The 64,805-nt window shown below is 42.8% G+C and overlaps 2 protein-coding genes and 1 pseudogene across 2 annotated transcripts in view; 1 reads left to right on the forward strand and 2 right to left on the reverse strand.

Annotated features, from left to right (window-relative positions):
- The window catches only part of LOC135512802 (sphingosine 1-phosphate receptor 3-like), a 6,430-nt gene extending 907 nt beyond the window's left edge, over window positions 1-5,523 (reverse strand). Inside the window, 3 exon segments of the mRNA XM_064935197.1 lie at window positions 1-3,464; window positions 3,467-4,669; window positions 5,213-5,523. The exon segment at window positions 1-3,464 is cut by the window's left edge and continues 907 nt beyond it. Coding sequence (XP_064791269.1) covers window positions 3,394-3,464; window positions 3,467-4,553 — 1,158 coding nt within the window. The 5' untranslated portion in view covers window positions 4,554-4,669; window positions 5,213-5,523 and the 3' untranslated portion in view covers window positions 1-3,393.
- Window positions 5,524-31,783: 26,260 nt separating this feature from the next.
- On the reverse strand, window positions 31,784-33,960 carry LOC135511461 (insulin gene enhancer protein ISL-2-like). The gene is made up of 6 exons (XM_064932962.1): window positions 33,831-33,960; window positions 33,238-33,457; window positions 32,786-33,018; window positions 32,350-32,633; window positions 32,107-32,268; window positions 31,784-31,894 (listed from the first exon to the last, which is right to left on the reverse strand). Exons 1-6 carry the CDS (start codon window positions 33,958-33,960, stop codon window positions 31,784-31,786), a joined length of 1,140 nt encoding a protein of 379 aa, XP_064789034.1.
- A 6,128-nt stretch (window positions 33,961-40,088) lies between these two features.
- Window positions 40,089-60,585, forward strand: LOC135512803 (mesoderm induction early response protein 2-like; annotated as a pseudogene).
- Window positions 60,586-64,805: the final 4,220 nt, after the last annotated feature.

Raw genomic sequence — 64,805 nt, forward strand, 5'->3', positions numbered from 1 at the left:
ATGAATTCTCAAGTTGAAACGTTTGTGGTTTGTGAATTTTGACTGAACAGAAATGGATGAACTAAATGTATCTGGACCTTCTCTGCCACATTGAAAACGTACTTGTTTATTTATATCAAACAACAAGCATTGGTTGGAAATTGTGATTTTGATTAACCAAAATGATCTGGCTATTTTTGAGTTTTTCTGCATCACTGGCTGAGCTAAATACAGTATTTCATGAGATCCTAACTGCCAGCTGTTTGCCAACTGTGCTAGAAAATTGCAAACCCTGCTGAAAAAGAACATTACTCCAATTGTAATAATTATAATGTCTCCAGTGTCTTATATGCAATGGGTGCATGGCCCACAAACACTATGCACATATTTATATAGATTGGTGTGTATTAATCTAGAAGCATTTAGATAACTGGTCAGTAGTTCAATCAGATATCAACTAAAAACCAGATATCCACCAAAATAAGCCATTTTTCATGATGTCAAAAAGACGTCTGGTTGTGATCTGGTTATATTTAAACCAATAAACGATGTCTAACAGTAAAAGTCTAACCTACAAAATCACGACAAGCTACCAAAGCTTATAGTTTTTATTCAATTGGTATTTAGACATCACACAAGATGTAAAGGTAATTGTAATACAACTCTCTAGTGGTTAGTGGAAGCGTAAGTGACTTGTATCTATGTTGCTGAGAGGAACCAGAACCAACATTGACACGTGTTCTTTACTCTGACAGCAAACTTCAAATCATTACAAAATCAATATTTGACTCACTGTACCATTTAAAGCGTAAACACAATGGATTAGTACACAGTTCATCATACCGGGAAGGCCTAGTCTTCATTGAAAATAAATATACTCAACTGTCCTAGAAAGAGAAAGGCAGGTGAATTGGAAAATATATATATATACACTGTATGTGCAATACACAGTGATCCTACTTTCATTTGCAAACCACCCATCCTCTATTGCACACATACGAACAGTTTATTACAATGAATCCACTTTTCCCACACTATAGATAGTTGATAAAGCTATATTATGCTCTATTACATTTCTTGTGGGAACATTTTTCATTGCGTTCCGTAGTTACGAAGTATTAAGTAAATGAATATACAAGGTATGCCCAAAGGTTCAATGTGAGTCATTTGAATGTCTTTGCAAAATAGTGGCTTTAGATAAGCTATGGTAAGAGGAGATCCTTAGCATCCCTTTGCTTTGCTGGCTTATTATGCAGCATTCGCGCTTGGTTCATAGAACCGGGATTATATCAGTAACCTCCAGTAGCCGCTAGATACGGTTGTAATAAACAGAGCGGTTTCTGTTTTCTTCCTACAAAATCTGAAAGATAAGACTCACAGGAATACAAATGACTGTACTGTACTGTTTCACTGTACTATACCCATAAGCAGTTAGAACCGAGTGGACAAGGCCAGGCACTAAATTAGATTGGGGGAGAAAAGAACATCCTCAACAATGATGTTATTTTCTACACAGATCATACATCATCAACATTATTGCCTGATGATCTTCTGAACTTTCCAATACCTTTCTGATGCATTTCAGTCACTTCAAACCACGGGTTAGGAACCAAAATTATTTTCCAATTATTTAGTTCTGAACCAAAGCTTAATTTTTTTCCGTTCTGTTCCAATGTTTTGGCCAGAAAAATAAAGTTCTGAACAGTTTCAAACCCCCAAAAAGTACCAGTTTATATGGTTCCTTTCGGTTATTTTTTAAACCTCTGAAATATACACTACACGGCCAAAAGTATGTGAACACCTGCTCGCCAAACATCTCATTCCAAAATCATTTGCATTAATATGGAGTTGCTCCCACCTTTGCTACTATAACAGCCTCCACTCTTTTGGGAAGGCTTTCCACTAGATGTTGGAACATTGTTACGGGACTTGCTTCCATTCAGCCACAAGGGCATTGTCATACTGAAACATGAAAGGGCCTTCCCCAAACTGTCCATAAAGTTAGAAGCACAGAATCATCTAGAATGTCATTGTATGGTGTAGCGTTAAGATTTCCCTTCACTAGATCCAAGGAGCCAAGCCAAAACCATGAAAAACAGCCCCAGACCATTATTCCTCCACCAATCTTTACAGTTGGCACTAGCGTTATCCTTGCATCTGCCAAACCCAGATTTGACAAACTGACTTGTTGGAAAGATGGAATCTTATGACATTGCCATATTGAAAGTCACTTAGCTCTTCAGTATGGGCCATTCTACTGAAAATGTTTGTCTACAGAGATTTTTTAGCTGTGTGCTCGATTTTCTACACTGGTCAGCAAGGGTGTAGCTGAAATAGCCAAATCCACCAATTTGAAGGGATGTCCACATATTTTGTAGTGTATATATTTTTTACATTTAGCTCGACATTAAATTACTTCAACAATCAGTGAGGATAAAGCAGCTTGCTGTGGAACGCGTAAGCAATTTTAGCTGTATAGGAAAGTTGTTAAGAGCACATTTTAACAACATGTTTTAATCTCAATGAAAGACAAACACACACAGTGTAGGACACAAGATGCAACATCAATTTTAAGGGTGAGAGAGAATGGAGGAAGCTTCCTTTGAAGCACTGGGCATCTTGTTATGACATGCATTATCTGAATTAGGCCCACAGAATTATACCTATACGGAGGATCGGGTTCTATGGAGGAACTTTAAACGTCTTTCAACTTCTGAGTTGGTTTATTAACGTTGGAGGATTGCAAGCGTTAGCTCGCTAGCTTGTGTGTGCAGAGCAGCACTAGAATTAAAAACACGTCTTACCTTTTTGTAGTTAATAAATGTCCATTGTGAAATGTGATAACTATAGTATCCTTAACTAACATTTTAATAAGTCAATCCATTCTTCTCCAATAAACATATCTCTCTAATATCTGAATTACTCTTGTAACATCATCAGTGGGCTACAGTAACCTATGCTTCAAAGGGGAGGGGCAGATAGCCTACACAAAGTGTTACAGCTGGCAGGCAGAAGCTGGAATACATTTCTGAGTGACAGAGCCACTTCAGGCACTTCAGATTGAAATACTGTCAGACTGATTTGTAATAGACTGTCATAGGCCCAATAAAAAAGTATAAAAAAGGGGTCAGGGGCCAAAAAAACGTGGGAACCCCTGCTTTACCTCAAGTTCATCAGCACAAACCTCATCTGAGTGTCTAACCAAGGTCAGTCAATACTTTCACCAATGCATACTGAAATAGCCCCAGTGTCCATGCCTGTACCATGCCCACTCACAGCATTGCCAATTACCCATGCAGTGTGAATCTAGCCTGGTCCAAGATCTGCATGTGCTTTAGCCAACTATGAGGAGTTGGCTAGACTACTAGAGCACATACAGATCTAGGACCAGTCTACAGTGAATTAGCTGTCAAGTCAGAACTTGCTGAGGGACGGCAGTGCACCAGCCTTGACCAGCACCGCTGACACCAGGTCGGCCGGCCCTGGTTATTAGAGTTCAGGGGCGTGGTCACCTTCCCCCGGGTCAGAGACTTGGCAGCCCCCGTTATCCTACTCCCTCCTCCACCCACACTGGACCTGCTGTTCTCGGCCGTGGGGATGACTGTCCCCAGGTGGGGGTTGCCTGCCATGGAGGCTGGGGCCTCCAGGTGAGGCTGACAGCAGCACAGCAGCCTGAAGAAGGCTGCTCTCATCTCCATGCTGGACAATGTGTAGATGAGGGGGTTGACGGCTGAATTGAGCACGGCCAAGGCGATGAACCAGTCTACATGGTAGAGCACTGGGCAGCGCTCAGGGCTGCAGCCCACATCCAGCAGCAGCAGCAGGAACAGTGGGGCCCAGCACATCACAAACACCCCCAGAACTATTACCACCGTCCTCAGCAGGGCCAGTGAGTGCTCCGAGGGCCTGCTGCTCACCCTCCGCCCGCTGGACGTCACCAGGCGGTAGATGCGGATATAGAGGATGATGATGGCCACCAGCAGGGCGCTGAAGACGCTGATGCAGAAGGCCACGTAGCTCTTGTCATAGAGGGGCAGCACGGTAGAGCAGGAGGCCAGGTGTTCCAGGCAGTTCCAGCCAAGGGAGGGCAGGGCGCTGAGCAGCACCGACACGGCCCAGCATGCCCCCAGCAGGCCCAGTAACCTCCCCCGTCCCGCTGCCTCGCACGGACGCAGCCGGACCATGGTCATGTGTCTCTCGATGCCAATGGCCAGCAGGCTGAAGGTGGAGGCGCTGAGGGCCACGAACATACTGCCCTCTCTTGCCAGCCACTGGGCCGGTGTCAGAAAAAAGGTCTTGCCGCCAGAGGTGAAAATGTTGACCACATAGGCCACCCCGGCTAGCATGTCAGATAGGGCCAGGTTACCGATGAGGAAGTACATGCGGCTGTGGAAGCGTTTGTTCCTCCATAATGCCAGCAGCACTGTAACGTTCTCCAGCACGATTAGGATACAGATGAGAAGGAGGACAGCAGTCTTACAGACCCCACTGCTTCTCGGCCGACCCCACTTCCCAGAGTGGTTGTAGTGGGCCACGATCACAGGGTTCATCCCCTCCTCAAACACATTCTCCATCCTGCCTGGCCCTGGCCTTCCCCCTTCACCCGGCAGAGGGCGCCACAACACAGCTTACTGCAGACAGAGGATCTACTGACATCTGGCACTGTTGTTATCACACTCTTTATTGGGAGCTGTTGGATAAAATGTGTTAAAATGAGTATTGCTAATTAAGTAAGAACTTTATTCTGATTGAAATATTAAATATGTTGATTAAACCCATGGGAAGATAGTCAAATAATTATAATAATACACGGATACAATAATTTTATGTCACACCTCAGTTAGTTTGAAAACTTTTAGGAGCCTAAAATGTATATTCTATGGTAATGTTTAAATTAATAATGATAAAATCATAAATTCCATTTAAGATTAGTTTTTTTATGTAATAGTATTTATATTTGTATTCAAATAAATTATTTAAGAACATGTGGATACATACTATTCTCGATATTTGATAGAATGTGTTTCTCCCAGTCTTCCCATTGTAATAGACGATGTCATGGATGGTAATTTACATGTTCCATAATTATATCGAGGCACTTTGAAATCCTTATTGTCACGTTTGAAACATTTAAATTCACTGTGCCACACATATCACTAGAATGAAACAGCATTTTCACCATTGTTATGAAAAGGTGAATTTAGTTCAAATTATAAAGATCAATCAATCTTACCTGACAGACAGTTTACAACTCCATCGCAGATCATTTGTCGCATATGGATATTTTCTATAGCTTTTTGACTGATATGGTCATTAAAAAAGTGGTGCTTCAATAACCAAATATTCATTGCGTCGTGGCATCGATTCCATATTTTACTCCGGACAATCTAAATAAAGCTTATTGTAGACTAATTCCCGCTAGAGTTTCATTCCGATAAACTCCATACTAAACTCACAACTCCATACGTCAATCTTTTTAGTGGTCCTTCTGTGACTTCTCTGAAACGTTCAACTAATTTCTCCCCAACCTGGAATAGGGCGGGTTCATCCCGTATTCCCAAACCCATTCTCAAACAATTAGTAAGAGAGTCATGAGCGGCCAAATGTCGAAATGGATGCTGAAGTTTGACTAGCTAAATAGAGCTAGGTATCACTTACTGTAGCTGGGGTGGAGGGATTTGATTATTAATTACTTTTAGACTCCAGTAGTCTCTGTGTGTAGTTTTCTATGTCAGACGTCATTTCAACGTCTAGTTTTAATTTACATTTGTTTGAGTTGTAAACGAACGTGAATTCAAAGTGAATTTCACCATGTAATTGGATTGGGTGAAAAAAAAGATTAAATTACCTTATGTTGATGACTTTTTGCAAATCCAATTCGTTTTCCATGTTGATTCAACATCATCACAGATTTTTTTGGGTTGAAATTAAGTCGTTTGTTTTTGCACTTTTTTTGGTTCCCGAAAACATTGATGAAATGAAAAATGTTACTCATCAATCTACACACAATACCCTAGAATGACAAACTGACAACAGGTTTTTTAGGAATAGCTTATTTACATAAGTATTCAGACCCTTTGCTATAAGACTCGAAATTGAGCTCAGGTGCATCCTGTTTCCATTGATCATCCTTGAGATGTTTCTACAACTTGATTGGATTCCACCTGTGGTAAATTCAATTGTATGGTATGATTTGGAAAGGAAAACAACTGTCTATATAAGGCCCCACAGTTGACAGTGCATGTCAGAGCAAAAACCAAGTCATGAGGTTGAAGGAATTGTCCGTGGACCTCCAAGACAGGATTGTGTCGAGGCACAGATCTGGGGAAGGGTACCAAAAAATGCCTGTAGCATTGAAGGTCCACAAGAACACAGTGGACTACATCATTCTTAAATGGAAGAAGTTTGGAACCCCCAAGACTCTTCCTAGAGCTGGCCTCCTGGCCAAACCGAGCAACCTGGGGAGAAGGGCCTTGGTCAGGGAGGTGACCAAGATGCCGATGGTCACTCTAACAGAGCTCCAGAGTTCCTCTGTGGAGAGGGGAGAACCTTCCAGAAGGACAATCATCTCTGCAGCACTCCACCAATCAGGCCTTTATGGTAGAGTGGCCAGACAGAAGCCACATGACAACCAGCTTGGAGATTGCCAAAAGGCACCCGAAGACTCTCAGACCATGAGACGCAAGATTCTCTATTCAGATTAAACTAAGATTGAGCTCATTGGCCTGAATGCCAAGTGTCATGTCTGGAGGAAACATGGCACTATCCCTACGGTGAGCATGGTGGTGGCAGCATCATGCTGTGGGGATGTTTTTCAGAGGCAGGGAATGGAAGACTAGTCAGGTTCAAGGGAAAGATGAACGGAGCGGTACAGAGCGGTCAGGACTTCAGACTAGGTTGAAGGTTCACCTTCCAACAGGACAATGAGCACACAGGAAAGACAATGCAGTGGCTTAGGGACAAGTCTCTGAATGTCCTTGAGTGGCACAGCCAGAGCCTGGACTTGAACTCAATCAAACATCTCTGGAGAGACCTGAAGATAGCTGTACAGCGACACTCCCCATCCAACCTGAAAGAGCTTGAGAAGATCTGCAGAGAAGAATGCAGAGAAGAATAGGAGAAGCTCCCAAATACAGGTGTGCTAAGCTTGTAGTGTCATACCCAAGAAGACTTGAGGCTGTAATCGCTGCCAAAGGTGTTTCAACAAAGAACTGAGTAAAGGGTCTGAATACTTATGTAAATGTGGTATTTCCTTGTATGTATTTATTTATCCAGTTTTTGCTTTGTCATCATGGGGTATTGTGTGTAGAATGATGAGGGAAAAAACTATTTTAGCCATTTTAGAATAAGGCTGTAACTTTACAAAATGTGGAAAAAGTCAGTGTCTGAATAATTTCCGAATGCACTGTATTTGTTTCTATTCAAATGATTTCCTCTCTCTGTCTCTACTTTTTGCAACAGGTATTTGCACCTTGTGAGTCATTCCTCAAATCAAATGTACGCCCATACCACAACCATCGAATCCACTTTGAAATGGATCACATACACACATTGCCAAACAAAGAGAGAAAAAAGATTAGCTCAGATGAAACTAACGCAAGGCGATATAAAACCAACAAAATAATGTTCATGCTCGGATGGTTTGTTTATTTGCCCTCTGAGATATTCTCCCAGCTGACAGGTCAAGAAACCACAGTTTATAAACCTTCATATCCATGCTTTGATCAGACATCATTTTTCATGTTCAGAATGAAGAATTCCTTTTTCTCTTGGCCCTTTCTGTGTGTGGGATAGATTACCCCTCTCCCACTGCCCTGCCTGTCCACAGCAGATGAGGTGACACGGTCACACACATTCTCTCACACAGGATCATATGGTCACTCACACTCTCTAAATTACAGGATGTGAAGTTTCTCCCTGGCCTAACACATTGTGACATGAACTGGCTGGCTTGAACAGAATGACCAAAACAGGAGGGACAGGGGACACAGAAAAACTACAGCTGAACATTTTGGAACTTGAGGCAGACATTCTGAGTGCTGTGTCTGACCCTGTCACCTCAGCCCCACCCCCGTCCCCCTCGTCCCCATCCCCCTCTCCACTTCGCAGTGGGCTCTCTCCCATATTGTGTTGATAGTCCAGGCAGCACATTCCTAGTATAGTATTCCCCAGGGAAAAGTGGCCCAATCTATTATTACGACCGTTAGATGGTACACTGGCAGGAAAATGCTAAGTGGAGAATTAGGTTGCCATTGCATGCCATTTTCTCGGCTGCTTGCTACATTTCTCAAAATACAATTTTATTGTCACATGCTTCGTAAACAACAGGTGTAGACTAACAGTGAAATGCTTACTTACAGGCTCTTCCAAACAATGCAGAGAGAAAAAAAATAGAAATAATAGAAAAATAATAACAAGGAATATAATGAGTAATGATAACGTGGCTATATCCACAGAGTACCAGTACCTAGTCGAGGTAATCCGAGGGATAAAGTGACTAGGCGACAGGATAGATAAAACAGTAGCAGAAGTGTATGTGATGAGTCAAAACAGTTCAAAAAGGATCCATGCAAATAGTTAATCAATAGCTACCAGGACTAACTATTTAGCAGTCTTATGGCTTGGGGGTAGAAGCTGTTCAGGATCCTGTTGGTTCCAGACTAGCTGCATCGTTACCGCATGCCATGCGGTCTATGACTTGGGTGTCTGGAGTCTTTGACAACTTGTAGGGCCTTCCTCTGACACTGCCTGTTATAGATGTCCTGGATGGCAGTGAGCTCGGCCCCAGTGATGTACTGTGCCCTACACACTAACATCTGTAGCGCCTTGCAGTCGGATGCCAAGCAATGGTGCACCTGTCGATGGTGCAGCTGTACAGTATTCACCTTTGGAAAACAACACTGCCTCCCAAAAACAAATCCAAGACTCTCGATAGAAAGACTCTCTCAGTAAAGACTCTCTAAATGATCAAAACGGTATCATTTGTCATCTAGTCATCTCATCATTCATTACACACAGCAATGGCACAACAGATATGTATTGTAACCATCCATATACATGATGCATTATCTGTTTGTCAAAGAGGAATTGGTTCGAAATGGCAATGAAACATTTTTATAGAAGTGAGTTGTATTCTTGTTCTCCGAATTACAGAAATTTCTCAAAAGCAGTAATCATTTTCTACTATTTATCATTGCAAAAGTGTTCCTGATTGATAGAAGGATGCATAATTAATGTTATAAACATTTACTATAGGCCTAGGGTAAACATTAATCAAATGAAGTCCATCAAAAGTACTCAGGTCCAAGAAGGTAGTTATTACAACACAAACTGTGACATACGCACAGTAGTTAGACCTACAATACGTTGTGAGGCTGTACTTGGCTAACAAACCACTCCAAAAAATGATCGGGTCTCTGCAACAGGTCGAGAGCGGTTTGAACAGAGAGGCTGAGAATGGAGGTAGAGATAGAGACTGAGCAAGGGGTATTGAGGAGGAGAGGACGGATGGGACTGAGCGCAGACAACTGAATAGGAGAAGAGGGGATAGAGACTGAGCAAGGGGTATTGAGGAGGAGAGGACGGATGGGACTGAGCGCAGACAACTGAATAGGAGAAGAGGGGATAGAGACTGAGCAAGGGGTATTGAGGAGGAGAGGACGGATGGGACTGAGCGCAGACAACTGAATAGGAGAAGAGGGGATAGAGACTGAGCAAGGGGTATTGAGGAGGAGAGGACGGATGGGACTGAGCGCAGACAACTGATTAGGAGAAGAGGGGATAGAGACTGAGCAAGGGGAATTGAGGAGGAGAGGACGGATGGGACTGAGCGCAGACAACTGATTAGGAGAAGAGGGGATAGAGACTGAGCAAGGGGTATTGAGGAGGAGAGGACGGATGGGACTGAGCGCAGACAACTGATTAGGGGAAGAGGGGATAGAGACTGAGCAAGGGGTATTGAGGAGGAGAGGACGGATGGGACTGAGCACAGACAACTGAATAGGAGAAGAGGGGATAGAGACTGAGCAAGGGGTATTGAGGAGGAGAGGACGGATGGGACTGAGCGCAGACAACTGAATAGGAGAAGAGGGGATAGAGACTGAGCAAGGGGTATTGAGGAGGAGAGGACGGATGGGACTGAGCGCAGACAACTGAATAGGAGAAGAGGGGATAGAGACTGAGACAATGTGTTTGAGGCTGTGAGAGAAAATGATTGGGTAAGAGAGGGTAGAGGGGTGGAGTGGACTGTGAGATTTGGCTGTGTCAGTGAGTGTGAAGTGTTACAGGCAGTCTGGCCCTCTCACATGTCAGCCCCAGGCCCTGCAGATTAATGAATAACACCCAGCACTGTTGACTTTACCCTGACCGACGAGATGTGCAGACACTCTGACAACTAATTTATAACCATATTAAAACACACCAGAGCTCTTGTTGTTGCAAGCATAGTGATTTCCTGGATATACAGTATGGCGCCGTGGGGAGAGGAAATACAGCTATGGGTCAAGAGAGAACATCTAGAGTTTTCAAGAGTCTAGGATTACAATCGTGTGCTTGTGTGTGTGTGTGTGTGTGTGTGTGTGTGTGTGTGTGTGTGTGTGTGTGTGTGTGTGTGTGTGTGTGTGTGTGTGTGTGTGTGTGTGTGTGTGTACGCTTAGGCTTTTGTTGTGTACGTGTGTGGCACTGTGAGTTAAGGCTGTCTGACGCACAGTTTGGTAGTGAGTTAGCTCGTTTGGAATTTAAAGTTTAGTGGGAACTGGGGGGGTGGTTCTATGGTGGAAAGGAAGGCCCTCTTGTGCCTTCACCTTTCTGCCCCAGACCCCCCCCCCCCAAAACTACCCTCTCTCCTTTCCTCCTCCGCTCCTCACTGAAACAGTTACACAAGAATTAAACATGCTTCTCAACCAACCCTCACGTTCTCAATGTTTACCCTTTGAGTTTGGATTTCATCAGACTTGTACAGGATATCCTGGAACTCTGACAAACACAACATTAGCACAACAGATAGGATTTTATCAGATAAGTATTAATTTAGATCACTGTGAGGCCATCACATTTCAGTCAGTCTGATATCCCTCTATAGGTGGTCTTGATTAGAGCTCTGAGAGCTGATAGTCTATCTGGACCTGTATACCTAACTGTTATCTGGACAGTATGTGGCCCCTACAGGGTCCAGATGGCAGACAGTCTGAGGAGCAGCCCTGCTTCACTCCTGAGATAGCTATTTATATTGGTTGGTTGAAAATAGTGACATCAAAGTTACATAATGGAGAGGTATGTGTACGTGACTGCAGGTTGAAGTGTCCTGTAGGCACTTAGCAGTAGGTAGTGGCACAGATCTAGGATCAGCTTTCCCTCCCTAGATTCTAACTGTAAGCCCGTACATGCTTTTTTTTGTATGGGTACAGAATGTCACTGAGATTTTCTTCGAAAAATAACATTTTCTTAGAGAAAGTGGGTTGTCGAGGTCACTTCCTGTTCCTGAAAAGAAGTAGTCAGTTAACAGGAAATCTGATGAGAGAAACAGATGACAAGATGGATGAAAGTTTACTCAACTGAGCTGTGTAGTTTTCCATACCGAGCAAAACAATCAGACAGCAGATAAAAAGCACAATCAAGGTGAGCAAAGACATTGATTGGTTGATGATCTTACGGTGACAATGCCTTGTTCATGTGCGAGTCAGAACTAGGAAACTCTGACTTTTCCGACTGTCTAACTGGTTGTAGTTCTACACGTGCTGCGTTCAACCAGTTGGCAAGTCGAAAATCCCAGAGTTTCCTAGTTCCAACTAGCTCATAAACATTGCACAATAGACGGAGGAATGAAGGAAAATATATATTTTTAAAAGCAGAAGATAATGTACTGATGAGAGTTTACTATGTTGAGTTTAATGTGGTAAGAAACCAGTGGAAACTGAGCTTTAACTTTAATGACCCAGCAGGGAGGTTTTAATAGCAAACCAAACATAATAATAAAATGTCCTATTACTCAAAAATTGACATTAAAGTGCTTGTGAACATGGTTCCACAATACATCAAAATACGTTTTTTATTATCTCTGTCCCGTCTTTCACCCATCTTTATCTTCTTTCACATGTCATCTGTTGTTGGTTAGAACATACATTTTTTGTGGCCTTCATTTCTTTTCCTTGTGATCATGGCCTTAAACACTAAATAAAGTTCTGGCCTTTGCCTTACCAAATAACTTAAAAATAACTTGGACCTCAGTCATGTAAACAAGTCTGCCCTTTGATTCTGCCCGATTCTCTCAGCACTGCTACGCTGATGCCTGGGAATGCTTGTATATCAAATCAAATCTTTATTTGTCACATGCGCCGAATACAACAAGTGTAGACCTTACCGTGAATTGCTTACTTACAAGCCCATAATCAACAGTGCATTTCAAGAAAGAGTTAAGAAAATATTTACCAAAAGTGACACAATAAAGTAACAATAACGAGGCTATATACAGTGGGTACCGGTATGGATTCAGTGTGCGGGGGTACAGGTTAGTTGAAGTAATTTGTACATGTAGGCAGGGGGGATGTTCCTATGCATAGATAAGCAGTTCAGCAGTCTTATGGCTTGGGGGTAGAAGCTGTTTAGGAGCATTTTGGTCCTAGACTTGGTGCTCCGGGACCACTTGCCGTGCGGTAGCAGAGAAAACAGTCTATGACTTGGGTGACTGGAGTCTGACAATTTTTTGTTCTTTTCTCTGATCCTGCCTAGTATATAGGTCCTAGGTGGCAGAAAGCTTGGCCCCAGTGATGTATGCCGAGCAGTTGCCATACCAGGCGGTGATGCAACCGGTCAGGATGCTCTTGATGGTGCAGCTGTAGAACCTTTTGAGGATCTGGGGACCCATGCCAAATATTTTCAGTCTCCTGAGGGGGAAAGGTGTTGTCATGCCCTCTTCGCGATTGTCTTGTTGAGTTTGGACCATGATAGTTTGTTAGTGATGTGGACACCAAGGAACTTGAAACTCTTGACCCGTTCCACTAAAGCCCCGTCGATGTTAATGGAGCAAGGTCTTGTGCGTTATCACACAGTCACCCAGAACAGCTGGTGCTCTCGTGCATGCTTCAGTTGCTTGCCTCAAAGTGAGCATAAAAGGCATTTTGCTGGTCTGGTAGGCTCACGTTACTGGGCAGCTTGGGTCTGGGTTTCCATTTGTATAAGCCAGACTCCTGCGTGTGTATGGTGTATGGTGTGCAGTATGTCTGAGGGTACTGTAACTCGGTTGACTCCAGTCTGTGCACAGAACTATAACCTAAATGGGACTTCAATGAGTCAATTATGGACAGAAAAGTAGTTCAACTGCGTCTCTTGGGGGGGGGGGGGGGGATATTTTGGCTGTCTGTACAATATCTAGTCTGCTGCCGCATAGGCTGAGGTCAGAGCATGATAGTCCCAGGAGGCTATGGAATGCTCAAATGTTCCAGTGTGTGTCTCTCCAGACTCCTCTTTTCCATAAGGAGGAGAGCGGGACCAGAGGGCCCCCTCACCCTGGGCCTGACCAGCTGGGCCTCCTAGGGATTGCAGCTGGAGCCTGAGAAAGGGCTTGCCCACCAACTAGACCCAGGCCAAGCCCAATTGTACTCCTTACTTATTACTGTGCAGTGGTTGGTTTCAGGGAATGCGTCGCAAACTCGTACAACTTCCTCACTGCACATCAATGCAGCTGCTTTGTTTGTTTGGTTTGGTAAAGCAATGCTGGTTGGGTTGGACAAGCAAGCAATGCTTTTGGGGGAGTTGTTTGCTGAATGAGCCTTTGATTTGGTTTGAGTCTGTATTTAAAGAGGGAGTTGTGAGGGAGAGAGAGGTCAGGTGGTGTGGAGGGTGTCTATGCTTGGCTGTGTATATTTGTACATAGAGTGTGTGTGTTTGTGATTGCGGCAGGGGTCTCCCAGAACGTGACCCTGCTGTGTGTGACTGTGTGAATAGAGCGGACCCCTGGCCTCTGGCTGCTGACGTTAGCTTCTCTGACTGGGAGTCACAGTGAGTGATTCACCAAACAAAGAGCTCTGGAGATCTGCAGAGGTAGCAGGCAGTGGCTCTGCTGATCCAGCAACAAGAATAAGACAGACTGGTTATGGAGCAAGGTTGCCTAAACAGACTCCACGGATTTTCAGTCTTTACAAGCCAGAATGTTGAATAAAATGTTTACAATTCATTTACTGGTTGTCCGTGCTGTTGGTACTCTTGGAGTTAGGAGGTGGAGATCCACAGGAAAGTGTTGTTACCCGACATTCTTGCCGCGCCGGTAGGTGTTGCCACTTGTATTTTCAATCTCCACACATTGCACATAATGCACAATATGTAAACAATAGCCGAGTGTAACCGAACATAGTTGACCGAAGCACACGTTTCCTCGCAATCAGCTGTAAGTGTTTGCCAATCGGTCTGGGGTTCGGTTAGGCTCAGCCATATTGTGCAAGTGTTTATCACCTGCAAATTGCATCAGCATTGAACATTTAAAAAAAGGAAATACAAACCGATTGTCACGTGTGCTCCCTCTCCGGTCTCTAGGTCACCAGGCTGCTCGTTATGGAGCACACCTGTCACCATCGTTATGCGCATCAGCGCATTATGACACTCACCTGGACTCTATCACTTGCCTATATATGTCACTCCCTTTGGTTCCTTCCCCAGGTGTTATTATGTCTGTTCCCATGTCATGTCTGTGCGTTGTTCGTGTTTCTTATTTTGTATCATGTTGTGTTTATTTATTAAAACACTTGCTTCCCGACTCTCAGCGCACATCGCTAAACCGATATATAGACCAGTGTCCTGAAGGTCAGGTTGATAACACTTCCTTGTAGATATTTTGGATTAGATGACCTTTGACATGGGGACAAAACAGACGGACAACAGGTAAAGTAAGTTGAAATGTTTGTTCAACATTTTGACTTGTAATAGGACTGTTCAGGAATGCTGAGCCTACATGTTAGAGACAAGTGTGTAAGTATTTCACTCTTGGATTCTAAAAGAGGCTAGGAGCAGGGCTCCCCAAAGCTCTCTGGCACCAGAGACAAGCCTCCAGAACACTAGGCTAAAAACACACTTCACATCTAATTACCCTGCACTACTCTGACATCTGATAGCCCCAAACTAAACCACACCACTTACAGCAATGTGACCCAATTTAGGAAGGTGAGCGTAAGACTCATTTTCCTACTTCACAGGAGAGACGTTTGATAGGGGGGGGGAATGGTTTCACGTCTTCCCTCTGCGGTTCCCATCAGATAAGAAATGTACACTTTTTCCCAGCAAGATATGTTGTTGTGAATTTTATTGGCTTGGGAATTCCAGAGATTTGTGAGAAAGGAACTGGCTGTGAGAAAAAAAATCAGCTTTAATGATCCATGTCGTAACCTATCAGTTTGGTTATCAATAAACAGATTTATGGTGATTGACACATTATTTAATTTTCATTAGAGAGAATGTTTTAAGTGTTGTATTGAAAACTTAACATATCCCAGACAGCAGTCTAATGATGTTAGCTACTGACTCAGCTGCCATTCTTCCAGACCCTAGCTGTCCTTTTGATGACAATCACAACATTGCCATCCTTTGTAACATATTAGATTTGATCAGGCAGTGTTGCTTGTGTTAAGAAACCAATAACTAGCCTGCTAATATTGTTGCACTCGCTAAGTCCTAGTTAACTGTTCGCTAACCTGATTTGATGTGTGCAAAAATGTGAGAAGTAAGCGTCTCAACCAGGTGTTGAGACAGCCAGGGTCAGATGTTCAACATATGAGGCTGTATATGGAGCCAATTTCCTAAATGGTTTGAAAATACAATAACAGCCATTCTACAGTAGCCTACAGCGATTCATAAAACCTTATTGTAAATGTCAAGGCTTGTAACTATACTGTGTAACCAGGCTGTGGTTTATATGACCCATTTCACTGGTTCCTTGCCTTCCTGTGGGCCCATGTAGGAGTTGATGGCATGGATAAAGGCCCCAGGGCATCTTGGTGGCACATGTACCTCCAGGTGTGCCTGTCTGCGGCCCGGTGTTGGCCCGGTGTTGGCCCGGTGTGGCCCATCTGTGTTTATGAGAGTAGGACAGCATGACAGGCAATGGTTATTGTTGAAATTACAGTGCCCAGCAAGCACCCTGCAGCCAAGCATCTGTTGGTGTCTATAAATGTGGCCTGTGCACATGTGTCAGTACTCTGGGGGTACAGAGGGCATCATGCCACAGTGCTTGATGTTAAAGAGCTGCAGTGAGCACGGCGCTGCTCTGTTTATTCATGGAGGTGGACGGGGACAGGAGAGAGGAGGACTGCAGGCGGAATTTGGTGTGAAAATAAATGAGTCTGGCCGCAGACAGTGGAGGGAACAATGATGTTTCAGAGCCGGACCGGCCTGCTGGATGCCCTCTGTGTAAACACAGGCATTATCTTCATGAGCTCATCCTTTCCTATTAGACTGGACTAGAGCAGCTTCCACTGTTCCCTACATAACATTTCAGACCTAGCACCATACACAGCCACACCCGTGCTGTTGAGGAGAGCTAAGTGAACTGTTCCCACTGCCCTTCTCACAGTTAGAATAATACTTACAGTACATCATACTTGCACTATGCACAGCGGATGTGCTCATTCTAACACAACACAAAATGATGAATAACTAAGTAATAATCTTTTGATGGTGTTGATATGGATTGTGAGTACTGGCATGGGAGATATGCATCATAAATCACTTTGAGGAATGGTCATACAGTATTTCTGAAATCTCTACTTGTCACACTAGAACACTCTCCAGTAGTATTTGCCTACACACATCATAACTTGGGCATTTTCTCATCAACCACACGGGTGATGAGGCCATCAGGAAAGACTTCATCATCACTGAATAGCCTCACATTAAATCAAATTTGTGTTTCTAAATGGGTCATTGAACCTAATAGTTTCCATATTGCATCAGGCCTAAAGAATTGTTTTCCATGGATGAGATCCAAAAGATTAAGAAGTGATGTGAGTGAGCTGCTCTCAGTGGACTGTGTCTTACAAGACGGCCACCATAGTACTTACTTTGCATTGTTTTTGCCTTTGAATGTTTCACTTAAAAAATAGTCACAGATGCTTAAAGGAAAGGGTGCACTTGAAGAGTGACGACTACCAAAAATAATAAAGGTCTTATAACATCTCTACCTACCGTATAGAATACTTTATTTTGGATTCTAAAATCAATCAATGGCTTATATCACAAACATCATTTCACATAACAGTACATTATTTGATACCAGCATCTGACAAAGTATGATTGGTTCAATGAGTTAGTTTGTTTCACGTCTTGGTCATTGTATTTTGTGTTTTCGTTATATATTTGGTTAGGCCAGGGTGTGACATGGGTTTATGTATTGTATTTTCGTATTGGGGTTTGTAGTATTTGGGATTGCGGCTGAGTAGGGGTGTTGTATAGGCTTGGCTGCCTGAGGCGGTTCTCAATCAGAGTCAGGTGATTCTCGTTGTCTCTGATTGGGAACCGTATTTAGGTAGCCTGGTTTTCACTTTGTATTTCGTGGGTAATTGTTCCTGTCTCTGTGTAGTGTTCACCAGATAGGCTGTAATAGGTTTCATGTTCCGTTCTGTTGTTTTTTGTATTTATAAGTTATTTTGTGTATCGTCATTTGTTCCATTAAAGAACATGAGTAACCAACACGCTGCATTTCGGTCCGACTTTCTTTCGACAAACGAAGAACGCCGTTACAGAATCACCCACCACACACGGACCGAGCAGCGTGTTAACAGGCAGCTGGAGCAGCGAAGGGAGGACGTTATGGACAGCAGAGGATTGGAGTATACGACGTGGGAAGAAATAGACAGGTGGCCGGCCGACCCAGAGAGAGTGCCGGAGCCCGCCTGGGATTCGCTGGAGCAGTGCGAAGAGGGCTATAGGATAATGGAGTCGAAAAGAGTGACACGGCGGCGCAGAGCGAAACCAGAAAATCAGCCCCAAAAATTTCTTGGGGGGGCTCAGAGGGAGAGTGGCTGAGTCAGGAGACAGACCTGAGCCAACTCTCCCTGTTTATCGTGAGGAGCCAAGGAGGAGACCAGAACTGGTGTTGGAGGTGAGCGAAGCAGAGACTGCGAAGGAGTTAATGGGGAAATTGGAGGAGAGAGTAATGAGTGAGTTGCTAGTTTGGTGCTTTAGGTATAAGATTCGTCCGACGGAGCGTGTCAGGGATTTAATGGCACCTGGGTCAGCGCTCCATACTAGTCCTGAGGTGCGTGTTAGTCGGCTGGTGAAAAATGTGCCAGCCTCACGCACTAGGCCTCCTGTGTACCTACCTAGCCTTGCACGTCCTGTGCCAGTCCTGCTCTCAGGCTCTCCAGTACACCTTCACGGTCCAGTCCATCCTGTGCCACCTTCACACACCAGTCCTCCGATGGTAGCTCCCCGCACCAGGCTTCCTGTGCGTGTCCTCGATCCAGTACCACCAGTTCCAGTACCACGCACCAGGCCTTCAGTGCGCCTCGCCTGTTCAGCGCAGCCAGCGCTTTCTCCCTCTCCTGCGCTGTCGGAGTCTCCCGCCTGTTCAGCGTTTCTAGAGCCTTCCTCCTCTACAGCGCTGCCGGAGCCTCCTGCCTGTTCGGAGCAGCTAGAGCTGCCAGTCTGCATGGAGCAGCCAGAGCTGCCAGTCTGCATGGAGCAGCTAGAGCTGCCAGTCTGCATGGGGAAGCCAGAGCTGTCAGTCTGCTTGGAGCAGCCAGAGATGCCAGTCTGCATGGAGCAGCTAGAGCTGCCAGTCTGCATGGAGCCGCCAGAGCCGCCAGTCAGCATGGAGCAGCCAGAGCCGTCAGTCAGCATGAAGCAGCCAGAGCCGTCAGTCAGCATGAAGCAGCCAGAGCCGCCAGTCAGCCAGACTCTTCCAGATCTGCCAGTCAGCCAGACTCTTCCATATCTGCCAGTCAGCCAGACTCTTCCATATCTGCAAGTCAGCCAGACTCTTCCAGATCTGCCAGTCAGCCAGACTCTTCCAGATCTGCCAGTCAGCCAGACTCTTCCAGATCTGCCAGTCAGCCAGACTCTTCCAGATCTGCCAGACAGCCAGACTCTTCCAGATCTGCCAGTCAGCCAGACTCTTCCAGATCTGCCAGACAGCCAGACTCTTCCAGATCTGCCAGTCAGCCAGACACTTCCAGATCTGCCAGTCAGCCAGACTCTTCCACATCTGCCAGTCAGCCAGACTCTTCCAGATCTGCCAGTCAGCCAGACTCTTCCAGATCTGCCAGACAGCCAGACGCTTCCAGATCTGCCAGTCAGCCAGACTCTTCCAGATCTGCTATTCAGCCAGACTCTTCCAGATCTGCCAGTCAGCCAGACTCTTCCAGATCTGCCAGTCAGCCAGACTCTTCCAGATCTGCCAGTCAACCAGACTCTTCCAGATCTGCTAGTCAACCAGACTCTTCCAGATCCGCCAGTCAGCCAGGATCTGCCGGATTCAACTGCCTGGCTGGGCTTCATCTCAGTACTGGGCTTCCTCTCAGTACTGGGCTTCCTCTCAGTACTGGGCTTCTTCTCAGTACTGGGCTGCCCCTCAGTCCCGAGCTGCCCCTCAGTCCCGAGCTGCCCCTCAATCCCGAGCTGCCTCAGTCCCGAGCTGCTCCTCAGTTCAGTGGGGTTCTGGGTGAGGACTATTCGGCCATGGTCGGCGGCGAGGGTGGATCATCCCAGGACGCGAAGGGGAGGAACTATGACATTTATGGAGTGGGGTCCACGTCCCGAGCCGGAACCGCCACCATGGACAGACGCCCACCCGGACCCTCCCTATGGTTTTGAGGTGCGTCCGGGGAGTCCGCACCTTAGGGATGGGGGTTCTGTCACGCCTTGGTCATTGTATTTTGTGTTTTCGTTATATATTTGGTTAGGCCAGGGTGTGACATGGGTTTATGTATTGTATTTTCGTATTGGGGTTTGTAGTATTTGGGATTGCGGCTGAGTAGGGGTGTTGTATAGGCTTGGCTGCCTGAGGCGGTTCTCAATCAGAGTCAGGTGATTCTCGTTGTCTCTGATTGGGAACCGTATTTAGGTAGCCTGGTTTTCACTTTGTATTTCGTGGGTGATTGTTCCTGTCTCTGTGTAGTGTTCACCAGATCGGCTGTAATAGGTTTCACGTTCCGTTTTGTTGTTTTTTGTATTTATAAGTTATTTTGTGTATTGTCATTTGTTCCATTAAAGAACATGAGTAACCAACACGCTGCATTTCGGTCCGACTTTCTTTCGACAAACGAAGAACGCCGTTACAGTTTGCTTGGATTTTGTGTCTGTTCTTGACCATGTCTGTTCTTGAACTGAGGTATCAACAGTGATTTGAAAAGGATAAGGTGATTAACCTTGCTTTAACAGAAAGAAAAAAACATTGTTGTGGTTGATTAGTTTACAGCTTACAAGATCTGACAATCATGTAATGATGCCATGACCTGACTTGACTTACTTGACAAGCAAACCCAGTTCGAGAACATTTACACCTATATGTCTTAACCAGTTTGATTATGTTGTCAAGATATCATGTAGTTAATAATGGGAAACATGTTTAAGAGCCGCTAGAAGAAGCTGCTGAGTAGTGAGAACTCTTCAAGAGAAAACCGTTGAGAAGTGACATTTCTAACTGCTCATACCAACCTGGACAGACAGCAGGTCATGTTCGATTAGGCTGATCCGAACAGGGGTGTGATTGTGTGCAGTATCTATGCCACATGTGTATACACAAGTCCTCGAAAAGTTTCTGAAAGCCCTGTGTGTGTCTGTGCGTCACTGACTTAATGACACTACTTACTCTCTAATTCACACTCGGGTCGGTGTGCTTGCTTGAAAAAACAACATAGACATTGAGCCAACACAGAATCCGTTGTGTCACTCAGAGTGGAAGTGGATACATTCACTGGCGTGTTTGAGCTTTTTTGATATGATAAAAATTGAATTCAGGTGATCCTTTTATTGCATCAAACTCATTTAGCCTGTTTTCATAGCAGGAATGTGAAAAGTGTTACACATTTCAATTGATTACTTTCAATCCAATTCAACCCACGGCGTGTGGAGGGTTTTGGGGTAGAAAAAAACAGAGTGGATGTAAAATAAATATTGAAGAGGGAGGAGTGGACCTCCCTCACAGAAAGGACAGGGAAGGAGAGAGGGAACGGCCAAAACAGGGCAGAGCCGTACACGTCTTTCCCCCCCAGTGGTTTTATTTGAGCCGATTGCGTCTCACAGGAAATGCCCTCCAATGTTTCCGCAAGTGGTCCTTCTAATAGCAGCAGCTTATTAATACGACACTGATACACTAAGTACTGCCAAGTAGCACCACCCTAATATCATCATTGGTCCTCATCATTGGTCCTCAATGATCCCATAACCACTTAATTTTATCTCAACCATGAATCATTAATGATGCCTCCTCAGGTTGTTGACTATTTGAGTCTACTGCATTTCATGGTGACATTGCTGTGGCACAGTGACTCAAAATCTACAAGCAGCTGATCTGCCGTATGACAAAGAATGGGCATGACTGAGTTTTTAGATGTCTAAAGGTTTAACCCCTTTGTCTCCTCGTCAACAGAATGATGGTGATCTGTCAAATCTCTTTCCCAGTTACCCAAAGGATGTCTCAGTCTTAGAAGTGATTGTTACTGGTGATAGCCCTGATATTGGTGCGAGTGTTTCTACATAGGCTATGTGTATCTTAGAGTCCCTGACCTGCTGTGACGCTGTTTGTAATAAACATGGGCTGAGCAATAATGATTGGGAGAGGGGGGGTGGGGGGGGGGCAGCGGAATGAAACCTTTAAATCCCAGTTAATCTGCACTGGGAATGGGAGAGGAAGGGAACAGCAGGAGCTGAGCTCTCTACTCTTCTATGCTACTATCAGATCATCAGTGTTGTGCTCTTCTGACTGCGGCCCACAGAGGCATTAACATCCTGTTTATACTAACACAGTTAGAGCGAGGGAGGCTTGATGTGGGGAGAACAAGGGATGGGGGGACCTAAGAGGGGGGAGAGGGAATGGGGTAGAGGAGGAGAAAAATAGGAAGATGGGGGGACCTAAGAGGGGGGAGAGAGAATGGGGTAGAGGAGGAGAACAGTAGGAAGATGGGGACCTAAGACGGGGAGAGAGAATGGGGTAGAGGAGGAGAACAGTAGGAAGATGGGGACCTAAGAGGGGGAGAGGGAATGGGGTAGAGGAGGAGAACAATAGGAAGATGGGGGGACGTGTGATGAGAAATCTCATTACATTTTATTTGTCACGTTTCGTAAACAACAGGTGTAGACTAACAATGAAATGCTTACTTACGGTTAGAGATACAACAAATAGTGACATAAGGAATAAATACATAGTAAGTAACGAATAACAATAATGAGTCAAAATAACATGTCTATATACAGGGAGTACCAGTACCAAGTCGATGTGCAGGGGTATGAGGTAATAACATGGCTATATACAGGGAGTACCAGTACCGAGTCGGTGTGCAGGGGTACGAGGTAATAACATGGCTATATACAGGGAGTACCAGTACTGAGTCGATGTGCTAATAACATGGCTATATACAGGAGTACCAGTACTGAGTCGTGTGCAGGGGTACGAGGTAATAACATGGCTATATACAGGCCAGTACTAGTCGATGTGCAGGGGTACAGGGAGGGAGTACCAGTACTGAGTCGATGTGCAGGGTACGAGGTAATAACATGGCTATATACAGGGAGTACCAGTACAGTACTGAGTCATGATATACAGGGAGTACCAGTACTGCGATGTGCAGGGGTACGAGGTAATAACATGGCTATATACAGGGAGTACCAGTACTGAGTCGATGTGCAGGGGTTAATAACATGGCTATATACAGGGAGTACCAGTACTGAGTCATGGCTAATAACATGGCTATATACAGGGAGTACCAGTACCGTGCAGGGGTCGATGTATATACAGGGAGTACCAGTACTGAGTCGATGTGCAGGGGTAAGGTAATAACATGGCTATATACAGGGAGTACCAGTATCGAGTCGATGTGCAGGGGTACGAGGTAATAACATGGCTATATACAGGGAGTACCAGTACTGAGTCGATGTGCAGGGGTACGAGGTAATAACATGGCTATATACAGGGACCAGTACCAGTACTGAGTCCAGTATGTGCAGGGGTACGAGGTAATAACATGGCTATATACAGGAGTACTGAGTCGATGTGCCAGTACTGAGTCGATGTGCAGGGGTACGAGGTAATAACATGGCTATATACAGGGAGTACCAGTACCGAGTCGATGTGCAGAGGTATGAGGTAATAACATAGCTATATACAGGGAGTACCAGTACTGAGTCGATGTGCAGGGGTACGAGGTAATAACATGGCTATATACAGGGAGTACCAGTACCGAGTCGATGTGCAGGGGTACGAGGTAATTGTGGTAGCTATATACATATAGCTAGGGGTAAAGTGACTAGGCAACAGGATAGATAATAGACAGTAGCAGCAACGTATGTGGTGAGTGTGAAAATCTGTGTCTGGTGTCAGAATGCATGTGTGTGAGTGTTATGTGTGTGTGGGCATACAGTGCCTTCAGAAAGTATTTAGACCCCTTTACCTTTTCCACATTTTGTTAGGTTATGGAGCCAGGTTTCCTCCAGAAGTGACGCTTGGCATTCAGGCCAAAGAGTTCAATCTTGGTTTCATCAGACCAGAGAATCTTTTTCCTCATGATCTGAGAGTCTTTAGGTGCCTTTTGGCAAACTCCAAGCGGGCTGTCATTTGCCTTTTACTGAGGAGTGGCTTCCGTCTGGCCACTCTACCATAAAGGCTCTTATCTTACCCTTATCTCAGCTCACTGGTCACCATAGCAACACCCACCCGTAGCACGCACTCCAGCAGGTATATCTCACTGGTCATCCCCAAAGCCAACACCTCCTTTGGCTGCCTTTCCTTTCAGTTCTCTGCTGCCAATGACTGGAACGAATTGCAAAAATCACTGAAGTTGGAGACTTATATCTCCCTTACTAACTTTAAGCATTAGCTGTCAGAGCAGCTTACCAATCGCTGCAGCTCTACACAGCCCATCTGTAAATAGCCCATCCAACCAACTACCTACCTCATCCCCATATTTGTTTTTTTTCCTGCTCTTTTGCACACCAGTATTTCTACTTGCACATCCTCATCTGCACATCTATCACTCCAGTGTTAATTGATCAATTGTAATTACCTCGCCACTATGGCCTATTCATTGCCGTACCTCCTGACTTCATTTGCACACACTGTTTACATTTTTTTCTATTGTGTTATTGACTGTATGTTCTTTATCCCATGTGTAACTTGGTGTTGTTTTTGTCGCACTGCTTTGCTTTATCTTGGCCAGGTCACAGTTGTAATTGAGAACTTGTTCTCAACTGGCCAACCTATTTTTTTTAAAGTACTGATTGGTGGAGTGCTGCAGAGATGTTTGTCCTTCTGGAAGGTTTTCCCATCTCCACAGAAGAACTCTAGAGCTCTGTCATAGTGACCATCGGCTTCTTGATCACCTCCCTGACCAAAGGCCTTCTCCCCAGGTTGCTCAGTTTGGCCAGGAGGCCATCTCAAGGAAGAGTCTTGGGAGTTCCAAACTTCTTCCATTTAAGAATGATGGAGACCTTCAATGCTGCAGAATGTTTTGGTACCCTTCCCCAGATCTGTGCCTCGACACAATCCTGTCTCTGATCTCTACGGACAATTCCTTCGATCTCATGGCTTTGTTTTTGCTCTGACATACACTCCCAACTGTGGGGCCTTATATAGACAGGTGTGTGCCTCATCAAACCATGTCCAATCAATTGCATTTACCACAGGTGGACTCCAATCAAATTGTAGAAACATCTCAAGGATGATCATTGGAGACAGGATGCACCTGAGCTCAACTTCGAGTCTCGTAGCAAAGGGTCTGAATACTTAGGTATTTGGGTGATTCTGCAACTTTGGGCACTTTGGCCCTGCAATAGTTAAGATTTTTTTTTTATTGAAACACCATTTTACCAGTATTATAATTGTCTTTGATTTGTCTAGAAATAATATCTGATCATGCGATCGTACTATTCAGGAATTTATATTTTTTTGTTATTTTTCTCAGACAGATGTCATTTACATCACATCATTAAACATCCATTTTTGTTGAAAATTAAATATCATACAGTTAATTTCTAACACATTTCTTATACATTTGTACATTAACTTGCATTGAATATTATTTTAATGATTTTTAAGGTTTTCCTAATATGAATAATTTAACACAACGCCCGTTTATATAAACTTGCCTTTGTGACACCTGAAAACATTTATTTATCATAAGAAAAAAAGATATTTCCACCCAATCATTCGTGAGATTATGATAAAACCACAGGGAAATCATATCTAAAACAAATCAATCAATGTAAATTATACATAATATACTAATTTACCAAAAACAACTTATGAAAACTATATTTTATTGCAAACATATGGAACAACAACCCCTGTTAAACATTTAATTAATTTAAGACAAAGTAAGATTCCAAAAGTAGCTGATGGGCAGAGCTCAAGAAAGTAGGCCAGTGTTTTTGAGAGATGAGCCCAGATGGGGGTAATCTACATAGAAGCTAAGTTTAACTGTACTGTTTGTGGTATGTCCAACACAGGTGTGGAGGGTCACCTGCTTATGAGAATCACCAAAGTGAACTGCCTGGATTTCACTGGTGTATTTACACAGGTAGGTCTCTCAGGGGCACAACTTTGGTTTTAGAAGTGGTGATCTCCTCTTTCAGCAGATTCTCTTTTAATTCTCTGTTTGGAGTATTGGTGTTGAATGTTGTATACGTTTTTGCCCAACTTATCTTTCAATCCTTTGGAGAAGTACTCCAGTAGAATATGCAGTTTTACTGTGAAATGTACAGTGAACTTTTCCATGTTTCCCTCTTTGTTTTTCTTCTCTCTCTCTTCAGCTTTGTTTTACCACTCAAACCACCATGTCTGCACACCAGCATCAAAGGTAGATGTTTTAATAAGCTCTTTGGCTTGGCAAAGGGAGAACTCTGTCTACATGCACTCTTTCTTCAGGTTCTCACAGCACAAAGACTCAATAAGGTTGTCATTGTTGCTGCAGCTGATCACTTTGTGATGCTGTAGTTTGTCCTCCATGAACTGGAGGTTGGCGTGGGTTTTGCAGAGCCATGTGTCCCTATCCTGAACTGTTGGCTTGACAACCCAAAAGGACGTCTTTTGCAGAATTCACAGTAGGACATTTTAATCCCTGAATATTCCCTTTTAAACTTCTGATAAAGGTTCTGAATTGTGCCATTCGAGAAGAGCTTCTGCTTTTCTTTCTTGTTCCTCGTTAGTGTCCTTTTTCCCTGTTTGCTCTACTGTTGACATCCCATTCATAGAATCTAGTGATTTTCTCTTCTGTGGCAGTAGTTCTGTTCTGTAGTTCTGTAATTATGTTACACTGATTTTTCCTGGAGTATTGAAGACTTGATGGCCTGTTTTTATTTGCCCTCATTTCTTTTGCTGAAAATCCAAATTCTCTGTTTGCGGCTTTGACCAGGCCATACTTTCTCCGGATGTTGCATCTGAGCATTTTTGAAGCCACTTGTTTGTCTTTTGCACTGCGCATTTTTTAAAATACTTTTGCTTTAACTCTGCAATGATGGCATTTTGAAACAATAAAATCCTTCTCAGGTTTTTCGGAGTTCCTTTCATTTGGTGTTTTGTCTTTGTCTTTGGGGAATCTTTTCCCTCCATTTTCTACGTCAGTTAATCATACCTTTTTTTTGTATTTCTCAGCTTTCCGTAAAGCATTATCAAGTTTGACATTTGTCATACTAAGATCTCTGTATGCTTTTGAGCGACCTCTTCCAACCTTTTTCCTTCCAGCAAGTATTCGACTTCTCCTTCATGTTGCAGACGATGAGGAAGGAGTATCAGGGTCTGCATCAGGGGCAGGTAAGTTAGGGGCAGGTATGTTGGCCTAATGTTCTGGCTGCAGGTCATCTGGTGACTGAGGTGATGTGTTGCCTGATAGGTAGGTCTCCATTGCAACTGTTCTCTTTAAAGTCTCTCTTCTATTCCGTTAGTTGCATTTCCATTGCCATCTCTTGTTTCTTTGTTCTCGCTTTGTAAGCTCAGAGATAGATTTTACTTCTCCCTTCTCTTTTTTCTTCCAGTATCTCTCCCTGTTTATCAAAAAGAAAGGAGGACCAAGGCACTCTTCATATAATTAATTAAAATGTCTTTGTTTGTATAGCATGTTCAATGGAAACAAAGTTTTAAAAATCCGACCTGTTTCGGCTGCATGGCCTTTGTCAGGGAGTACAAAGAAATTATAATACAATGTCCTTTTTTGAACATTTTTTTCCAATCAGCTCTAATTTGAAGAAGGAGAGGTTACAAAGTTGACTGGACAACACCTAGTAAGCAATACTATACACATTAAAATGTGAAATACTGTAGATATGTTATCAAAAAAGTCAACTCGAAGCTAGAAGCATCAGAACGCCTAGAAAGGTAGTTCTATTCTTGGCTAAGTGCCAAGAATAGGAAAGCACTCTATTCCACAGTACACTAGAACATAGCAAACATGGACAACAGCAGTCTTAACATAGCTGAGGGCAGCAATAGAGCAAAATGTCCACTAGATGACAGCAAATGGGCCTATCACGACCCTACAGGAAAGGTGAGAAATCCATATTTTAATTTAAATCAGGGTACTTAGTGGCCTGTAGTTTGTAAATCCAAATCTTCATTTAAACCAGGGTACTTAGTGGCCTGTAGTTTGTAAATCCAAATCTTCATTTAAACCAGGGTACTTAGTGGCCTGTAGTTTGTAAATCCAAGAACTTTCCCTTTGGTTTAGCTGTCCCCTTTTCTAATTGAGGCCGGAACATGATCAATACCCATAGCTTGTAGGGAGGCAGGGTTGCCATGGTGTAAGAACTTGTTGTGCTTCATTGTTCTTCATTGCCTACCCGTATGGCGTACTTGTGTTCTGCTAAGCGGTCTTGAGGCATCTCTTTGTCCGTCCAATGTAGAACACCTTGCACTGTGGACATTCCAATCTGTAGATGACATTGGTTTTGCAGTTAATGAAATGCTTGATGTAATACTCCATTTTAGAACCTTTGTCAACTATTTTTTTTTCTGTGCAATATTTCTGCACTGGTTGCATTTAAAATAGCCTTTGGGTTTGTGGTCTAGCCAAGTTTTTTGAGAGTCACCAGGAAGATAGCTGTGGACTAATTTGTCATTTAGGGTCGGACATCTCTTAAAGCGTATGACTGGTGGCTCTGGGAAGACTTGGCGTGGTAGAGTATCACTTTGGATGATTCCCCAATTATTTGTAATGATTCTTTTAATGTTCTCTGCTTCAGTGCTGTATTTTGTAACAAAGTACACTCTCTCTGATGTATCACGAGGCACTCCCCTTCGCAACAAGTTCTCCCTGTCAAGTTTTCCTGCCCTTATACCTTTCTGGTCATGAGCTCTGTAGCCCCAATTCCAGAAGCGATTCTCCAATTCTGCAGATTTGACACTAGTCTGTTTCCTGATCGCAAATTCTGCGGACTCTTTGGAATTGGTCATATGGAATGTTCTCCTTTAGCCTTTTGAGGTAAAAGCTGTCTTTTTGCAGATGATCCTGGTATCATATAGGATCATTTTTTATTTTGTTTCTATTTCTGTGAGCTCTGTGCTGCTTTATGTGGCATCTTCTAAGAACAAAGAAAAATACTACTTAAGTTTTCAAATTGTGCCCAGCTTGGAGCATTTCCTAGATTAAAGAAATGTAATGCATGATTAAATAAGACTAAAGTAATTAAAAGTAATAAAATAATGGATTTTTGTGATTTCCAACAAGTTCTGTCATTCCTCCACAGTTAATTAAGTTTGTGATGGAAATGACTGTGATGGAAATGATGCTTCTACTGTTTTGGGAGAAAAATGACAGACTGCTTAGCATGCTTTGGCTAGTATTACAGCTAGCATATAGTTTACACTAAATACATAAAATATATATATATTTTTATAATTCTACCACAAATTAAAGAATTTATAGTCTGTTTGGAAATGACTGACAATAAAAAATATTCTCTACACAAGCAATATTTACCTAGATTTTTCTTCATCTTCTGGACATCACTTCTGGAATAACTGTCTGCTGCAGCCATGTGCTTTTATGTCACAATACGTTTCCATGGTAACTAAATTAACATTCTCTTGACAAAACTTTATTAATGAGGAATTTGCCCTCAGTGGTGGAAATGACACCACTACCAAATGACAGGCATTTTTGTGTAAATAACAATTTAAAGGGCATACTCACAATACATATTGAAATAGATTTAATTGAATTGACTCTTTCTCTAGAATACAACATTACATATTGTGTAATGCTTACTTTTTTCTGAAAGAAAAACATAGTAGAAACTCAAACGTCTGGGTCCGGGACAAGGGCAAAACAGTGAAATTTAGGTATAAAATGCATCTGAAAAGTAGCTAAAATACTTGATAGAGAGGTGTTAAAAGGCTGGGCTGATTGTAATGTGAACTTATAAAGAATAAAAACCTATTTTTTAAATAAAATCCCAAAAATGGACCTTGAGTACATAGAAGTTCCCGTAGTTGCAGGATAACGGGGTCCAGGTGTCTGCCAACTTTCCCGAAGGCACTGTACATAGTGTGTGTGTGAAACCACGTTCATCTGTACAAACAGTAGTATGCATGTATAAACACCATGGGACCACGCAGCCGTCATACCGCTCAGGAAAGAGGTGCGTTCTGTCTCCTAGAGATGAACGTACTTGGGTGCGAAAAGTGCAAATCAATACCAGAACAACAACAAAGGACCTTGTGAAGATGCTGGAGGTAATAAAAGTATCTATATCCACAGTAAAACGAGTCCTATATCGACATAACCTGAAAGGCCGCTCAGCATGGAAAAAGCCACTGCTCCAAAACCGGCATAAAAAAGCCAGACTACGGTTTGCAACTGCACATGGGGACCAAGATTGTACTTTTTGGAGAAATGTCCTCTGGTCTGATGAAAAAAAATAGAACTGTTTGGCCATAATGCTCATCATTATGTTTGAAAGAAAAAGGGGGAGGCTTGCAAGCTGAAGAATACCATCCCAACCATGAAGCATGGGGGTGGCAGCATCATGTTGTGGGGGTTATTTGCTGCAAGAGGGACTGGTGCACTTCACAAAATAGATGGCATCACGAGGCAGGAAAATTATGTGGATATATTGAAGCAACATCTCAAGACATCAGTCAGGAAGTTAAAGCTTGGTCGCAAATGGCTCTTCCAAATGGACAATGACCCCAAGCAAACTTCCAAAGTTGTGGCAAAATGCCTTAAGGACAACAAAGTCAAGGTATTGGAGTGGCCGTCACAAAGCCCTTACCTCAATCCGAAATAAAATTTGTGGGTAGAACTGAAAAAGCGTGTGCGAGCAAGGAGGCCTACAAACCTGACTCAGTTACGCTCAGTCAGGAGGAATGGGACAAAATTCACCCAACTTATTGTGGGAAGCTTGTGGAAGGCTACCCGAAAAGTTTGACCCAAGTTAAAAAGGCAGTGCTACCAAATACTAAGTGAGTGTATGTAAACTTCTGACCCACTGAGAATGTGATGAAGGAAATAAAAACTGAAATAAGTCATTCTCTCTACTATTATTCTGACATTTCACATTCTTAAAATAAAGTGGTGATCCTAACTGACCTAAGACAGGAAATTTTTACCAGGATTAAATGTCAGGAATTGTGGAAAACTGAGTTTAAATGTATTTGGCTAAGGTGTGTGTAAACTTCCGACTTCAACTGTATACATGTCTAGTTAGATACCTTGCTTTGAAGTAACCTTGTTTTGAGTGGGAAGTGATAAAATGTCTGAAAGACATTATGGGAGAACGCATGCAGTGGTAGTGGGAGCTGTGACGTTGAGAGGGCATGTGGACATGTAAAGCAGACAGACAGGTTGTACTAACAGAGTCCCTCGAAGATGTCGGTCTGCAATTTTCACACAGCCTAGATGGATTTTAGGGTTATTGTGTCAACTTGTTGTTCGATCTTGCACCTTTGCCATTGAAGAACTGGAAAAAGTTGCCCCCTTGTGGGGTGAAATGGCCATTAACATTATCTGCCTGCAGCAGGATTTTTAAAACCCAAATGCCTTTTTCTTTAAGTCAAACAGGAAGAAGGAACAAGTTGTTCAGATTTGCTTTCTACAATAATAGGTTTCACACAGGAGTTGTTGTAAAGTGGATGTAGACAGAGTGAATAATCATTTCCAGGACAATCAATCAGAAAATATCAATCAGTTTAGAATACGAGTTTCACATTTAGGAATGAAATATGTTCCAATAGAGATGACATCTGGCGGCTTGGTTTTGTAGAGATTTAATTCATTCCCAAACGCAAACTCCCAGACTGTGACTATGCAAACAGACTGTGTTTAAATCACATGCTGACAGATCACACCATAGTCTGCCAGAAGTTAAGGCTTCATGTGATGACTGGCGGTCTGGATGAAACCTCATGGTCTAAAACCACTGTGTGCTGCATGGGCCATAGTATAGTGGTGCACATTTTGTTCTGTCTCATTGACCCATAACCTTTAATCCATTTACCCATACAGATAACAGATCATGCAGAACTGGGACCCAAATGATGTCATCTTTTTTTCCCCAACACAACATTCTCCTGTTTGGGAACTAGTTTAATAATTATAGCATACATTAAATAACTAATTGCATGATTTACAGCTGCTTGAAGCCCCTTCAGATTAGACACAGTGTCTTGATAACTCAGTTACAGTAACAGTTCAGTGAGGATGTTGGCTGTCTCGATAGTCCGAATGGTGACGGAGTACTCATCACCCTGCTGCAGTGGAGAACCCAGGTCTTCTGAAAAACACGTTCTCTGAGGGGAAGTGAAAGAGAAATGATGAGTGTTGGCCACCACAGTCAGGGCTGACAAATGAAACTGGATAAAGGAGTAGCTAATACCAATCAGTTATAGTCTCAATCTACAATATAAGGTGTAGGTCTAAGGTTAGGTTGTTGCAGTCATAATCAGGGTCTGATATGTCACACAAAGGGACATTACACTACCTGATACACACTCTGATTTACCTGGGAAATATGAGTGAGGGTCAGCTCGTCATGGTCAGCTGAGAGCTTGATTTGGCCGTCAAGTGGTTGCCATGATGACTCATAGACGTAAATCTGGAGGGCAAAGTCAGGGGGCTCAGGAGAGAGGACCACCATCGGTCTGGCTGCAGTACACAGCAGGGCCTGGAACATGGGGAGTGATGACCAACTGTGTTCACAGACAGACAGACAGACAGACAGACAGACACACACACACACACACACACTACTCACTGTAAAGTCCAAGTCTGACACTGGTCTGCCTCCTTTTTTGGCGTGGCTCTTCTTGTCCTTGCAGCGTTTGTTCTGGAACCACACCCTGATGACCCGCCTGTTTAGGCCAGTCAGCTGACTCAGCTGGAGCTTGACCTCTGCGTCAGGCCGGGGGGTCTGGGAGTAGCAGGTGCACAAGGCTTTCAGCTGGGTGTCACTGAGGACGGTACGCACCCGCACCCCTCTACTCCTACCCCTGTCCAACCACCTTCTCTCCCAAACTCCTCCTCTTCTCCCTGACCCTGACATAGGTGAGAATGATTCAACTTAACTTAAGGAACATTAAACTTACAGGGAAAGATGAGACAGACCTTTGAGACAGTTTAATTATCATTAACTCTAAAGGGAAAAAAATCTCTATTTTATTATACATATAAACTTCACAGACCTTTTCTTTTCTTTAGTGAGTCTGCTTTTTGGATCTGTTGCTCTGGCATCGTGTGCTCTGCCTGGCAGCATGGTCCTCCTGGTCCCAGGGTGAAGCTATCCCCAGGCAAGAGTAATGCACCACAGAGCGAGCAGTGCAGACAGTCAGGGTGATAGTTCTGTCTTCCTGCCCTCACAACCAGGTCAGAGGACAGTACTGCCTCCCCGCAGCCTCCACACTTCTCTGCAAATAGCCTGCAAACACACACACACAATCATTAACAAAGACATTCACATGGTTAAAAATGACAAAACTAAAGGTTGGAAGCTGTTCACAAACACACACACACACCATCAACAAACACATTCAAAGAGTTAAAAAATAGAAACATAATATACACACAAAGTTGACCGTACAATGTTCATCTTTATCGTTACAACTTCTCTACTGTCCCACCAAAGCTGCTGACTCACCGTGCATAATCTGTCCTACACAAGGTCCTCCCGTCCCTCAGGAAGCAGCTGACACTCTCTCCCAGGGGACAGTGGCACTCGTCACAGCACAGGCACCCTGTGTGCCACTGCTGGTTTGACCCAACCCGTAGCACCACAGGGTCTCTGATGAACTCTCCACAGCCAGCGCAGGGCAATACTGCCCCCTGTGGACATGACTCCTCATTGCACCCTGGCCCCACTGGAATTACAGGGAATACTGTACTGAAAATTACCTTTCCATGGCATCAACATAAACATTGTGAAGTTTTAGTCTTTCTTACAGCATGTTCATGATAAGAGACTTATATATATTTTTCATAATCAACAGTAATCCAGAATAAGTCAATGAGGGAACAATAAACGTTTAATCTTTACATTTCTCAGAAAAAACTTCTCATCTCACTGGTGTGTTTAGGTTACAGGTTTTATCTAGTAACATTATTTGTATCATAACGAATGAGGAAAATACTGAATTTGATATATTCAAAACCAACTTTAACCTCTACCATAAGACAATGATTATAATAAAACATAATTATGTGTACAAATTACAACACGTTTATCAAACTCACATTTGCTGGTATTGCTGTGGTCCTCCAAGGTTTCCCCCGGTAACATCAGGGTGTATTCTGACAAGAGATCAACTGTCCCCACTGAGTGGAATTCTGTCTGAGCTGGACTCAGTAGGCTCTCTCCTGACATTGGTCCGTCACAAAGCATGGCTCTGCACAAGTGTCTTGGAGCAACACTCAACCCTCTCAATTTTATAGAGATGTGCAACGCCCCCACAACCACCACATGTTGGCAAACACACACACACACACACACACACTTACTCTTCAAAGCAATCTATTAAATTAACTCTCAACAAACACTCCTCCTCCCTATTAGTAAAACAATGCAACAGTTCCCTTCCCTTGGGTTATTAAAATCAGACCTAATTTGCTCTGGGCTCTGAGTAGAGGAGGCTGGTGGGCACAGATGGGCTGAGATGGGGGAGGGAAGGATGGGGGCATTCATACCACAGATAACATTGACACCAGTGCCAGCCCATGCACTGATGAAAATTCAAGGTCTTTATTTTTTTCCCTATTAATTAACTTTCATTTGATCGTTATGATTTTGCCACCTGACTTTGCACCTTAACTAAAATATATACTTTTCATTTTCAATATAAGTGTTGATTTTTTTACTCTCATCAGGGGCAGGAGTTTTCTGACCATTTGACCTGTCTGGGTAAATCCCTACAGGAACGTATATATCCTGTAAACTTCTGTGTCCTACCATTTAACCTGTCTGGGTAAATCCCTACAGGAACGTATATATCCTGTAAACTTCTGTGTCCTACCATTTGACCTGTCTGGGTAAATCCCTACAGGAACGTATATATCCTGTAAACTTCTGTGTCCTACCATTTAACCTGTCTGGGTAAATCCCTACAGGAACGTATATATCCTGTAAACTTCTGTGTCCTACCATTTAACCTGTCTGGGTAAATCCCTACAGGAACGTATATATCCTGTAAACTTCTGTGTCCTACCATTTAACCTGTCTGGGTAAATCCCTACAGGAACGTATATATCCTGTAAACTTCTGTGTCCTACCATTTAACCTGTCTGGGTAAACTCCCTACAGGAACATTTTACTGTAAACTTCTGTGTCCTACCATTTAACCTGTCTGGGTAAATCCCTACAGGAACGAATATCCTGTAAATTTTCCAGAACTACCAAGATTTGACCTGTCTGGGTAAATCCCTACAGGAAAACGTATATATCCTGTAAACTTTTGTGTCCTACCATTTGACCTGTCTGGGTAAATCCCTACAGGAACGTGTATATCCTGTAAACTTCTGTGTCCTACCATTTGACCTGTCTGGGTAAAAGATCCCTACAGGAACGGTGTCCGCCCGGTATCCTGTAAACTTCTGTGTCCTACCATTTGACCTGTCTGGGTAAATCCATATCAATGAAGAGATATATATCCTGTAAACTTCTGTGTCCTACCATTTAACCTGTCTGGGTAAATCCCTACAGGAACGTATATATCCTGTAAACTTCTGTGTCCTACCATTTAACCTGTCTGGGTAAATCCCTACAGGAAACAACCGATATATCCTGTAAACTTTTTATGTCCTACCATTTGACCTGTCTGGGTAAATCCCTACAGGAAGCTAGTGTATATCCTGTAAACTTCTGTGTCCTACCATTTAACCTGTCTGGGTAAATCCCTGACAGGAACGTTGTATATCCTGTAAACTTCTGTGTCCTACCATTTAACCTGTCTGGGTAAATCCCTACAGGAACGTTATATGAGCCTGTAAACTTCTGTGTCCTACCATTTGACCTGTCTGGGTAAATCCCTACAGGAACGTATATATCCTGTAAACTTCTGTGTCCTACCATTTAACCTGTCTGGATAAATCCCTACAGGAACGTATATATCCTGTAAACTTCTGTGTCCTACCAAGCAAGCACCATTCAGTGCTGCAGTAGTTACACTGTCACACAGTCCTTCAGATGGGACTCCGCTCTCAGAGTTAATACAATAGGCCCCCTTTGCTGTTGCACCTCTGCTGTGCTACTGCAGGCATGGTCTCTATTGTTAGGGCAGTGCTTTGTCCTTGGATCCTCCCTCTCGTAATGAATCTGTCCCCATAGGTCAGGAGCACTAAACTTGTTGCTGGTGTCTGTGGGCAATTTCCCTCCCAATTTGAGTCAACACATACACGCGTAACACACCCCCAACAGTTGTGCATCTGCACCAAAAAAACGAAATTGACAGCTTGTCTCACTCTCTCACACACACACACACACACAAGGCAAAGGAAGCTTCTCCATGTCCCACTCTGTAACGCCTCTTAAAGTTATTTTACCAGGAGCAATTAAAAGCATCCAGGGCGTGTGTAAGGGAGGAGCTGCCTCTTGATGAATACTCTACATACTGTACTGATCAAGCCCTGGGACACGCCCACTAATTTACACAGCCAGGCTGCCACCAGCGTCATCCCTAACCTGGTCCTCCCATTCCCCACACTCAGGCTAATGGAAACACGGAGCAGCGGAATGAAGTGGCCAGCTCTTTTAATTTGCCGGCCGTATAAAATAACAGAATTAGGTATGTATATTAATCAAGTCAGAAGACATTTGGCCGTGTCTCTGTTCCTCCTCCTTCATCTCCTCCTGTGTCCTGCTCATTACTAATGAAAGTCATCTACAGGGGCAATGAGACTGAGTGGAAGGGAGGGAAGAGGGACCACATATACTTGTTGTGATTTACTCACATTTGTATACATGGCAATTTGGCAGAGCTGGGTAATCTGTAGGTGTCCTGTACAGAACAAAGAAATGAATGAGAAACATGCAAATCTCTTACTCCTTCTGATTAATTAACCCTTTCTGTTGTTGGCTGGATTAATTGGACCACGTGCGTGCGTGCCTCCGTCCGTCCTATGGGCAGTATAGTATCAGCAGCCCTATATTGCCCTAAAAATTCAAAACACAGTAACTACGAATGTGGTCAAAAATCTTTGGTCTGTTGTACTGGCCAGGTATATTATCTGATGAATGTGGTATTTCGTTTCCTGACACAAGAACAAGCCAGTTGATTAGAATATATCATGGATTATCATGGGTCAGGTACTGTTCGGTTTATATATGTTACCCCTTTGCACCATCATCAGAAAGCACAGCATTATTTTAACTGTTTACATAGACCATACACAAATTTACATTTCTCTGTCACCAGAGGATTTTAGCTCCACGGATAAATTATAAGATTGTATTAGGGATTTAAATACTTGGATGGCTCACAACTTCCTCCAGCTAAATCAAGACAAGACAGAGGTACTTATTGTTGGAGTCAAAGCACAGAGAAAGAATCTCGCCGCACATTTTGATTCACGGGCAATAAAGATAAAACACCAGGTAAAAAACCTAGGTGTTATTTTAGATTCTGAACTAAATTTCTAATCACACATTAGGAATGTAACCAAAATATATTTTTACCACCTGAGGAATATTGCGAAGTAATATTTCTCTCTCTGGTTGATACAGAGAAACTCATCCATGCTTTTATTACAAGCAGACTTGACTACTGTAATACTCTCCTGTCTGGTCTACCCAAGAAAGGCATTGGTCAACTGCAAAGCATGCAGAATGCTGCAGCACAGGTACTGACGAAGACCAAACAGAGAAACACATTACACCGGTTTTAAGGTCTCTGTACTGGCTGCCTGTGAGTTTTAGAATACATTTTAAGATTGTTTTTTAAATCAATCCACGATTGTGCACCCCAATACATGTCTGACATGTTTTTAGTTATGTACCCAGTAGGTCCCTCAGGTCCTCTGGCACTGGCCTTTGAACTATCCCAAAGCCTAGGACCAAGAGGCATGGAGGGGCAGCCTTTAGTTACTATGCCACCAGCCTCTGTAATAGCCTGCCAGAGAACCTGAAGGGGGTTCCAAACTGCCGGCGCCAACAGAGATGGCCGACTCGCTTCGCGTTCCTAGGAAATTATGCAGGATTTTGATTTGACTGGGGACATTTTTAAAAGAGATCTTAAAACACTAATTTTTAGCTCTGCTTTTCCTTAGGGTGCTTTTTAGTTATTCCGTTTTTGTTATTCTTTTTTTATCCTCTTATGTTTGATGAGTAGTAAATGTTTAATTTCGTTTTTTCCTGTGAAGCACATTGTGTTGCATTCCATATCTGAAATGTGCTGTATAAATAAAGCTTGATTTGTTCTGATTTGATGAAACATTTCTGTCTGTCTAGACAGAAAAATACTTTGAAGTCTGATTTTGCAATAATAATAAAAAACAGTAGTCACTGCGTTTGCCTTTGTTAACCATTTTAACCTATCATGTCAGCACTTGTCACAGTGACAAAGAACAGCATGTGGCCCTCTACCATACACACACACACACACACACAAACCCACAAATACAGATTCATCACAGCCCCACACAGCACACTTACATAGAGGACATCAGGATACCTTATACCAGAGGAATTCAAAGAATGGCAATCTGTGGCTGTCACAGAGTGCAAGACAATTTACTAAGTTATGATTGAAATGATAGAGTTATTACAGTACATGAAGAAAAACCTTGTCTTCTCCTTATCAACTGAATTCGTATCATACCTGCTGTAATTTTGACCACACAAGGGAATTGAAGGAAAACAAAGAGGAGACAAATCAAGAATACATGTTCATGGTCACCTTTATTTCTCTTTGAAATCCCATCCTTTCTCCCCCATTGCTCTTTGTTTAGTTTTGCCCCTTTACAGAGCATGTACAACACACTGTCTACCTCAGCATATTTATCATCACGTTGCCTCTCGATTTTGGCATGTAGCAAAGGTTTTGCCTGGTAATTTTTGACTTGCTGATTCCTGTCAGATCCCGACTGGTCATAGTAAGTTAACACTTTGTGATAGGCTCTTTCTCCTTCCATTTATTATTGTTTGAAGTAGTCTACTTTCAGCCTTGTCATCCAGTTACTGTTGGCTCATCTTATTTAGTTGACTATGTCATTCTATATACACCACAATGCAGTTCTCACTTTCTCAGTTTGTGTAGTGTCACCATTTAGGACTTAAAAAAGGGTCACATTGCTATGTCATACATTCACATACATGCATTTGTCTTTCTCTATCTCATGGAAGCACTGGGGACTGGGGAAGCCCTCATATTCCCTCTTATACCTTTATCAGCTCTGACCATTTCTGCCCCCTCCCTTCATACTGTATCCATCTCCCATCCAATGAGATCAAGGCAGTGACTATGTAACATTGGGTCACACACACTCCAGGAAACATATATGTGGGAGTCAAACAAAGTTTCATGTTGTCTGTTGTCTTTTTCTGCTATCTAGAGTGACCATGATGTTCCTTATAGCTTGTCTGTACAGCCTACTGGAGCCTACTCACATGGGTAGACCAAAATTCTTTACTAAACTAGATGACTGTCAAATCAATTATTGGGAAAATATAGCCCATGATAATCAGATTGGCTACATTGGTTATTCAGGGTCATAGGTGAACAAACATGTGATATCAATTTCAAAGGACTACTTTAAAAACATCTGAACTGCAATCATTGTGCTTTGTTCGTTATTTTCAGCAAGACGGATGTCAAGTTTATGAACGCTTGTAACAATACCAGACGTCTGTGTGAATAGTACACGGGGTACTGTCTCATTTCTTAATTTTTTCATGTAGTTGACTGTCATCGCGGTTGCTGAAATGTTGCAGCAATAAAATAGGGCTGCTGTTGCTGAGGCTCAGCGGCTGGCTGTACATAGGCTAGACTAGAGCCATAGCTCTACAACATCCGGGCATTCCTCAGCCTGCGCAGAAACGGAATGGCGGAGGTAAGTGAGCAAAAAGGCTTGGGGAGGAACATGAGGACTAATGATTTTGAAACAGCTCCGCATTTGAGAGCCTCTGTCATCCTAGACGGCAGATATCGATGTTGGCAATCGTATCAACGGGTTACGCAGGGTTGTGAGTTAGCTAGCCATGGGTTGATAACTAACGAAGTAAAATGGGGGTATTTTGTCCGTCTCGCCTCTCCGCGTTCTTCGCGTTAAAAAGCCATTCCCAATTTGCCAGATCGTGCGCTATAGAAAACAATGGGAGACCGGCTAGACGGTGGTGCTGAAGAAGTGGTCCAGGTGTGTTCCGTTATAGCAAGGCATTTTGACTACAAACTTTGAGAAAAGTCCGACTTATTTTCATATACTTTCTTGGTGTCTTTTCGGGTGAAAACGCAACCTCTAGAACTATTTCCTCTCTCGGGTCATTCGTGTGTCAGAGGAAGGAACGTTCAGCACCAAGTTACAGGAAAGCGCCCTGGCCCTGGTCAACGCGTCCTAAAGTGGAGTGGACCAAGCTTTACAAAGTGGCTGTAAACGTAGGGCTACCAGGCTGTCACTAATGTATTGTTTGTGAAAGTATCCGACCAAGAGTTTTAAGTAGACCACTGCTCTATTTACTTAAGGTCAAAAGTAACTCTTGAAAGTTGTTGTAGCCCTGAACTAGCTCACCTGATTGACCAACTCAAAGCCTTGATGATTAGTTGACAAGTTGAATCAGGTGTGCTAGCTTTGGAATAGATCAAATACATGGTGGAATGGCTGGGGGTCCCCCAGGAGATGTTTGAGAACCACTGTCATAGGTCAACTCGTCCTATCTTCATGGATTGTCTTTTTGGCCAAACAGTTGCATTTTTGTAGTACCATTAGTTTCCACTGTTGGATCAACTTTGACCGTTCTTTAATTCATGAGTGGCTGAAAGGCAAGTAGAAAGACTGGTAACACTTACTTACTTAATATGACAGTTGGGCCTATGCATTATTGGGTTGAGCCCTGAATGCTGATTCGCTGACAACCATGGTATATCAGACCATATACCACAGGTATGACCAAGCATGTATTTTTACTGCTCTAATTACGTTGGTAACCAGTTTAGAATAGCATTAAGGCGCCTCGGGGGTATTTGGTATAGCCAATATGTGTCCAGGCACTCCGCGATGCTTTGTGCATAAGAACAGCCCTTAGCCGTGGTATATTGGCCATATAACCCCCCCCCCCCGATTTGGCTGATAGCCATGGTATACAACATTTATTTTTACTGCTCTAATTACATTGGTAACCAATTTATAATAGCAATAAGTCACGTCAGGGGTTTGTGGTATATGGCCAAACTCTGCGTTGTGTTGTGCATAAGAGCAGCCCTTAGCCGTGGTATATAGACAATACCCCACACCCCCTCGGGCCTTATTGCGTTATTATAGCTCTATAATGCGTTTGAGGACTTGTCATAAGCAAGTATGACAGGTCTTATGTCTTATTATCATCTCATAATGATCCTGACTAAATAAAAGTAATTTCGAGTTGACAATTGACAATTTGCTACATTAAGACATACCATTATAATAAGATATGAAAAAGACTTATACATGCTTCAACAAGTAAGAAAGCATAATATCTGTGGGCATTATATCTGTACTGTTGCTCCTCAGTCTGTGGGTGTGTCCAGCTGTCCACTGTAGAACCAGTCATCAGCTCTCAATTTCAGTTGAAAAAGGGTGGTTCAGAAGAAGCCAAGGGTCAGCTGATCTATAATGGGATGAACAGGCACCTCTTAATCCTCCACGATGGTGTGTGTGTGTATGTGTGTGTGTGTGTGTGTGTGTGTTAGCTGGTTCGATGGGCTCTGGAGATCACAGACACAGCCTAGTGGAGATCCTGAGGCAGGGCTATGAGGGGCCGGAGGAGGAGTCCAGGGCCCTAGTGGAACTGGAGAAGAGCCTAGGTGCCGCCCAATGAAGATGGCAACACGCCCCCACACTGTGAGTACAGCTCCTCTGGCATACGGGGCTTAATTTATCAACCGTGTATAACATTCTTATTACTGTAAATTCTGATGTACGTGGAGATTCTAGGGTTTGCATGCACAACAAACTGATCAAACTGTCGCATGCAACATATATGCATATTTTCATTGATAAATCAGAGCCAAACTATTTACAAACCCGCCTGGAAAACAACTTCCATTCACCTTTTATGGTAACAAAAGCACCCTCATTTGTTGTATGATTTGAAGATGTTGGAATTGGGCCATGATAAAAAAGAGCAATGGCAAATGTTATTACATTTCTGTAGAGAAGTGGGCAAAATGTTTTAATCTTTCAAACTAAAAACGCATGCCGCCTATAGTGAGTGCCAAACACTGGCCACGCATTCTACAAGATTGATTGTCCTTTCAAACAATTCAAAAGTAAGTGCTACAGCCCACACTTCTATGCAAAATACAAATTGTTCAATATTTTGCTGATCAATAGATGATTTTGTTTCCTTGGTGTAGGCTCAGAGATTAAATGGGCTATGTTGTGCTTCTATCTCACAACAATGTTGTAGCCTACACATACTTTCAAATATTTTAAATAGGCTACCACTCTATTTACTTTTGAGCATGCATGGCTAATATTTGTTGTTTAGCAGGAATAAACCAGTCATGTCAGAAAAGGAGAGACATGTCCTGCAATATGATTATGATTTAGGCCTATATGATAAAAATAAAATAACCTATGTGACCAACCGGCTTGATTCGGTCTTAAGTAGCAACATTTGAATTTATTTTTTATTTTTTACATTGGATAAAAGTAAAGACTCAGAGCTAGAAAATGGCATATCATACACTACAGTTGAGGAACAATGGGAAAGTATTTCTGCTTTGAAAGTCGATAAACTTGTAACCCCACTTTTGAGAAAATGGCCCTTGAATGTTTTGGTACACCTACTGGAGAGCCCTGCATTGTCTACCCCCATTCAGCATTGTTCACACCCTCTTAAGCCTTAGCTCAAACCATCTCTTTAAGGATTCACATGTGAGGCCATGTGCTAAACAGAGTGAGTACGGTAGTGTACTAAACAATCAAAGCTTTTAAGACTAAAGGCTGGTTTATATTACGTCTATCGACATGTCTGTATCCAGTTGCCGCAGGGACATCATGAACATTCTATTGTCGTCCGACATTAAACTTGTCCTTGTGAAAAAGTATAAACACAAAAACAACAGGCTGCATGGCATCAGTAGCCTGGTGGTCCAAAATAGCATAACTGGTGTATGTTAACCTCCCAGGGATATGTGGGATGCTAGCGTCCCACCTGGCCAAAAGCCAGGGAAAATGCCAAATTCTAATAAATTACTATAAAAATCACACTTTCATTAAATCACACATGCAAGATAGCAAATTAAAGCAATACTTGTTGTGAATCCAGCCAACATGTCAGATTTCAAAAAGGCTTTTCGGCGAAAGCAAAATATGCTACTATCTGATGATAGCACCCCAGTAAACAAAGAGAGAGAAGTATATTTCACCCCTTCAGGTGCGACACAAAACGCAGAAATAAAAATATAATTCATGTCTTACCTTTGACGAGCTTCTTTTGTTGGCACTCCAATATGTCCCATAAACATCACAAATGGTCCTTTTGTTCGATTAATTCCGTCGATATATATCCAAAATTTCCATTCATTTGATCCATTTGATTCGTTTGATCCAGAAAAACACCGGTTCCAACTTGCACAACGTGACTACAAAATATGTCAAAAGTTACCTGTAAACTTTGCCAAAATATTTCAAGCTACTTTTGTAATACAAATTTTGGTATTTTTTAACATAAATAATCGATATAATTGAAGACGGGATGATCTGTGTTCAATACAGGAGGATAGCAAACTGTAGCTAGCTTTCTGGTCATTCCTATATCTAACAGTACACTACAAGTGACCCTCGTTCTGAATAAGGCTACTTCTTCATTACACAAAGGAAAAACCTCAAACAATTTCTAAAGACTGCTGACATCCAGTGGACGCGGTAGGAACTGCAAAAAGGTCCCTTAGAAATCTGGATTCCCAATGAAAACCCATTGAACAGAGCGTGACCTCAAAAACAAAAACATCTGAATGGTTTGTCCTCTGGGTTTTGCCTGCTAAATAAGTTCTGTTATATTCACAGACATGATTCAAACAGTATTAGAAACTTCAGAGTGTTTTCTATCCAAATCTACTAAAAATATGCATATCTTATCTTCTGGGGATGAGTAGCAGGCAGTTGAATTTGGGCATGTATTTCATCCGGACGTGAAAATACTGCCCCCTGTCACCAAGAAGTTAACACCAATAAACCCATCTGTTTAAAAATGAATGTATTTAGTATGTGTCAATCTAGCAAATCAGGCAACTAAAAGCAACTTTCTAAACAATGTTTTGGTTTGTTTCTAGTTTGTTAGCTAGCTAGTTAATGTAAAGCTAGCTGGCTAGAGCCAGTTCAAATAATGGCCATACCATATAGCTGACAATATCTTAAATTTAGACAATTTGTATTCATTATTACAGAAAAATAAACTCACATCAATATCAATATTTACAAGTTAATAGCAAGCTAATTACAGAAAATAGCTTATGGTTGTTAGTTTGACAAAATTAAAGCAGGGCATTCTACCGGAGAATTTTAGAACTTTAGAACACTGTCTTTAGAACACTGTCTCGTTGGCCTAACGTTATATCCTAATTTGACTTTGGTGCAGGTCATGTTGTTCTTCACATTACTGTCTCTGGTAAACACACAGTGTTAAATAAAATCAAAGTTTATTTGTCACATGCACAGGATACAGAAGGTGTAAACGGTACAGTGAAATGGTTACTTGTAGAGTGGAGTCTTTTGTTAAGACATGTAGCTAGCTAGCTAAACAATTATCCATAAGTCCAATTCATAACGTTACAACCCTGCATGAATCTGCAGGTAGCTAAAACTAACCAACTAGGTTCAATGTTAGCTAGCTAGCTAACATTAGGCTATAACTAGCAATGCAAATGGCTCTGACATACAAATAATATTACTACACAGATCATACACGTAGAGTTAGCTAGCTAGCTAACAGTGCGCTTCACCTAACAATGAAAACAACTTTCTGACAAGTTAGAAATGCAGAATATCTTAAAATGTAGCTAGCTAGACTCTCTTACATAGTTCAACGATTTTCCCTCTCTGTCACGGATGCCATGGTTGCCCTTAGTTTGAAGATGTAATCCGGAGACAGGTGTTTTATACAACAGTGTGTTCTCGTTTTGACTCCCTCTGCATATTTGCAATGAAACGACAGAATTTTCTCCATCTGCTTAGCTAGGTTCCTGTATTTTTCCGTGGCTAAACCAACTAGGTTCAAAAGCTTGACCACACTGCATCCCTCCAGACCAGTAGGGAATAACATTATTCTATGTAATAGATGATCAATTATTTCATAATTCCAAATTATATCCCCCAATCCCACATTGACCCAGAGCGATCACTCTATCTCTCTGCCCCCCTTTCTCTCTGTGTAGGGCAGTGAGATGCCCCTGGAGGAGCTGCTGGCGCTGTATGGCTACGAGGTGTCTGACCCCCTCCTACAGCAGGACAGGGAGCCCAATGAGCTGTCAGCCAGTCTCCCTGACATGACACTGGACAAGGTGAGACCTGGGTAGACATAGCTGAGACAGATAACTGAAAACACAGCCAGAAAAGCATCAGATCAAGTGTGCTGACACCCTCGAATTCCACAGTCCTGACAGTTTTTGTTTCTTCTTAGTACTTCATTGATTAATTGGTTATTGGTGCACCTACCTGGTTTTCCAGGCAGAAGTCAATCAATAGTTAAAAGGCAAGGTGGAAAACCAGCATAGAGTACACTGTATTTGTCGTGGGGCTGTTTACTCCTGCATTCAAAAGCATTGCATGATACATTTTTTGGCATTGACATGATGTCTATTGATTCTTTCATGGATAATTATGACTTGGTCCGTAAAGAAATTAGTTAAGACAGGCCATCAAGAAGCAATCTTATCTATAAACACTCAGAAAACATGACAATTACAGAATCACTTTCATGTATCATAAATGCCATTTACTTTACTGTGTGTGATGCTCAGAGAAGGTAGTGGACTGTTCCATTGAGACAGTAATGGACTGTTCCATTCTTCCAGGACCAGATAGCTAAGGATCTGTTCTCAGGAGAAGATGAAGAGGAGTCATCTGCTGATGACCTCACTCCCTCTGTCACCTCCCATGCATCCGACCTCCTCCGCCGCCACTTAAGAGGTACAACCACTGATGTCCTATACAGTATCATACTATATAATGGGTATGACACACTTCCTCCCTTCCCAGCACAGCTACCACTTTCCATTAACAGACTTCCACCCACCTAGCCCACCACTCAGGAGAATCCCCTTCCTGTCATATCACATCAATATATTTTTTAAATGGTCCGAGTGCTCTTTTATGGCAAGACTGATTTGTTGTACCGGGAAGGTGTTATTGGGCAGTATTATGAGAATGCTACATATTGGCAGTGGTGTAAAGTATTCAAGTAAAAATACTTTAAAGTACTACTTAAGTTTTTGGGGTATCTGTACGTTACTTTACTATTTATATTTTTGACTACTTTTACTTTTACTTCACTACATTCCTAAAGACAATAATGTACTTTTTTTCCTGACACCCAAGAGTACTTGTCACATTTTGAATGATTAGCAGGTGAGGAAAATGGTTCAATTCACACATTTATCAAGATAACATCCCTGGTCATCCCTACTGCCTCTGATCTGGCTGACTCACTAAACACACATGCTTTGTTTGTAAATTATGTTGGAGTGTGCCCCTGGCTATCAGAAAATTAAAAACACAAGAAAATGGTGCTGCCTGGTTTGCTTAATATAAGGAATTTGAAGTGATTTATACTTTTACTTTTGGTACTTAAGTATGTTTAAAACCAAATACTTTTAGACTTTTACTCAAGTAGTATTTCACTGAGTGACTCACTTTTACTTAATCGTTTTCTATTAAGGTGTATTTACTTTTACTCAAGTATGACATTTGTGTACTTTTTCCACCACTATATAGAGTGGTGTAACAAATGTTCCCATTTTTATTCTCCAGCCCATTCCCTAGCAAGTGGAGACAAAGGCACCTTAGTCAGCACCTCAGAAGAAGACTCAGACAATGATGACGACACCTCCATTCCCTCCAATGATGGACGCAAGGTGAGACACTGGGGACTACTGAACAGCGCTCAAATCCCCTACAATTACTCTTTAGGTAAACATAAAAACCTGTTTTCTGTGTGACTGAAACTGTGGTTGTTCTTTTACCAGGACATCATGGTGGGCTCAATGTACCAAGCCAAAATCCCTACTCTCAGCCTATACTCAGACCAGGAGAGAGGTAACCCCAAATTTCCCCTTTCAGAATCAGTGCATATTTTGGATTAGTGTGTTGACACTTTTTGATTCGCCTCCATCTCACAAACATCCTTATACCTGTGTCTCTCCATTTCCTGCTCCCAGTCTATGAGAATGAGGACCAGCTCCTGTGGACCCCAGACATGCTGTCAGGCCATGCTGTAGAGGAGTTCTTACTGAGTGCCCAGAGATGGGGAGGCCAGGAGGGCGCTAAAGACACCCTTATCACTGGGGAAATAATCAAAGACAATGATCAGGTACTGTAGCGTGTTGGGGACTAAAGCAGGAACAGAGTGGGACTTAGTGGGGCTAGAGCTATACTGAACAAAAATATGAACGCAACATGCAAGAATTTCAATGATTTTACTGAGTTACAGTTCATAAGGAAGTCAGTCAATTGAAATAAATTCATTAGACCCTAATCTATAGATTTCACATGACTGGGCAGGGGCGCTGACACGGGTGGGCCTGGCTCCCAAGTGGGTGGGCCTATGCCCTCCCAGGCCCAGCCAATCATAATAATATTTCCCTGCCAAAAGCCTTTATTACAGACAGAATACTGCTAAGTTTCATCAGCTGTCAGGGTGGCTGGTCTCGAATGATCCCGCAGGTGAAAAAGCCGGATGTGGAGGTCCTGGGCTGGCGTGGTTACATGTGCTTTGTGGTTGTGAGGCAGGTTGGACGCACTGACAAATTCTCTAAAACAACATTGAAGGCGGCTTATGGTAGAGAAATTAACATTACATTCTCTGGCAACAGCTCTGGTGGACATACCTGCAGTCAGCATGCCAATTGCACATTCCCTCAAAATCTTAAACATCTGTGGCATTGTGTTGTGTGACAACTGCTAATTTTAGAGTGGCTTTTTATTGTCTTCAGGACAAGGTGCACCTGTGTAATGATCATGCTGTTTAATCAGCTTCTTGATAATCCACCACCTGACAGGTGTGGCATATCTTGGCAAAGGAGAAATGCTCACTTAACAGGGATGTAAACCAATTTGAGCACAACATTTTGGAGAAATACGCTTTTTTGTCTGTATGAAACATTTCTGTGATCTTTTATTTTAGCTCATGAAACATGGGACCAACACTTTACATCTTGCGTTTTATATTTTTGTCCAGTATACATTTGTTGGCCAATTAACTTTGTTTGAATGTTGAGTAACTTCTACAGAGTTCACATTGTGGTCGACGTCACAGATTTCAGTCACAACTGTTTCCCCTTTTTCCTCTTTCCCTCAGGCTCTGTATGAGCTGGTGAAATGCAGCTTCAATGCAGAGGAGGCACTGAGAAGACTGCGCTTTAATGTGAAAGTATTCAGCGGTAAGACCGTTCACTACACATGTACTACTGCTGTCTAGTATGCATTGGCATCTTCTTGCAATGCCTTACTAGTAACAACAACTCTATAAACTTATATCAATAATAACTCACTAGTGGAAGCGAATGATTAATTCAACTCAATACAATGTTGCCTTTGAGGTACTAACCACCAGGGGTGGTGGGATGGGTGGTGGTGGTTGGTCCCCAAAAACAAAATTGTTTTGAGTTGAATTAAGATCCTTCAACTCAATAACCACCCCTGTAAATCAAAAATGTGTTGTTAATGCTCTCCAGCTGTTTAGTCTCTGGATGCTACTAGTATTTTCAATTTCAGAGCATTTAAAAAAGATGTCCCAAATTTCTTGTGGGATCATGGAACTTATTTGCTATCTTTGGAACTTCCTCTGCTTTCCCTTGGAAATGCAGTTATTTGATAGACCTAACATGAACCCATGTTACCAACAACTTGAAAACACACTCATTCTATATAATGGCCTAGGTCAAATATTTAGGCTAAACCTCGGGGCTCACGAGTCTTATATCTTATTCGTATCAGCAGTCCTACCCTGAAACCCTTTTTGAATATGGGCCATGGTCTGCCATCTTGACTAAGGCTTAAAAATGTTTTTGATCCTGCATTTCCAGTTGTGCACATCCAAGCTGGGAGTGTAGGTGAAAATGTAGCCAATTGTGCCCGCTCCAGTGTAGGCTGACAAATGATTCATTGTCTTGCGGTATTATAATATAGATAATGGAAATCATTGCATTCAAACTTTGTGGCGCTTATGGGGTGAATGGATTTACAGTTATCATCTTGACATGGTGAGTTACTGTAATAGGGCTGTTGTATGAGTTACAAATAATTAAAGTCTGCTTTTAGGGTATATTCCCACCTAACTGCTGTTGTCTTCTGTGTAGAGGAGCTGTGTGCCTGGAGTGAGGAAGAGTGTCGGAACTTTGAACATGGCTATCGAGTTCATGGGAAGAACTTCCACCTCATTCAGGCCAATAAGGTGAGCAAGAACTGAAACTTCCGTCGTCAGGTTTGGGGAGAACCTGATTTGCTACAAAGCTGTAATTCTCTGTTTTTCAGTCATGACATTGACTGGTATCATACATTACCACTTAAATGCAAATGTTGACAGCTGCTTCATCATAACCTGTACAGGCGCACCTGTACAAACCTGCTTGTCTGCATTGATCAGACAGGAAACTCACTGATCTCCATACTGCAGCAAACAGTAAAGCACACTGTGTTTACATGTCAGGTACGCACACGGTCGGTGGGGGAGTGTGTGGAGTATTACTACATGTGGAAGAAGTCAGACCGCCATGAGTACTTTACCCAGCAGACCACCAAGCTGGGTCGCAAGAAGTACAGTCTACAGTCAGGGAACATGTAAGTAGCACTGCAGATATGAGACGGTCTATCTCAATGACCCTTTCTCAGGGATGCAAACTAGTCACCTTTCAGCAGAATTCTCTGTTTTGAATCCAAAATTGGTGACCTACGTGATTTGTGTAGATCCGTCGAGGAAAGTTTGGGCGAGGGGTGGGGGGGGCTTTGGATGACTACTGGCTGTATGCGAACGAGCGATGAGCGTTTGGAGCAGTACTGGCTATATCCAAGGCGTTCACATAACAACAGAATGCAGGACGCGACTGAAGAGAGAACATACGACCAATGTGCTAGTTGCAGCGTCAGCGTGCGCTCTGGAAAGAGGCGTGGAAGGCAGTTTGACTGTTCATTTACAGCGGTGGGTCCCCTGAACTATAACGAAGAGGTAGGTGAGAAGCCTACTTCATGAGCTCTAACCGGAAACTGTCATTTGGAAAGTTTGAGGTGAGGGAGAAAGTGTGGTGGAAGAAGTATTGTTAGCATTGTTAAGTATTTTGCTAGCTGGATCGAATGATCTGTTATAGCTTTCCAGAGAAATGTTGAGCAACATTAGCCAACTGAACTAGTCAAATAATTGAGTTTATGGTGTGAAAATTAGCTGGCTAAAAAAGTCAGACAGCTAACGTCACAACATCAGATGAGCTAACGTCAGTAACCTAACCAATTCACTATAGTAATAACGGGTAACGTTAACGTTATACGACTCCTTGCCGTTCCTCAAGTTATAACGCGTTAGTTACTTACTGGACCCTGGCAATCTGTGTGAAATGTTAACGTTAACTAGCTAACAAACTAGGCACAGAACCAAGGATATGCATATTCTTGGTACCATTTGAAAGAAAACACTCTGAAGTTTGTGTAAATGTGAATTGAATGTAGGAGAATATGACACAATAGATCTGGTTTAGATAATACAATGAAAAAAACATGTTTTTATTTTTATTGTTGTATCATCATCTTTAAAATTAACAAGATAAAACAAACATTCAGATAGGATGATGGGGACAGTTTCAGAATGATAACTTCCAAAATGAGTGTTCTACATGACATGTATCATGAAGTCACCCAGGTGTCCCACACAAGTAGCCCAAAAGTACCCACGTGGCCAAATTGGTGAAGTTATACATTTTGAATGGAATAACTATATACAAAATACCAAAATGGTATTCTAACACCCCCCCCCCAAAGGAAATGGAGAACAAACATGAAAAAAAATATATACACATTTACAAAATAACAATTTCAATATTTGGAAGACCCTCAGTCCTCTACACAATATTATGCTGCTGATGCCAGGTGCCATAGCACATCCATGCCTGCAGAAATACATTTTGGCAGATGAACATCACTTGTGGCAGGAGCTGGATGAACCAGCTTCAGTAGGGGATGGACACCTTGGCACTGGGGGCTCCCATTCGTAGTCAGTGTCACTGTGAAAGAAAATGTTCAGTTAGAATAGTTTCACATATGAGCCCTGTATCAAGAGGTATAATAAACAGATATATATAGAGTACAGGGAACATAAGGTTGAATATATTATTATAGACCTGCTAGATCTACTGTCTCATTTATATTATGACATTTCAGCTAGATCTACTGTCTCTATTATATTATGACAGACCAGCTAGATCTACTGTCTTTATTATATTACAACAGACCAGCTGTATCTACTGTCTCCATTTCACTTTGGCCATTGTTGTGGGCCTGCCCTCCCCTTAACAGCCTCAAATAGGCTATTTCATTTCACAAATAATATTTTATATTATTAATTTCAAACATCGGCATTAGCATGAGAAGAACTTACCAGTCCAAAACGATGTCCTTTCCGTTCAAAACATATTCCTCCATTTGGGAATCGCTAAATGAATCTTCTTCGATCAATTTCTTCTAAAATTGTGTGTACATCTGTATATCTAGACTTAGATTTAGCGTTTCCTGACTTAGTCGCCATACTGATTGATATATAAACAGCTGAATATGCGCTTTACCAATCAATGCTGTGTGCAACATGTGTTGCTCCTTCCGGGTATGAATCATCAATGTCGAATGAACCTCTTTACGCCGGAGTTTACTACATGGGTTGGTCTTCCAACACATAAACATTACAAATAGCCGTTTACCTCAGCTCATTGGCTCTCTACCCAGCTAGATTTCAAGACGATCAGTGGTCATTGGGTTAAAATACAGTCAATCAATGAAACAGAGGGCAAATCATTGGTGCACAATGATGTCATTACTTGTTGTCTTCAAATCGGTTTCTTTCAGTCAATAAATCAAATCAAATTTATTTATATAGCCCTTTGTACATCAGCTGATATCTCAAAGTGCTGTACAGAAACCCAGCCTAAAACCCCAAACAGCAAGCAATGCAGGTGTAGAAGCACGGTGGTTAGGAAAAACTCCCTAGAAAGGCCAAAACCTAGGAAGAAACCTAGAGAGGAACCAGGCTATGTGGGGTGGCCATTCCTCTTCTGGCTGTGCCGGGTAGAGATTATAACAGAACATGGCCAAGATGTTCAAATGTTCATAAATGACCAGCATGGTCGAATAATAATAAGGCAGAGCAGTTGAAACTGGAGCAGCAGCACGGCCAGGTGGACTGGAGACAGCAAGGAGTCATCATGTCAGGTAGTCCTGGGGCATGGTCCTAGGGCTCAGGTCCTCCGAGAGAGAGAAAGAAAGAGAATTAGAGAGAGCATATGTGGGGTGGCCAGTCCTCTTCCGGCTGTGCCGGGTGGAGATTATAACAGAACATGGCCAAGATGTTCAAATGTTCATAAATGACCAGCATGGTCGAATAATAATAAGGTAGAACAGTTTAAACTGGAGCAGCAGCACGGCCAGGTGGACTAGGGACAGCAAGGAGTCATCATGTCAGGTAGTCCTGGGGCATGGTCCTAGGGCTCAGGTCCTCCGAGAGAGAGAGAAGGAGAGAATTAGAGAACGCACACTTAGATTCACACAGGACACCGAATTGGACAGGAGAAGTACTCCAGATATAACAAACTGACCCCAGCCCCCCGACACATAAACTACTGCAGCATAAATACTGGAGGCTGAGACAGGAGGGGTCAGGAGACACTGTGGCCCCATCCGAGGACACCCCCGGACAGGGCCAAACAGGAAGGATATAACCCCACCCACTTTGCCAAAGCACAGCCCCCACACCACTAGAGGGATATCTTCAACCACCAACTTACCATCCTGAGACAAAGCTTGAGTACAATACGTCCCGCGAAATGACCCATCAGGTTTGCTTGTGTTACAAACAAACCAGTTGATTGCAATGAAACCAAACATGACTGGAAAAGTCACGTTCTGTGTGTGTATTTACCTCAAATGTGTCGTCGAAAATGGAATGAGACGGAATTCACAACACAGGTGGTTCACAAAATGTTTTGTGTTAGGCTATAAAAATGGATTTGATCAAACAAAAAACCACTCATTGTGTAACAATGAGCATTGCTACCGGTTTCCGTGCGCAGAGAGGTTAAGATGTTTTTTTCCCCAAGTGTAATATGTAGATGTGTGTGGTCACAAGCATTCTATTAAAAGGCTGTCATGGTCACAAGCATTCTATTATAAAGGCTGTCATGGTCACACGCATTCTATTATAAAGGCTGTCATGGTCACACGCATTCTATTATAAAGGCTGTCATGGTCACACGCATTCTATTATAAAGGCCGTCATGGTCACAAGCATTCTATTATAAAGGCTGTCATGGTCACACGCATTCTATTATAAAGGCCGTCATGGTCACAAGCATTCTATTATAAAGGCTGTCATGGTCACAAGCATTCTATTATAAAGGCTGTCATGGTCACAAGCATTCTATTATAAAGGCTGTCATGGTCACACGCATTCTATTATAAAGGCTGTCATGGTCACACGCATTCTATTATAAAGGCCGTCATGGTCACAAGCATTCTATTATAAAGGCTGTCATGGTCACACGCATTCTATTATAAAGGCCGTCATGGTCACAAGCATTCTATTATAAAGGCTGTCATGGTCACAAGCATTCTATTATAAAGGCTGTCATGGTCACAAGCATTCTATTATTAAGGCTGTCATGGTCACAAGCATTCTATTATAAAGGCTGTCATGGTCACAAGCATTCTATTATAAAGGCTGTCATGGTCACACGCATTCTATTATAAAGGCCGTCATGGTCACAAGCATTCTATTATAAAGGCTGTCATGGTCACAAGCATTCTATTATAAAGGCTGTCATGGTCACACGCATTCTATTATAAAGGCCGTCATGGTCACAAGCATTCTATTATAAAGGCTGTCATGGTCACACGCATTCTATTATAAAGGCTGTCATGGTCACAAGCATTCTATTATAAAGGCTGTCATGGTCACAAGCATTCTATTATAAAGGCCGTCATGGTCACATGCATTCTATTATAAAGGCTGTCATGGCTAACTGCAATATTAGTATTTTTTCTTTCTATTTTTTCTCTTTCTTAAGACTTGAGTGTCATTTGCAGTAAAGTCTAGGCAACACATATCATTGGAATGCTTCCTTTACATTTTTTTTAACTGTGAGTTAGGTTCACATTAACTACTTTTTATTTTACACACAGAGACTGATCATGTAGATCATATTCTTTGTTTACTTAGTTAAAACCTGCATATCCCCCTGGCAGGGATTTTTTGCATGTTTCAGTGCAAAAAAGAAAAGGTGTCACTTTTTTGGGCCCTCACCAGTTTCTATCCCTGCTTTCTAGACTTGACACTTAAGCTGCATTTAAATGCCGGCTAAATTAGCACATTCCCCCATCATGTTGGTTGTTATGATCTTCTCCTTGGCATGACATTGTTCTCAGAATATATTATTTAAATATGGTGTAGGAAAAGGAAATGTGGACACAGCAGACATATCTTTACCATGATGGGAATGTGACAGGATCATCTTTATCAGAACAGGAAAGCTGCATGTAAACAACAGGTGTAGAGACAAGTAAACAATATAACCTCCCAATTGTCATTGTTTTCAGACCAGAGATTTGTATTATGTTTATATCATGCTGGGAGTTTGAAACTCAAAACGGAAATGAATGTTCTTCTTGGACAAGTTCATGTGCAGTTGGGACTGTTTACACACGTTTCCTACTGTGTTGTCTTCCAGGGAGGATGGAGAGCAGGATGGAGAGGTTGGGGAGATGGAGGGGTGCTCCCAGATTGAGCCCCACTCACCCCCACCAGTCACGGACCTGGACAAGCAAGGTAACTCCTGGTCCCTAGCCTTAGTCCCAGCCTTAGCCCCAGCCACAGTCCTATACCTCAGCCCTGGCCCTGATTCCCGCCCCAGATAATTTTACTGAGACAGACAGACCACAAACACTACAGCTTGTTTGAAGGACTGAGGTCATAAGAGTTAGCTAGAACCATTATTGATAGTTGTATGCCCTTGCCTCTGAAGTCGCAGGAATCCACCCACAAGCTGTACCATTTCAGAGATATGTCAGGCCAAATCACCCCATATCCACCTGTCTCTGTCTTATTACATGAGTCTTATTATTTATTTTCTTTATTATATTATTTGTCTGTTTGATTGGTTGTGTTTATTAACATATGATTTAAAACACTTTTATGTATTGTTTTATGTGTCTGTTTTCCCATTGCTTTGTGTGTGTTTGTCTGTGGTGTTTCTACCTGTGTGTTGACATGGCGGTGCAGAGGAGGAGGGCCGACCCCGTCGCAGACGAACGCCCCGCTTTCTCTTAAAGCCCTGAGCTCACTACACACAGGCCACTCTAATCAGGCAGGGCCACCAGGTAAAGACTCTAACCAGGCAGGGCCACCAGGTAAAGACTCTAACCAGGCAGGGCCACCAGGTAAAGACTCTAACCAGGCAGGGCCACCAGGTAAAGATTCTAATCAGGCAGGGCCACCAGGTAAAGACTCTAACCAGGCAGGGCCACCAGGTAAAGACTCTAACCAGGCAGGGCCACCAGGTAAAGATTCTAATCAGGCAGGGCCACCAGGTAAAGATTCTAATCAGGCAGGGCCACCAGGTAAAGATTCTAATCAGGCAGGGCCACCAGGTAAAGATTCTAATCAGGCAGGGCCACCAGGTAAAGATTCTAATCAGGCAGGGCCACCAGGTAAAGATTCTAATCAGGCAGGGCCACCAGGTAAAGATTCTAATCAGGCAGGGCCACCAGGTAAAGATTCTAATCAGGCAGGGCCACCAGGTAAAGATTCTAATCAGGCAGGGCCACCAGGTAAAGACTCTAACCAGGCAGGGCCACCAGGTAAAGACTCTAACCAGGCAGGGCCACCAGGTAAAGACAGACAGATAGAGGGATGGAGTGAGGGAGGTCTGGGGACAAGCTTCACTAACCCTACCTAGCTTATACTAACCCCACTGGAGTGCTTGATATGAGGTCAGGTTTTCATGAGGTCAAGTTTCATGTGGTCAGAACTAGAGGGTCTTTTCCAAAATACTTTTGAGGGCATTATGATTCTCAGGCCAGGAGATTGAAGGTATGAAATATAAAATACTAAACCATAATCAAATCTCAGGGCTCATGAAAATTATTTTATTGGAGGCTTAGCATTTTAGAAATGTTGTATTGGCTTCCTCTCAATACTTTCTTAATTGTAACCTAAAATGATTGATGAGTAGTTTATTTACATAATTATAAAAATAATGTTCTAATTATCTTACCATGTTTACCTGCCTTGTTAAATTGTACCTTGTCTTCAACTAAGATTTTGTGTAGAGCTGATTGTAACATTGAGGAGAAAAAAAGGGAACCACTGCCCAATGTCAATGCCAGTGATGACTCGGTCAGTTACCATTGAGGTAGTGCTTGTTCAAGTCCCTCTTTGTAATTCTTCTCTCCTTGTCTAGATGCTGAATTGCAGATGGAGGTGTTGGAGCTGTGTGGTGCTCCTTGTCCCAGTCCAAGCCCACAGAGGGAGCAGCTGTTCAGCCACTTATCTCCACTCCCCTCTCTGAAGGACCTGCAGCAGGAGCCCTCTATGAACTGTCCTAGCCCGGTCCGCTGTCCCACCTCTCCCCCTGCCCAGCTCCACCCCTTCCCCCGGCCCAGCGGCAGCCCCACATCCTCCCCAGCAGAGCCTCATCTCCTGGGTTCTGGCTTCTACCAGCTGCAGCTGGGGCCCTTCCTTCCAGACGGCCTGTCCATGGGGCCAGAGGGTGGGGCCTCTCAGAGGCTGAAAGTGGACTTCTCCCTGCCCTCCGTCCCCCAGCCCCCACCCTTGCCTGCCATTGCCTCATCCTCCTCCGTCACTTCTGACTTTGGGGCCATCAGCAGTTACCTGTGTCCCTCGGCTCTGTGCCCCCCTCCCGTCCAGCACTCCGGCTCTCTCACCAAGTGAGGGGAGGAAGAAGGGTGTCTTTACCCTGGAGAACATTCCAATAATGCCTGGGTTGTTTGTACTTCTAAGTACTGTCAGTTGAAGCTAACTTGGACCAGAGCTCACCCATGTGATGGTGTGAAGCTCCCCAGGAGAGAAACTGTCTTTTTGCCCGGGAGATAGGCCTACCTGTATCAGTGTTTACTAGGGGACTCCCACTGCTCACAAGCACAATGGCTTACCTACCTGTCTATTCTGGAAGGGCAGTAGTTCTACGGAGACGTTCTTAGAGAATTCTGAGATATAATGTTGGGACTGGAAAAGCTGGTGGGCTTGTTGATGGCTCCAAGGCCAAAACAGTTAGCCTGATGTTTGTTGCAGTGGCCTCATTCAGAGCAGAACTAGAGACTGTGATTTAACCTCCCTCACTGATTTCCCAACTTTTACTGGGAACAGTGAGCAGCAGACAGACCGCATGACCTGGAATCCATCATGCTGTATTATAGCAGATGTCCACGAGATGTTCTCATTCTCTATCTGTTCTGATAAGGCTGTTTTTAGAAGCAGGGTACAGTCTACACTTGTATGACTTATCACCACTCTGACTGTGGACCTCTTAGGTAGGATCTGCCTCCCTGGTTCACTGAGAGCTTCCACCTCTCTTGAACATCTACAACTGAAACTGAAGGTTTTGTATACAGTACGTTTAAGAGGAAGGATCTGTATAGGAATACCATGAAACTATGCTGTTGAGATTGTCACAACGTTTTATTTTATTGGTCTTTGTTCCCAGTTCAGGTATTCATTGGCAGGTTTGCAATAAGGAACCTGAGTTTGTGATGGGAGTCCTTGTGTTCTCTCTTTCCAGTTTATGTTGACATTTAAAAGGTCTTGTACAGTACCAAACTCCCACAATTGCCTGACAACCACGGTAGGCACATTAGTCTGTGTATTGCGCATTATTGTACATGCTACTGTAGGTAAGTCACTGAATACACAGGTACTGTAGCCTCTGGCTTCTTCCCTGTATCTCAACTCCAGTTTTTGTGTGATTTTAAGGTTTGAATATTGCCCTGAACCACCCATCCGACCTTGTGGATAACATTGAAAAAGCCCAACGGCATTGAAGGACAAAGAACCAAAAGGTGTGTGTTCAGAAGGGTGAAACCTTATGAAGGTTGCAGATGGAGAATGTTATATACAGAGCTAACGCGCTTGCTTATTCCGTACCGTTGCACCCTCCTGAACAGACCCCAGGTTTCACTGATGCTGTACTGTATTCTGCCACTAGAGGACCTTGGCTATCGCCTAGTCTGAAGAGAGCCTGCCTGCTTCGTTCCCCCTGCTCAGGGGGAGAGAATCTTTCCCCTGTGCTCTCTGTCCCGACGGCAGGAAAACTCCATTTCTTTATTTATTCCCCATTTTCTATTTTTATAGGTGGGGTTTTCCCTCTACTCCCTGCTCTGACCTTAGCTGTTCTAGATCTGTTTGTTTTTGTTCAACCGTTTACAGGAGGTTCTGGACGTTGACTATCGGGACAGGAAGGGGAGTAGAAACACTGCCTTTTGTTTATTTTTTAGCATTTATATCATACTGCTTCTGTTTATATTGGTTTGTAATTATAATTGTTATATTTTGTAAAAAAAAATATATATATTAAAAATGTTGACAATTAATGAAAGTCATTGCGCACATACACACACCAGTACTTTAATCTTAGTCTTGTGTACAACTCTGTTGAAAGAGACTTTAGTACTTCAATTCAATTTCCAACAACATTGTACCCACATGATTCTCTTGTGGACAGACTATGTATCTGACCAAATTATGCAAGATTTTAATTCTAGGCTAACCCAAGATTGTACCAAAATGTTTTCACATATCCTGTGATTGGGTGGTGCCAGTAGAGTAGCTGAATAATCCACACTGTGGAGATCTGTAGTTGTTCGGAAACTTGGTTAAACGCAGAACTCACTGAATAACCCAGTAGCTGAATAACACATACCCAAACACATCTCCACAGTACTCATGTACTGGCCTTACACTATGCCTACGGTATAACCAGGCTTCAAATTCAACTGGATATTCTGTACATTTCTGCATTACATTATTTTGAATCAGGGTCTGGTTTATTTGAACTGATGCAACAGAGAGCAAGAAATTACAGGCTTACTTCCTCAAATGTAAACTCATTAATTATTCTGAATTCCTTGGAAAGTGACTAAGTGACTGACGGGTGACTGACAACACTAGCAATGTGGGATGGATATGGCATCCACTAATTCCCATACATTGTTTTTCTAATGTGAGCTGTGATCCACAATTTGATCAACAAGATAGTGAGCTCGGCACGTGTAGCCTATTGGCCCACTGTATGAGAGGCTACTACAGGACACTGTCATAACTGGGGGGGGGGTGCAACAGAATGAGTTAGTAAGGTTCTTGGGACTGTCACACATCTCTACACAGAGCTCTGTGTCTTGTGACTCCGAGGACACCGTTCGTGGTGGCGGACCCCTTTCTAATGAGGCGTGTTGAGTTGTGTTCACAGGCAAGACAACCTTCTTATAACCCATATCTCAGGCCAATGAGAGGGTTCAGATAGGTAGACTCAGGGTGCTGGAGGTATAGGGATTCACCTTGACTCAGGCTTGACAACAGGAGTCTGGCACTAGTGGCTCTTGTAGAGCTTCATATTTGCACTGCTTCAGGTGAGAATTAGTCAAACTTTTTAGAGTGGTGGTTCGACAGGCATTGGAAGTTGGAACAAGTCTTGCTTCTCTTTAAAAATAAAAAAGACTAGCTATTCAAGAGCCCTTGATGGACTAGGTGTTGTGAAATTGGCATGCTGCTACCTCGACAGGGTTTCTTTCTTATCAGAGTGTAGACTAGACCCTCAATAACCTGAAGTAGGCTAGGTTAGAACAGTCTGTTTCATGGACTCACGGACAGAGCTATGGATACACTGATTGACCATTAAATACAAAATGATAGTTTTAACCATGTTTTGAGGCAATACAAACAATACAAACAATACAATACAAACAAACACGTTTATATTTTGGGCTCTGATGAAGCATCTGGTGTATATATATATATATATATATATTCTTCAAGAATCAATGGGTATATATTATTAATATACTGTAGCAACTGCAGATTTCCCCTTTAAATTAATTCAGGACCTTAATTCAGAGCTTGGTTGTGGAGGAATGCAATTGTTTTGGATTGTTTTATTTTCATTGTGTTTTTTCAAAATCATTTTGTAATGTATTGCTTTTTATGTTTTATTTTTCATATGTTATTTCTAGATTTTGTGTTGCCTTTCAGGATATAGGTTTCATTTGATGGCGCTGATAGACATGGCCGTTCTGTTTCTGACTCCTAAGCAACTTTGTTACAAGCATTTTGCTACACCCACAATAACATTGTTAAATATGTGTATGCCAACCAATAAAATTTGATTTGATTTGGAAAAGACATGAACTAATCTCAACATGACATCTCCCTCAGCCCTAGCAAGCCTCAGTGCGTTTTCATGGCCTGGGCTAATGTGACCTGCTACTGGACACCTGTACAGGGCTCTCCCCCAGACACACGCTACACACTGCAGGTCAATATGTAAGATGCCATCACATACTACAACATCTACTGCACAAGTAACTGTTTGTGATTATATTAGGCCCCTCCAGAGTGGCACAGCGGTCTAAAGCGCTGCATCTCAGTGCTAGAGGTGTCACTACAGACATTGGTTTGATTCCAGGCTGTATCACAACCGGCAGTGATTGGGAGTCCCATAGGGCGGCGCATAATTGGCCCAGCATTGTCCGGGTTTAGCGTTTGGTTGGGGAAGGCCATTGTATATAATAATTTGTTCTTAACTGACTTGTCTAGTTAAATAAATGTTAAATAAAAAATAGACAGCATTAGTTAGAAATCAAGGCCAGTAAATCCTTCAAGATGTATTTCCTCAACCATGAGGGAAACAAAGGCAGACTGACATGTTCCAGCACTGGTGCCACCACAGAAGGATTCATTCTAAACTCAGCAAAAAAAGAAACGGACATTTTTCAGGAACCTATCTTTCAACGATAATTCGTAAAAATCCAAATGCCTTCACAGATCTTCATTGAAAAGGGTTTAAACACTGTTTCCCACTGTGACCTTAATTGCCTACAGTCTGTAAGCTGTTAGTGTCTTAACGACCGTTCCACAGGTGCTTGTTCATTAATTTTTATGGTTCATTGAACAATTAATGAACATGCAGCTGTGGAACGGTCGTCAAGACACTAACAGATTACAGACGGTAGGCAATTAAGGTCACAGTTATGAAAACTTAGGACACTAAAGAGGCCTTTCTACTGACTCTGAAAAACACCAAGAGAAAGATGCCCAGGGTTCCTGCTCATCTGTGTGAACGTGCCTTAAGCATGCTGCAAGGAGGCATGAGGACTGCAGATGTGGCCAGGGCAATAAATTGCAATGTCCGTATTGTGAGACGCCTAAGACAGTGAGTGCTACAGGGAGACAGGATGGACAGCTGATCGTCCTCGCAGTGGCAGACCACGTGTAACAAAACCTGCACAGGATTGGTACATCCGAACGTCACACCTGCGGGACAGGTACAGGATGGCAACAACAGCTGCCCAAGTTACACCAGGAATACATAATCCTTCCATCAGTGCTCAGATGGTCCACAATAGGCTGAGAGAGGCTGGACTGAGGGCTTGTAGGCCTGTTGCAAGGCAGGTCCTCACCAGACTTCACCAGCAACAACGTCTCCTATGGGCACAAGCCCACCGTCGCTGGACCAGACAGGACTGGCAAAAAGTGCTCTTCACTGACGAGTCGCGGTTTTGTTTCACCAAGGGTTGATGGTCGGATTTGCGTTTATCGTCGAAGGAATGAGCGTTACACCGAGGCCTGTACTCTGGATGCCTGATTGATTTGGAGGTGGAGGGTCCGTCATGGTCTGGGGTGGTGTGTCACAGCATCATCGGACTGAGCTTGTTGTCATTGCAGGCAATCTCAATGCTGTGCATTACAAGGAAGACATCCTCCTTCCTCATGACAGCATGACAATGCCACCAGCCATACTGCTCGTTCTGTGCGTGATTTCCTGCAAGACAGGAATGTCAGTTTTCTGCCATGGCCAGCAAAGAGCCGGATCTCAATTCCATTGAGTATGTCTGGGACCTGTTAGATTGGAGGGTGAGGGCTAGGGCCATTTCCCCCAGAAATGTCCAGGAACTTGCAGGTGCCTTGGTGGAAGAGTGAACTGAATTGCAAGAACTGTCAAATCTGGTGCAGTCCATGAAGAGGAGATGCACTGCAGTACTTAATGCAGCCACACCAGATACTGACTGTTACTTTTGATTTTGACCCCCTCTTTGTTCAGGGACACATTATTCCATTTCTGTTAGTCACATATGTCTGTGGAACTTGTTCAGTTTATGTCTCAGTTGTTGAATCTTGTTATGTTCATACAAATATTTACACATGTTGTTTGCTGAAAATAAATGCAGTTGACAGTGAGAGGATGTTTCTTTTTTTGCTGAGTTTAGTACTATGGGAGCCAGAGGAGGCTGGTGGAAGGAGCTATGAGGACAGGCTCATTAATGGCTGGAATGGAATAAATGGAATGGAGTCAAATGTGGTTTCCATATGTTTGATACCACTCCATTTATTCCATTCCAGCCGTTACAATAGACACAGGTAATACACAGTGTCAAATACAATAGACTATACACACGTTTAACACAAATCTTACTTTACATCCTTAGGTCTCTCTCTCCCCTCATTGAAGTTGCCCACCCCAGTCCTCCCAAGCTCCAGTCTGTCAGTGGTGAAAGGCAGACCCAGATGCCTGAAGCTGCAGTGGACTACAAATTCCAGCTTCCCTGTGTCCAAGAACCGTATCTCCTCTGGTGCTCTGGTCTACTAGCTGCTGGACAGCACAAAGTAGCAGGTGTGTGGCCCACTGTCATCTCCAATCTGTCAGTTACTGCAGGACTATATAATGTATACAGTGTGATGTGTATAATATGTACAATGCCTTAAGAAAATATTAATACCCCTTGAGATATTCCACATTTTGTTGTGTTACTCATATCAAATGGGATTAAAAGTTAACCTGTTTTTGGAAATGTTTGCAAATGTATTGAAAATTAAATACAGAAATATCTCATTTACGTAAGTATTCACACCCCTGATGCAATACATGTTAGAATCACCTTTGGCATCGTTTACATCTGTGAGTCTTTCTAGGTAAGTCTAAGAGCTTTGCACACCTGGATTGTATAATATTTGCACATTATTCTTTTACATTTTTTTGAAGCTCTGTCAAGTTGGTTGTTGATCATTGCTAGACAGCCATTTTCAAGTCTTGCCATTGATTTTCAAGGCAATTTAGGTCAAAACTGTAACTCGGCCACTCAGGAACATTAATTGTTGTCTTGGTAAGCATCTCCCAGTGTCTGTTGGAAAGCAGACTGAACCAGGTTTTCCTCTCGGATTTTGTCTGTGCTTAGCTCTATTCTGTTTCTTTTATCCTAAAATACTCAATAGTCATGCCAATGACAAGCATACCCATAACATGATGAAGCCACCACCATGCTTGAAAATATTAAGAGTGGTACTCAGTGATGTGTTGTGAGATTTGCCCCAAACATGACGCTTTATATTCAGGACATAAAGTTCATTTCTTTGCCACATTTTTTGCTGTTTTACTTTAGTGCCGTGTTGCAAACAAGATGCATGTTTTGGAGTATTTTTTATTCTGTACAGATTTTCTTTTCACTCTGTCATTTAGGTTAGTATTGTGGATAACTACAATGCTGTTGATCCATCCTCAGTTTTCTCCTATCACAGCCATTAAACTCTAACTGTTTTAAAGTCAACCATTGGACTCATGGTGAAATCCCTTAGTGGTTTTCTTCCTCTCTAGCAACTGAGTTACAAAGGACGCCTGTATCTTTTTTAGTGACTGAGTATATTGATACACCATCCAAAGTGTAATTAATACCTTCACCATGCTCAAAGGGATATTCAATGTCTGAGATTTCATTTTTACCCATCTACCAATAGGTGTGGCATTGGAAAACCTCCCTGGTCTTTGTGGTTGACTCTGTTCTAAATTCACTGCTCGACTGCGGGACCTGACAGAGAAATGTATGTGTGGGGTACAGAGATGAGGTAGTCGTTCAAAAGTCATGTTAAACACTTTTATTGCACACAGGGTGAATCCATGTAACTTGTTAAGCAATCTTTACTCCTGTACTTATTTAGGCTTGCCATAACAAAGGGGTTGAATACTTATTGACTGAAGAAGTTTCAGCTTTTAATTTTTTATTCATTTGTAAAGATTTCTAAAAACATAATTCCACTTTGACATGGGGTATTGTGTGTAGGCCAGTGACACAAAATCTAAATGTAATCCATTTTAAATTCAGGCTGTAGAACAACAATGTGGAAAGAGTCCAGGGGTGTGAATACTTTCATTAAAACACACATGCAGGGTACTCAATTAAAGCTACACTCGTTGTGAATCTAGCCAACATGTCAGATTTGTAAAATGCTTTTCAGCGAAAGCATGAGAAGCTATTATCTGATAGCATGCAACCCCCCGAAATACACTAAGGGAGACGTAAACAAAATAATTAGCGTAGCTCTCTGGCGCATACACAAAA

Source organism: Oncorhynchus masou, chromosome 24 (assembly GCF_036934945.1).
Source record: "Oncorhynchus masou masou isolate Uvic2021 chromosome 24, UVic_Omas_1.1, whole genome shotgun sequence".
Taxonomy (NCBI): Eukaryota; Metazoa; Chordata; class Actinopteri; order Salmoniformes; family Salmonidae; genus Oncorhynchus; species Oncorhynchus masou.

What these genes read in the sequence shown, in the direction of transcription:
- LOC135511461 (XM_064932962.1), bottom strand. Translation starts at nt 33,960, where the DNA reads ATGTCAGGAGAGAGCCTACTGAGTCCAGCTCAGACAGAATTCCACTCA. An exon ending in TGTAGGACAGATTATGCACG is followed by an intron (nt 33,019 to 33,237) that starts GTGAGTCAGCAG and finishes GTGTGTTTGCAG; the next exon opens with GCTATTTGCAGAGAAGTGTG. An exon ending in CCCTCACTCATATTTCCCAG is followed by an intron (nt 31,895 to 32,106) that starts GTAAATCAGAGT and finishes ACTTCCCCTCAG; the next exon opens with AGAACGTGTTTTTCAGAAGA.